This window comes from Eulemur rufifrons, chromosome 19 (assembly GCF_041146395.1).
Source record: "Eulemur rufifrons isolate Redbay chromosome 19, OSU_ERuf_1, whole genome shotgun sequence".
In the NCBI taxonomy this organism is placed as follows: Eukaryota; Metazoa; Chordata; class Mammalia; order Primates; family Lemuridae; genus Eulemur; species Eulemur rufifrons.
In genome coordinates, this window is record NC_091001.1 from 14,371,958 (window position 1) to 14,444,046 (window position 72,089).

Sequence of the window (72,089 nt, forward strand, 5' to 3'; positions counted from 1 at the left end):
CAATATACTAAAATTGGAAATGCTAGAGTTGTATTCTCAAATCAAAATACCAATTTTATAGTTTAAATACATCCAGAGCTCTTCTATTATAACATTTTAAAGGATTATAACTGTTGGGCAATAAGTTCAAAGTTTTACTATTACATTAATAATAGTCCTACAGACATATAAAGGTAATTTCTTACAACATTGGAAAAAAACATGATGTATTGTAGCCTCTTAAATTGTTGTGTGGATTATCATTCCTAGCTTATTACTATTTAGTCTTTGTGACATTTAAAATTTTCAATCTGACTCTTCTAAAGGATTTTCTGAATATATATGTAAGAGTTTCATAAAACATACCATTATGCTTTTTCTTTCCTAACACATGAGATGGATATGCAGTTATGGTATCTCCTGATCTCGTAGTTACTTAATATCAAAGTTGTCAGAGTAAATAAATCTCCATGTCTGCAAGATATGGCAAGAGATTTGAGTTCTCTGTGGTGCTCTTATAAAAATCAAAAGCAAATTATTGGTTTTGCGATGGTGCTTCCTATCCCTTTGGCCTTAGAAATGGTAGGAGAAGTTGATGAAATAAAATAATTTTGTTAAAAACATCAGAAACAGAAAAGCGTTTCTCCCTCTGTGTCAAATGTTGAAGAAGCAATTCAAATACATTCAGTACATTCAAGACCCTCCACTTAAAATATTTCTACATGAAAGAAATGTTAACTGACATTGACAACAAGTAAGCAGATTATTGGGGAAACAAAGGGCAACAGCAACGTATGACTAGAGAAGATATGATTTGTTGATGATTAACTCTTATTAGAAACTATGTGAAGTATTTTGAAAGCATGTATTCATTAATCCTCCCAACTTAATAAAGAAGTCTCCATGATTTTTTCCTATGTTACAGATGAGACAATCAAAGTTTCAAAAAGATCAAATAGTTTTGTACACCTAAGTGGGACATCTACACCTAATTCTTAAACCTGTCTGTTAAAAATTGAATACAATTTTTAACTTTTCCCAGGTTATGGAGCTTCTGGTTTAGATTTCCAACTACGTCTCTGTAGATTCCCCAGTCATTGAACTGGGTATTCTACTTTAGCAGAACCATTCCTCTCAACTCAATCTATTGCTTCTTTAGGTTTTGCAGATCCTGGCTCTATTTACCATTGGTATCAATTCTATCAAGCCTCAGAGTTGGCCCCTCACCAGGGCACTAACTCTGAATCTCTGCATCCAGAAATTTACTTTTTATTTTACTTTCATTTACTGGATCAGCCCTTTATTAGAGCTATTTGACTTCTCACATGAGGTGGTTCCTGCTTTGATTATAAATCCTTTCATATAATTTGCTTCTTTCTATTAATGTGTCTATTCTACATCATGTTCTTTGTTAAGTATAAACACACAGTAAGACAAGCTCCCATTCCCGAACTTCCTTTTTATGTGCAAAATATTTGAAAATGTTTATTTTTTATTCCATTACCAACCTTATGTGGTCAGTAAAAATGCCCATTTAAATTGTAACTTTTTCCCCGAATTTCTATAGATACGAAGAATGTTATCTTTCTTTGTATCTTGTCTAGTACAAAACCTCATACCCCTTTTTGTTCAGTATCCCGGGGAAACCTCACTTTGAATAATATAATATTCATTCAATTAATTTATTCAATTTATTTATTTGGTACATCTTTGAGACATATTCTATAAATTTGGGTTGTTGAGAGAGTTTAAATGGTAAGGTAGACACATTACATAAATGCAGTGTAGAGAGCTTACTAGAGACATATACTAACCACTGTGGGAAAAATGTAGGTAAATGAGCTTAAAGCTTAGAATGTCATAGAAGTGAGACTGAAGCAATATCTTAATAAGACAGAGTGATTTAGAGCATAGATTCTATTATGTAGTAACTCTTTTACTTTGGAAACTTATTTAACCTTTCTGTGCTGAAATTTCCTCAGCTACAAAGCAATGCTAGCAATTGCTCTTACCTTATGGTGTTGTTTTTAGAACAAATGAATTAGCCATTGTAAAGAGCTTAGGACAGTGTTGCTCATTACAAGACCGTGATAAATGTTGGCTGTAATGGTGGGGACTATCATTCAAGAAAGAAAAAGACCTCCTTTACAGAAGGAACCTTACAAGAAAAACACAGACATAAAGTTTACAATGCGCTCAGGGAAAGAGGAATTACCTTGGTTGGCAAAAGTCTGAGGATTAAAGAATGGAAGGAGATGAAACTAAAAAGTTAAGCAAGGATCAAAGATGAAGGATTTTATTTACTGGACATAATAATTTTATGATGCAAATTATGGGATGAAGTTATTGAAGGATTTCGTGTAGTGGAATTATATGAACGAATGTACATTTAGGCATACCACTCTAGTAAAGCATATGTAAAATGTATTTAAGAGAGAGATTCAAAGGAGAAGTTGATGGTAGAAACTAACAGTGACAGAGGTTATTGGTAAGTAACCTAGAAGCTAGGTATTTTTAGGATTAAAAAACCTCAAAAACAAAAATCTTGGTATGTATAATGTGTAATTCCTATGACCATTGTGAGTATTTAGCCTAGGGATGAATGCTAACAATGCTCATAACACTCAAAAGATGTTAGCTATAATTATCATTGTTCATGGGATGTGTTCTAACAAGAATGACTGAATGTTATGACTTAAATGACCACAACATTAACTGATAAACTGATAAAGGAGTGAGTTTGAATCAAGAGATGATGACTTAATTTTAGACACATTGTGTGTGAAATTTCCATGAAATATACAGGCACATGTGTGCAGGAATCAGATGGAAATTGGAGAATAGGAGTTCAATGAGAGGCTTGGCCATGTACAATGGGAAGTGAGGGAGGTGTATCCATTGTGAACAATAGTATCTGGAGATCAGAAGCATTGGAAATAAACAAATTCACACAGAGAGACAGATATGAGTGAAAAAGGAAACAGTAAGAACATAACCTCAGTGTTCACTACCTTTTCCTTCTAATGTGGGTAAAGATCAGCCAGAAGGTGCACAGTCAAGGAGCTATGGGGAGAACTAACAATTAGTGGTTTCTTAGAAAATCAGTAATCAATAACACTTATTGAGTGATGCTGATATACTCAGGTGGTGTGTTAAGTATTTTATAAACATTAACACATTTAATAATTAAAAACACTTTCATGGAGGTCCTATTATTTAATCTTTTTTACAGAGAAAAAAATGTTATACACAGAGAAAATAGGTAAAGTGCTTGAGATGGGAGAGTCTAAAACAGAAGGGCAATCATCCCTGCAGTGCAAATTCTATAGAGATAGTTAGGTCGGTATTGAAAATAGCCCAGTGGCTTTGGCAGTTAGAAGGTGAAGCCATCCTGCTGTAGAGTAGTTGCAACAGGGGTAGAGATGGAAATTAAATTGCAATATAGTAGAAAATAAATGGTAATACAAGAAAGTGGACCCCCAAACTGGTGTCTCTCCTGAAGGCCAAGTGGGTTCTTGTCTTCACAAAGGTAAGAATTCAGGAGCAAGCTGACAGAGTAAGGCAAAAACAAGTTCATTGAGGGAGGAAAATAAACAGAAGGAAGTCTCGCTCTATAGGCAGAGCAGTGGCTGTCTCTCAGAGCAACAGAGAGGAGCATTTTGTGAGTTTCCAGGGTCTTATTTTATACCTTCTATTTAATTTTGCATTAAGAAGAGGGAGGATTATTCATAAGATTTTTTGGGAAAGCGGGTTCCTAGAACTGAGGGTCCTTACTCTTTTAAACCATATAGGGTAAATTCTGGGAGTTGCCATGGCATTTGTAAACTATCATTGCACTAGTGGGAGTTTCCTTTAGCATGCTAATGCATTATAATTAGCGTATAATAAGCAATGAGAATAAATTGAGGTTGTTTTTTATGGCCATCTCAGTTCCAGGTGGTTTTGGCAGGCTTCTCTACCACCTCCTGTTTCACCAGAGACCTTGGTTTAGGTCTCATGATTCCTTGCGAAGCAGGGCCTGCGAGTTCCCTATCTCAGTAGGTCAAAATAAACAGAGAGAGTATAAACACTTTGTATAAAATGCAAAGGTTCTCTTTATTCACGTTAAGATGAACACAATTAGCCATTATCAGAACAAAGTACATTTGCTTCTCTGATCATTTGAGGATGTGCATTTTACATATGCAGAATATTTTTCACAAAGTCACTTTTACTCTTTGGTCTCCTCTTTCTTTTTTTTTTTTCCCAAACCAACTGACTGTGTAACGTTTAGAACTTAACCTTCAACATACTTTACCTTTCCTAAAGTGTTTCAATATTTGAGCTTGATTAAGCCCCATATAATTGTCATGTATTGAATTTCTATAGGCCAAGCACTGTGCCAAAATCTTCATAGAGAATAGCTGATTAATCCTTAAGATAACAAGAATTTATTATTATCCATATTTCACAAGTGAAAACCTGAGGCCTAAAGTTAACCAAGGTGGCAAGACGAAAAAATGACCAAGCTACTAGTTAACCTAAGAACAAACACTTTGCAGAGCCTACCTGCCACTTCCCCCTAACCAAAACCTCAGAAGAAACAAAGGTTATTTTCCCTTATTAATGATTCCAACTATAACAGAATCTTCACAAGCAATGCATTTTAATATTTCTATATTTATGAACTAATTGTAATGAGTCCATGTAATTTTGCATTTCTTTTAAAGTTTATTATATATGAAGTTCTTTTCTAATATTTAAAAAGTTTTAGAAGGATGATTAAATTGCAGATACTTTTAGGTCCCTTTAAATTTCAATTGCTTAATGAAATAAATATATTTTCAAATAAAACCATAACACCTAGACTTGAAAAGAATAAAATATTTCCAAGAAATTCAAATAGATTATTTTATGTTATAATATATTTCTAAATAAACTTTTAAACTGCATTTGACAACTTATAAAGATTATTAAACTTTTAAAAATATTTTCTGTATGATTTGACTAGATTAACTGATTAAATGTATTAATAACACACTGAACTTTAACCAACTTTTTTTTTTTTTTTTGAGACAGAGTCTCACTCTGTTGCCTGGGCTAGAGTGAGTGCCGTGGTGTCAGCCTAGCTCACAGCAACCTCAAACTCCTGGGCTTAAGCGATCCTACTGCCTCAGCCTCCTGAATAGCTGGGACTACAGGCATGCACCACCGTGCCTGGCTAATTTTTTCTATATATATTTTAGTTGGCCAGATAATTTTTTTCTATTTTTAGTAGAGAGGGGACCTGCTCTTGCTCAGGCTGGTCTCGAACTCCTGACCTCAAGCGATCCACCCGCCTCGGCATCCCAGAGTGCTAGGATTACAGGCGTGAGCCACTGCGCCCGGCCTAACCAACTTTTTTAAGGAAAAAAACCCAGTGTGACTCAACCTGTATCCTTTACTAAATTATTAAACTTTTTCTTAAAAGTATTTTCTATTTTAAAAAGACAAAAATAATCAACAATTGAAAACTACTACTTAGGTAGAAAATGATTAGGCTTTTAATTTTATTAAATCTATTTTCAATAATGGTAAAAAATAAGTTTCCACCACAATGTCTCCCTTTTAAGCTAATCAGTAGAGGTATATTTGGAAAAGGGAATGTTTCTTTCTTGTGGTGGTCAATTACTTACTGAAGATTGCAATAGGCTGGTATTTGGAAAATATTCTTTTGAGGGCCTATCATATGACTAATCAATTACCTAAGTACCTTGAACAAGTCATGTAACTTCCATCTGCTGGCGTTTTATCATCCATACAGTAGGGTAAGTTTGGTTCAAGGTCTAATCCAATTTAATATTCTAAGGTTCCATGACATTAGTATTCTAAGGTTCCACATACTCACCTGATAAAACTGCCGTGTACATTTTTATCAGTTGGTTTTGAACGTGGAGAAAGTAGTTGAAAGCACCTATGATTGATTTCCCTACTCTGCTAGAGAACTCACTTAGACTGATTAACTGGCATAAAAATAAATCATAGTGACTTGATATTGGAGATGATGTATCCATTGAAACCAATGATCACTGTTCAGTTGCTACATAAAATGACTCTCATTGTCATTAATTTATTTGAATATTTTATCAAAGTAATCTTTATCAAAGTGTGTCTTATTTTAAAAATAACATACATTTTTTTTTTTTGAAATGGAGGAGGAATTCTCCTTCTTGCTTAACCATTTGCAAAACATTTCTTTAATTGTTCCTCAAACTTTAGTGAAAGACAAGGATCACTTCCTCCACAAAGATTTTGACCTATCAACTTAAAATTATCTGCTTCAAATTATGTTAAAAAGTTTCTTGAGGGAGTTTCTGACATTGGACCTTGAATAATAGTTATGCTGGTATGGGGTGAGAAGGGTGAAAGGAAGAGCTCGGGAGAGATGGAGAAAGAGAATGTAAATTTCCTATTGAGCTATGGACACAAAATGAAAAGATTAATTTTACTCATGTAATACAACACATAATTAATACATTTTAGTGAGTTAAAATACATTTGCTAAATATCATTATCTACCCACAGATAATAGTGGGGATTTCTAATGAAATTCCATGTTAAACTTAAAGGTTCAGATAGTTGTTTGAATTGTTTTATAAAACTGCTGCTGCAAATTTATTTATTTCTATTACTACATTATAAAATTTTGACACATAGCCCACTGCAAAGACACAAACTAGATCTTAACTAGCAGAACGCAAAGAACCACATACAAGTGATGCCAAAATTGTGAAGGAAGTGCATATTTTCTACATGGCATATTACCATTAAGAGTTGAATATTGGCTTAAACTTAAATTGAAGCTTTCAGAACATTTCCCATTAGTCTTCAGTAAGGTGTGGTATAATGTATCACAAGAAACCAGGGATCATAAGTTGATTTTCACCACCTGTATTCTTTTTCCCTTTGTCCTTCACTGAATCTTAGGCTTCTTTTTTCTACCTCTGAAACACTCCTGAGGGACTAGTTAAACCAAGATAGAACATTCACCTACCACTGCTTCAGTCCTTGAGAGGAATGTAATAGAGTTAAGGAGAAACAAAAAAAAAAAAAAAGAAAGAAAGAAAGAAAGTAAAAGAAAAGCCAGAGAGGAAAAGGAGAGGGATAGGAAAATCCACGTTTAAAAAATAAAATCATAGGCAATTAGGAATAAGTCAAAGTTGCCAATAAACTTTGGTATACATGATTTCAAACTCACATGTGTAAATTTGACAGCCATTAGAAAAGCATGTTAGATTTATTATGTAAATTTTTAGTGAGTTATCATTAATATATTAATATAAAATATTTCACAGTATATGTTATCAATTTTCTTTTCCTCTCTGTAAAATCTCTGAGTTGATATCATCAAAATTCCATTTTAGAGATGCATATTCTGCAGCACAGAGAGATTAAGAAAGTTATGGGTGGTCATCTATAAAAGTAAACCATGTACTCTCCACCAATTGATAATCAAAAGGGTCCTAGTTACATTTAGAATTTGTCCTATGTCAATGTAATTTTTACACAAAGAGAAACATAAGACAAAATTGCTTAAGGGAATTTTCCAAGATTATTCCACTATGCCCCTGCTTTTGCCACTCCAGGCAGAATCTCAACTTTAGTGTCATACAGGGTCCAACCTATTCAGGTTTAAAGAAATAAATAACTAAGCAGATACAGTCTTAAATTAAAAGGCTTTTTTCTTTCTTTCCCTATTTAGAGCTTTTCAAAGACTACCAAAGGAATGACTGGACTGATATTTGTAAGAGGAACTATGTCAACTGTAGTTCGCATAATTTTTGTACAGACAAAATATCAAAGATGTATTCAAGGTGCTGAGTTCAGACACTAGTTCTCCTCTAAATATCTAGTGATAATTGGCAAAGCTAAGGAAGTTAGTCAGATCTAATTAATATTATTTTTCTTATTTCCAAAATCCTGTGGCCTGAATTTTTCTGTGAGCTTATTGCTTCAGCATTTCAATTACTTTATGTTAATTTTGTTTATACTCTTGCTCAAATAATAGCTTTTAATAACAGAGCATTTATTGATTCCTAAGAAGTGCCTAATTCTCACCAATATGCTATAGTCATGCCTGAGTCACTGGAACTTTCTTTCTCATTGGAGAACACAGTATCTGAATTTGTGTTTCCTTTGGTGGTTCTATTCTTCAAGCATCAGTAATTCTCTGTGTAATAGACAATTTCAAAACCCCTCTGGTCTTGAGATAAATCTCTAAGCATCTCAGTGTTAGTGTTTAAGTTATGATGTATCTATTATAGAGAAACATGATAACATGTCACTGTTGTTTCTTCTGAAAAGGAAAAACAAGTTCTTTGGAAAAAAATAAAATGAGAAAATGTGAAAGTGTGGGCTTAGTTGCATATGAGTGGTAATTCTATATCCCTCGGGTTTTTGATCTCTAGATCCCTGACTTTCTACAGCACTAGATGCCATAAGATGATAGGGAATATATTCCAAAACTTTTTATGCTAAGGTATGAGCTTCTGGGTTCTAAATTCCAGCCCTGTCATTTTTCACCACGTGTAAGTTAGAAATAATTTTCTAATACCTCTAAGTCTGATAGAAATCTACTAGAATAGAAGGAAGAGAAAATATGATAAGAAATATGAAAGAAAAGTTAAATAATTGAGAATATGTAGAGAATGACCAAACTAAGAAATCAAAAGTGCTGGAATAATATTTCTCTGCTCTGATAGGAAAATTGAGGTTTCAAATACAAAGAATTCACTGTGTTTGAACATAAATTATAAATGATATATCATTTTATGAGTTATGAAATGATAAAACAATTAAAAAGCTTCTAAAGAAATGATAAAGCCTATATGTAGAGATTAAATATTTTGACAGAATTTTCAACTGTACCAGTTGCTCAAAAATAGCAGAGCAAATGCCTTTAAATCTAGGGGAAAAAATAAAATTTTAAGAGTTTTAAATTTATACCCATCCCTGTATTTTAAGTATAAGTTATTAATTGATTAATTTTAAAGTTAAAAGTATAGCACTAGTACAACTATAAACTTATCACATTAGAAAATTTATTTATTTCACAGAACTACCGTGCATTCTGGCAATCCCACTTCTGGGTATATATATAAAGAAAACAAAATCAGTATTTCACAGAGATATCTGCACCCCCATGTTCAATAGTATCTTTATTCACAAAGCCAACACATGGAAACAACCCAAGCATCTGTGGGCAGATCAATGGGTAAAGAAAATGTGAGATACACACACACACACACACACACACACACATATGCACATACATACACACATACACATACAGAGAAAAACAGGGAGAGAGAGGGAGAGACAGGGACAGGTACACAATGAAATATTACTAAGCCATGAAAAGAACTAAATCTTGCCATATGTGGCAATATGGATGAAACTGGAGGTCACTGTGCTAAGTGAAAAAAGCCAGACACAGAAAGACAGATACTGTAAGATCTCACATATATATGGAATATAAAAATTAAACTCATAGAATCAGAGAGTAGAATAGGGATTGCTAGGGGATTAGGGTTGGGGGAAATGGAGAGATGTTGGTCAAAGGGTACGAATTTTCAGTTATAAAGATGAACAGCTCTGGGGATCTAATATACAGCATGGTAACCATAATTAAAAACACTGTATTGTTTACTTGAAATTTGCTAAAAGATTAGATCATAAATCTCTCAGGGCACATGTACACACACAGATATACACACACACACAATGATAACTCTATATGGTGATGGAGGTATTAATTAATTTGATTGTGGTAATCATTTCACAGTGCACATGTATATCAAATCATGTTGCACATTTTGAATATATACAATTTGTATTTGTCAATTATTCCTCAGTAAAGCTGGAAAAAGATTTTTCTAACTCATTAATTAATCAAAAAGCAGTAAAATATAAAAACTGGTTCAAGAAAAATACAAAAGCAGACACATGTTTAGGAAATTAGGAAACTGAAATAAATTTCCTTCAAAAATGCAAAATTGGATTTTTTTGAAAGGGAGATTATCAATTCCACCTCCAACAGACAAATTTATTTGTATTTCTATGGAAGAGAATAAATTACATTACTATCCATTTTCTACCTTTTTGAGAGTATTCAAATAACTCAAAGACAATGAAAGCCACAGACTCCATATCATAATGTAACACAGAATGGCTTATAGTTTTTCAATGAAAAGATCCTAGTTGGTCTATTTCAAAGTTTTTTACAGAGTTTACCTTAAATGACATTTTTGTACATGAAAAATGCTATGAATATTTGTTATCCAGCACATTTTTCTGAAATACAACCAGCATGAAGGAGAAATATGTAGAATCAAAGTGGAATTTTGTAGACAGATGTGATCTATGGCTAATTTAAGAGATTGTTTTGATGAGACAGAAAGAAACATCACATACATTGTTTTCTCTTGCCCAACTTTCTCCCACTTCATTTTTAGTAATGGCATCTCTATTTGCATTTAGAGAAAATATATTTCTCCATTTTAGGCAATGCTGTGATCATGGAATTAACAAATTTAGGCTTTGCCTTAGTGTATTAATTAGATAAATTAAGTGAATGCAGCAAATACATTAAATAAAATTAGAGTATAGTGCCCAGCTATCATAGGATAAAAAGAAGAAATCATAATTGATTAAATCTGTCATGAAAGAAGAAAAAAACAAACAAAAATAGTATCCAAAACAGAAATATGCCAAAATATGATGGAATCTAAAATATATGTACAAGCATACCTTGGAGATATGGTGGGTTTGGTTCCAGACCACTGCAATAAAGCAAATATTGCAATAAAGTAAGTGAAATGAATTTTGGGTGCTCCAAGTGCATATAAAAATTATGTTTACACCATACTGTACTCTATTAAATATGCAATAGCATTATGTCAAAAAGCAATGTATTAATATATACCTTAATTTAAAAACACTTTATAGCTAAAAAATGCTGGCAATCATCTGAGATTTCAGAGTCACAATTTTTTTGCTGGTGGAGGGTTTTGCCTTGATGTTGGAGGCTGATAACTGATCAGGGTTGCTGAAGGTCAAGGTAGCTTTGGCAATTTCTTAAAGGAAGACAAAAATGAAATTTGCCACATCTAGTGACTCTTCCTTTCATGAAAGATTTCTCTGTAACTTAATGTGATGGCATTTGATAGCATTGAACCTACAGTAAAATGTCAAAATTGGAATAAATCCTCTCAAACCCCGCCACTGCTTCCCCAAGATTTTATGTAATATTTGAAAGCCTTTGTTGTCATTTCTACAGTGTTCACAGCATCTTCACCAAGAGTTGATTCCATCTCAAAAAATTACTTTCTCATTTCATCCATAAGAAACAGCTCCCCATTCATTCAAGCTTTATCATGATATTACAGCAATTCAGTCACATCTTGAGACTCCACTTCTAATTCTGGTTTTCTTGCTATTTCCACCACATCTGCAGTTACTTCCTTCAAGTCTTGGTCTCCTCAGAGTCATCCCTGAGGGTTAGAATCAAATTATTTCAAACTCCTGGTAATGTTGATAATTTGACCTCCTCCAATGAATCACGAATGCTATTAATTGCATCTAAAAAGGTGAATTATTTCCAAAATATTTTCAATTTATTTTGCCATCAGAGGAATCACTGTCTATGGCAGCTATACCCTTATTAAATGTATTTCTTAAATAATAAGACTTCAAAGATGAAATGATTCCTTGATCCATAGGCTGCAGAATGGATATTCTGTTAGAAGAAATGAAGCAATATTAACCTCGTTGTTCATCTCCGTCAGAGGTCTTGGGTGACCAGGGGCATTGTCAATGAGAAGTAATATTTTGACAGGAATCTTTTTTTTTTTTTTTCCCTGAGCAGTAGGTATCAATAGTGGGCTTAACGTATCCAGGAAACCATGATATATGCAGATGTGCTCTCATCTAGGCTTTGTTTTCCCATTTATAGAGCACATGCAAAATAGATTTAGTTTTATTCTTAAGGGCCCTAGGATTTTCAGAATGGGAGATGAGCATTGGCTTCAACTTAAAGTCACCAGCTACATTAGCCTGTACAGAGAGAGTCAGCCTATCTTTTGAAACTTTGAAGCCTGGCATTGACTTCTCCTCTCTAGCTACGTAAGTCCTAGACAACATCTTTTTCCAGTGTAAGGTTGTGTCATCTACATTTCAAATCTCTTATTTGATGTAGCTCCTTTCATCGACTATCTTAGCTATATCTTCTGGGTAATTTTCTGCAGCTTCTATATCAGCACACTTTTTCACCCTGCACTTTTATGTTACAGGGATATCTCCTTTCCTTAAACCTCATGAACCAGCCTCTGCTAGCTTCAAACTTTTCTTCTGTACCTTCTCTCAGTCTTAAAATAATTGAAGAGTTAGGGCCTTGCTCTGGATTATGCTTCAGCTTAAGGGAATGTTGTGGCTGGTTCCGTCTTCTCTCCAGACCACTAAAACTTCTCCATATCAGCAGTAAGTTTTGCTTTCTTACCATTTGTGTATTTGTTGGAATAACCCTTTTAATTTCCTTCAAGAAAGAACTTTTCCCTTGAATTCACAACTTGGCTAACTCTTCGGCATAAGAGGCCTGGCTTTTGGCCTATCTCAGTGTTCTACATGACTTCCTCACTAGGCATAATCATTTCTGGCTTTTGTTTTAATGTGAGAGACATGCACTCTTCGTTGCACTCAAATCCTTAGAGACCATTGTAAGATTACTAATTGGCCTAATTTCAGTATTGTCGTATCTTAGGAAATAAGGACCCAAGGAGAGGTTGAGAGATGGTGACCGCTCATCTGTGGAGCAGTCAGAACACACACATTTATCATGAATTTTGCCATCTTACATGGGCATGGTTTGTGGTGCTCCAAAACAATTATAATAGCAATATCAAAGATGAGTAATCACAGAACACCATGACAGATTTAATCATAATGAAAAAGTTTGAAATATTGTGAGCATCACCAAAATGTGAAACAGAGACGCAAAGTTGGCACGTGCTGTTGGGAAAATGGCACCAATAGACTTGCTTGATGCAGGGTTGTCACCAACCTTCAATTCGTGAAAAACACAGTATCTGTGAAATGCGGTAAAGTGCAATAAAATGAGATGTGCTGTAATGCCATTACACTATTTCTTTTTAAAGAAGTAGTTATAAATTAGACTAAAGTAAAAAGCAAAATAATTACATGCTTTTACAAAAAATACTAAAATATAATGGCACAGAAAGTTTGGAAATAAAAAGAATAGGTTACATAAACTGTGATTCAATGATGTAATAGATTATATTTTACAATCTGCAAAAACGAATGAGGTAACTATATAATGTTTAAATACAAAAGGTTTTGCAACTTTTAGTTTTTATATCACATGCATGCAATCAATAAATTTTAAAATTATTTTGTGAATCCATAGAAATGTGCAGGAAGGATAAAAGGTATGTTAGGCTAGTAGATGAAGCGATAATAACATAAGAACAAACAAATCAGTAGGGTCCTTTTAGAGCAAAGGAGAGAATTCATGGGAAAACAATTTTAATCTTGAACCTATATAAATGTAACAAAATAGTCTCAAAATGTAAAGGATTTAAAAATATTAGAACAAAAGCTTTTAAACTAAACAATTATAGAATATAATTTGTGACAAATCCACCCTTTCAGTTCTGTAGGCACAAAAATATGGAGACACAATCAACAGAACAGAAAACACTATTAGCACTATGTACAGAATATGATCACTTCTCAGCACTCCACTGCTACTTAGAACCAAGCCATCATCTCTCATCTGATTTGCTACAACAGCCTCCTAAATAGTTTCCATGAAGCTGATAGTGATCTGTTAAAAATAAAATTAGTTTGTTGTCCTTCTCTATTCCAAACTCTGCAATATTTCTCATTTCAAACAAGTATAGCATTATAGGTCATTATAAAAATGTTGACATTTTCTGAGATTTGTATATATGTGTTATTGAAGATTTAAAGCTTTTGAACATGAGCAATTAAAATGATGGATTTTCCACTGATTTCCTCCCTATCCCACATTGAAGTTGCTCTGTAAATAGTAACTGAATGAATAAAAGAACGGCATGCTTTTCTCAAAAATAAGACTAGGCAACTATACAAGATATAGTAAATGTAAAAATGCTAGCATTTAGATTAATGTAATAGACATATAGAATAACATTATTCCCCCAATTAGAAAGTGCATATTCTTTTCAAGCACACATGGAAACTTTGCAGAAAAATAATAGTATAATAATCCTTGATGAACATAGCAAAAATATTCCAAATGATCAGTATCAGATAAGCCACATTCTGTGACAATAGTGCAGTAATTTTATTTAAAAATGTCTCACTCCTCCAATACTTGTAAGTGAAGGATCTAATATCTATCTATTTCATAGATGAAAAAGAAAGAATATTATTATACAATCTTAAAAGAAATTGCCAAATATTCTGAGGTGGATAAAAATATTAGATATTAAAGATTATAAGATGTACTCAAAAGACTTTTTAACAATAATTATATGCAAACCTATTATTTGTGTTATTTATAAACAAGCTACCAAAAATATAAAATTAGAAGTACAAAATAGAAGCTAAATAAAGTAATATACATATATGAATAGAGATTAAGAATGTATTAAATGGAGATCTCATTCTTATGAAAGAATAATGAAATGGACAAATATCTGACAAAACTTACCACAAACAAAATTGAGAGAGCACACACACACACCCCCCCCACACACACAGAAAGGGTTAAATATACATCATTCAAGATAAAATAGAAATTGCAATATCATAAAAGAACATTGTGAAGAAATTCATAGCAAAAAAAGCTTAAGTGAAACATATTTTTTAAAGCAAAAATAAACTACTAAAATTGGTCCATGAAGAAATATTAAATTTGAATAATTATACTCATTTGAATAACTGAAATAATAGTTAAATAGCTACCCATACCAATATATCCTTCACATATTATGTTAGCAACTTTTATCAAACCTTCAAGAAAAAGATTAGTCTTGTTCTACGAAGAGACAAAAATATTTCATCAGATTACTATAACTTTTATACCAACATGGGACAAGAACTGTTTAAGAAAACAAAATTATAAGCCAATTTCACTTATGAACATTGATGTAAAATTATTAAACAAATTATTAGCAAACTTTACCTAGCAGTGTCTGTGAACAATAAGAATAATATATCAAAACTAACAAAAAAGAAGTAAAAATATATTTTTATTTGAGATTATACAAAAATACCAAAATTAATGTTGATAATTTAATTTACTATGTTTAGTGATAAGAATTTCTCTCTAATTAAGTAATGCATGTGTAAATTCAAAACAATTTTAATCAACATCTAGTCAGGGAGGTGTTCTAAATATTGAAACAAAAATATTACATAGAATTGTAAAAATGGCCCAAAATAGTGAAGAAAATGCTTAAAAAGAAGCAGCAAAGAGGAAGAACTTAATCTACTTAGCAACAAGATATCTCTCAAAATTTACATAATATGATTCATTAATGTATTACTTATCAAACAATAAAAAAGGAAATGTCCATAAACAAATAAGGAATGGAAAAATAAATTGTGATGTTTGTACTAGTAAGGCCAAGGCAGCCAACATGGCTGAATGGAATCTACATTAGAAACTTGGATGACTCTGGTAAACATAATATTATATTAGGTTAAAAATGTAAATTGAAAGAGACAATTATATTGCAATTTAGGTAAATTTTTAAAACACAGAGCAGTTCTAGTATTTGTGGATGCACACATTCACCTTTTAAAATATACATGAGAAAGACAGTAGTTACCAGAACTATAGTGACATTTGCAAAAGAAGAGAAAAGAATGAGACCACGGAAGTGGGATGGGTGTGAGAACTGCATAATTAAAATGTTATTCTTAAAATTGAAACGAATAGATCCACATGCCATTTTTTTAATATAGATGTTGAGTATCTGGGTGTATATTTATCGTTTTACTCTTCAGTTTTCTATGGGATTGGACTATTTCATAATTATTGGAATATTTCATAATTAAAAATAAAATATTGAAATTGAATTAAAATTTTGACAACTAATATGTACCAAGAAATGAGTTTTGATTCTTGTCGCCACATTTCCTTTCTAAGAACATATAGAAAGCCTCTTAACTTCTATTCTATTTCTTCATCTGGGGATGGGATCATACTGCCCAAAACCGCAAAGAGTTACAGGAATCAAAGAATCATCACATTAAGGTAATGTAGGTAGAAGTTTCTGTAACCTATACATTACAGCCTGGGTGTTAATTGCTATTATTATTTTTTTGTTATAAATAAAGTGATTGCAAGCGGTATTGCATTATACTCCTTTTAATCATTGTCTGGTTCTTCAGATTTTAGAGTCCAGAATAGGCGGAATCTGAAAAATTTGGCATCCTGTGTAATATACCTCTGTGATCATAGCTCACATGTGTACGTATTTTAGGAATGGGAATGGAGCTGGAGTTTTAAAATTAATCTTTTAATGTCACTCTCAATTTTTGAATGCACACAATATTTCAAAGATGTATAGAACATGTCGATGCAAAGTTTTTAAGCAACATTATACAGGCTAGCACATTGCACAGGTCAAAATTTTGCAAGGAGAGGACTAAAGTTCTGAAAAACTGAGGAAATCTATGCAACGGGAATGGAACAGATCATCAGTGTTTTCTGAGTACCAAGAGCAGGTCTCATGAAGAAATTAATTCTGGTGGTAAATGTTTAAGGGCAGAGTAAACAGGCAATGCAATTACAGAGTGCATTGTCTGCCTTGCACACCAGAAGCAAGAGACCCCTGAGCTGGGTTGCACTGAATAGAAGAAGGACACTGGTTAAATAGCATCTCTACTTGGCTTTCTAAATACTTTATGACAATTGACTCTGTGTGCTTTGTAATTGGGCCTGATGGCTGTGTAATTACTTTGTCTCAACAAACACTGAAATTGTGAATAGGTTTTATTTTTTCATTTGTGTTTTTCTTGCCAGTTTCTCCTTTGGGACCCTGTGGCTGTAGCAACTTGATGAGAATGTGTTTGTGGGAGAAGAATGTGTCCAATGATTGTTTATCTTTCTTATTGCTGTTTTAGTCAGCTTTGCTGCGTAGGCATTGTAGCTCACCCTCCAATTCCCCAGAACGACAGTAATGCCTTTACTGAATTCACCTTTGTTCCCTAACTATTGAAGATTAATGTTAGAGAGGAGGCTGAGGTCAACTCTGCCTGGGAAGAGAGGGGTTCAACCAAAAGGCAAAGGAAGTCTTTAGAGATAAGACAAGGGCCTGGCTTCCACTTGTTTGAAGCTTGTTAGATAGCATGATTTATGTAACTGCTCAGGCTACGCTCTTTGTTCTGTGTGTATATATATATATATATTTTGCCTCTGTGCAAACTAACTTATAATGATACTGGATATTTCTAGCCTATCTTTCTGAATCCTTCAAGAAAATACTACCCTCACATCATAGTTCTGCATATAGCTGGAGAGACTTAATCCTCATAAACAGAGTCATCCCTACTCTAAGCATTGAGACATGCATTTATATATGATTTTAAAACTAAGGAAAAGAAATCAGAAGGTGAGACTGACTGCTGGTGACAGTCATTTTTCAGTGAATATGATTATTTGAACTTTGGTAATCCTGGAAAATTGTATGTCATGACCCAAGCCAGGTCTGAATGTTTTCATTTCCTTTTCACAGAATCTATATACTAACATCCTATTTTGTGTGATTGACGTAATGAAAAACCAGATATAACTATTCCAAATGAAGGACAATTTCTTGAAAATTCAGAATATCTTTAATTACTATAATTCACATTTTATTTTTTTGTAATATACAGTACCAAATTAATTGACTTGGAGTCAGACAGAAGTATTTGTTTGAATTTTTGTATTTTATTATGGGGCTGTTGAATTTTTGCCAACATTGTTCTAGGCGGTAGAATCACCTGGTGACCTAGCCAAACCCAAATAAGGATTCAGTGTGAAGGCAATGGGACCAGAGCATTTGCATTAAGCAAACAAACAAACAAACATATAAACTCAGTAAATATGAACACCCTAGGTATTTATTACTATAGGTGGTACATGAATAATATCTTGAGAAATAGTGTCAAGAATTCCTGTGCCTAACCAGAGATCCTCTTGATTTGAATACAAATCATCAACTAGATGGCTGATGCTTTCTTTAGTCATAACTGTAGGGAAAAACCAACAGCACTGAAAATACAATCTATGAAGTTGTCTACTCCATCTTAACAGCATTCAATGATAGATTTCCATTTATTATTTTGAACAATTTAACACCTCCTCAACAAATAAACAAAAATTTGTTCAGCGTTCACCGAACTAGAATAATGTATAGCATAGTTTTTATCTGCCCTTATGTTGGTATTATTTGTTCCCAATTTAATAACATGCAGTTAGGCCACACTTATTAACAGATTTCTAAAGATAGGTGTGACCTGTTTAAAACAATGGGACCACATAGTCTATCAATCTCAGAGAAGAAAGAGAATCATCCCCTGGGGTAGGGTGTATTTGGCTAAAATAGCTTGCATAAAATCTAATCTGCCATTGAGAAAACAGCACCCTGAAAAATATGAGCTGATCGTGAATAGAAAGGAGACATATTCTGACAGAGTTTAGCAGCAGGAAATCCAAAAGTAGTTCTTATTTATTGATTTATGTTTTCCTTATTAAACCCACAGACTCCAGGAATCAAAATTAAGGTTGATTCTCAAGAAGCAACAAATTCTCACCTCCTAGGGTGGTTGACCCACTAATCAAGTCAGGCTCCAAAAGGGAACAGAACGTACATACAACTGGAATGCAACAGATTTAAACCCATGGGGTTTCTGAATGCAAATCTCATGCTCTTTAAATATCCTCAAATTATAACCATGGTAGGGAACATGAATTATAAAAAATAAAGCAGAACTTTGGTACAGAATGGACATTGTTTTCCTTGAAGGTAGCTGATATTGAGATATCAAAAAGTGTACATGTTTCAGTCAAGCAGCCAGTTTTATAAAGTTGTTAATGAGTGATTCTGGAAGAAAGAAAGGAAAAATAGATAATAACTGCAGTAGTCAATTTTATGGAAATGCATTTTTATGTAGCCAAAATGAAATGACTGTGGAAATGTTTAATTTTGGCTTCTGTAGTTGGACCAATTCTAATTTACAAGTGAAGTTATATCTTATTCAGGGGTGATTATAATTTTTTTTTTTAATTTCAAAGTGTTACAGGTGTACAAATGTTTTAGGTTACATGGATCACTTTTATAATGCTTGAGTCAGGGTTAAAAGTGTGCCCATCACTCAGATAGTGTTCATTATACCAGTTATGTAGGTTTTCATCCATCCCCTCCTCTACCTTCCCCCAGATTGATTTCCATTGAGTTTTACTTCCCTCTATGCATAAATTTACAGTTCAGACAAATTTACAGTTAACCTTGAAAATTCCCTTTTTTATGACTTTTGGTGATGGATATACTCTTTCTCAATAAGTCAAATGACTGGTTTTCCCACCAGTACTATAAAAGATCACTGTTTCTCCAGGTATAGTGGATGAAGTAGTTGTCTTGGTAATGTTTAGGTGTTGAATTGAATCAAAAAATCATATCTTTAATTTTAGAACTTTAGGGCTGCAAGATACTGCCCTCGTGGGAGGGGCAGAGAAAGTTAAATTCATTAAGAGAAAAACAGACACATTTCCCTTATCTCATCTTTATTTTAAGGTACAGGCTCACTCAAATGTTTATTCACATCATTCCTTCCCCAAGGTGTCTAGATACCCTTGTAAATTAATGATAATAGCTAACATGTATTGAGGAATTAGTATAAATATAAACTCCTCACAATAGTATTACACCAATTTTATAGATAATGAGTGTGATGAAGGAATATACGAAGAGACTTCTCTAGATCACATAAATAGAAATCAGCAGAGCCAAGATATAAAGACCAATCCTTGGGTTCCAGTGTCCTGTGTAAGCAGAATTCTAAAATGGCACCCTGCATGATATCTGGGACTGCAAATTTGATTAATTTTACCCCTGTAATTAGGTTATGTTATAAAGCACAGTTGACCTCAAATAGGAAGAGGATCTGAGTGGGACTCTTCTACTTACACAAATCCTTAAGAAGCAGAGATTTTTCTCCAGCTGGTCACAGAAAGGAAGTAAGAAAAATGCACTCTGGCCAGTCTGGAAGAAAGCAGACATCCTTGTTCTGAGTTGCCAGTGGACACAGATAGGCTCTAGCAGCTAAGTGTAGTCCTCATCCAACAGCTGTGGGGGATATGGGGACCTCAGTTCTACAACTGAAAAAAAAACTGACTTCTGCTAACCACAAGAATGAACTTGGAAAGAGATTTTTCCTTAGAGCTTTCAGACAAGAACTCAGCCTGAACATCTTGATTTCAGGCTTGTGATAACGCTGAGCAAAGACCTAAGCCATGTTGTGCCAGAATTCTAACTTACAGAAGTGTGAGTTAATACATGGTTGTTGTTAAGTTTATGGTAATTTGTTATACAGCAATAGAAAACTAGTACACCCCCTATTTTCACTACCTTGATGTAAGGAAATTCTATCCACTTTGTGTTTTTACATGCGGGTTCTGATGATAGGCTCAAAAGATAGAGAAATCAGTTTGGGTTGTTTTATTGTCACTGTGAATCAATTCACAGTTGGTATCAAAGATAGTCAACAGTAGAATAGCAAGATTATTTTAGGAAATACATTCTTTAAAAAATTGTGTTTTTTGAAAGCCAAATATCAAATGCTTTCCAACATTTCCTGACTCTGCCTTTACCTACATCTGTTTAATCTGTTTAATCCTATGGTAAGAATTTAACTATCTTGTTGGCACCAACACTATAGAAGATCTCATTTTGTCTGCCAGTTATCCCAGAAAAATCTGTGCTACCCATAGGGAATGATCTAAATTTACCAAATCTTCTAATTTGGATTTTTCCAATCTTTTATTCAGATCATCTGTCTGTATTTGTTCTTTATTAAATTACAAGAATATTATGAAATATATACAATTCTTTATCATCAAAGAATGGGACATCTTTATTTTTACACAGTCTGGTTAAATTTTATTTTCAAGTAAATTAGTAAGAATGACTTGTTTAATAGTTTTATTATGGCATGTGTTCTTTACTATTTCCTTTTTATTTTTCTTTGGCATGCCGATTATAACTAAGCAGCTAATATCCACTGGAGTAGAAGAATTTAATCACTCTATAAGAACTAAAGAATTAAGTTCAAATGTCTTATATTTATGGATGGTAATTAGATTAAAATTATTGTTAATAATATACAAATATAGTTAGATTGGTATGAAAATAATATTATATTCCACTTTCTTATTATAAATTATAAAATTGATCTTGAGTTATTAGTAAATCTGCTTTCCAGGAGGAAAAACAGCAGTATCATATTTATTAGCAATATTCATATTGCAATTATTGCAGAAATTTGAAGCATCCCAATAAGGAGCATGCCTCAGAACAAGTTTACTTATAGGATACACAAATGAAGAAAACAGGATAAACGTAACTATTTGAATATCTTTGTTAAGGGACTTGAAACTTTTGTGAGGCCCACATGAATTCTAGAAAGTAAAATACAATAAGAAATAATTAAATATTCTGTTATGGTTTATTATTGTAGAAATATAAATATAAGCTCAATTATGATACTTAATGTAGCATATGTACTCATTTAAATTGAACCAAATGGCTAATTTAAAATGACTAATTTTTATAGCTGAAAAGAATCTGAAGAATGTATAAGCCATTCCTCTCAATTTCAAGACAGGTAAATGAATCCATAGACTTAAACAACTAATAAATATATGTTGGCCAAAATCAGGATGAAAACGTGGGCCTCATATTATTTGATGTCTGTTCATTGGATTTTCTACTTCATCATTCCTATTTCAGGGTAGTCAAACCTCCTCTCCATGCAATGATTTCAAAGGATATCTATTTGTCCATGACCTCCAAATCAACATTTTTTTCCTCCAACATCACATACAACTTCCTAGGCAATACTTTCTATTATACCTAGAATATCTTCATCTAATTGCTTTTCTGTTCTCTCAAGCTCATGATGAAGTTTTCAAAACTTTGCATTCACATTTTATGGAACTTGGTGTACCACTGTGAATAAATAAACATTTTTCAGTTCTATGTTTGCATTACACAAAGTTAGTCACAACTTTGATTTATTTAAAACAAAAAATCTTGATCAGAAGTTCAATTCTAGAATCGCTTTTTGAGGAAGTACAATCGTCTTTATGGCATACCTACTAGCAATATTTGGCGGAATTTTAAGGACTTCCTCCATATTTACAACTTTACTTATACTTCTTTTAAAAGTGAATTTATATCTGGGTTCTCTCTTCTGATCCATTGGTCTATGTCTCTGCTTTTGTGCCAGTACTCTGCTGTTTTGCTTACTATAGCCTTGTAGTATAGCTTGAAGTCTGGTAAAGTGATGCCTCCTGATTTGTTCTTTTGCATAAGGCTTATGCAAAGAATTTATGAATAAGACCCCAAAGGCAATCACAGCAACAACAAAAATAAATAAATGGGACCTTATCAAATTAAAAAGCTTCTGCAATGCCAAAGAAACTGTCACGAGAGCAAACAGACAACCTACAGAATAGAAAAAATTTTCGCATGCAACACATCAGATAAAAGCCTGGTAACTAGAATCTATTTAGAACTCAGGAAAATCAGCAATAAAAAAAATCAAACAACCCTATCAAAAGGTGGACAAAGGGCATGAACAGAAACTTTTCAAAAGAAGACAGAAGAATGGCCAACAAACATATGAAAAAATGCTCAACATCTCTAATCATCAGGGAAATGAAAATCAAAACCACAACGAAATATCACTTGCCTCCAGTGAGAATGCCCTTTATCAATAAGTCCCAAAACAATAAATGTTGGCGTGAATGCGGAGAGACAGGAAAACTCATGCACTGCTGGTGGGACTGCAAACTAGTGCAATCTCTGTAGAAAGCAATATGGAGATACCTTAAACAGATACAAGTAGACCTACCATTTGATCTAGCAATTGCACTATTGGGCATCTACCCAAAAGAACAAAAGAAATTGTATAAAAAAGACATCTGCACACAAATGTTTATGGTAGCACAATTCACAATTGCAAAGATGTGGAAACAACCCATCAATACAAGAGTGGATTAATAAAATGGCATATGTATATCATGGAGTATTACTCAGCTATAAGAAATAATGGTGATATAGCCCCTCTTGTATTTTCCTGGATAGAGTTGGAACCCATTCTACTAAGTGAAGTATCCCAAGAATGGAAAAATAAGCACATGTACTCACCATCAAATTGGTTTCACTGATCAACACCTAAAAGCACATATAGGAATAACATTAATCGGGTGTCGGGCAGATGGGGGGGAGGGGATGGATGTATACATACATAATGAGTGCGATGCGGGGGATGGACACGCTTGAAGCTCTGACTCTGGGGGGAAGGAGAGGAGGGCAAGAGCAATATACGTAACCTAAACTTTTGTACCCCCATAATATGCTGAAATGAAAAAAGGAATGAGCTGAAGATAATGCACTTGCTTCTGACAGTTCTGAAGTGCTATCAAAGGTAAAGGACGTATCTCTACTAGTGCATACCTAATTATGGCACAGTAGTGTCAGAAGACTTTTCCAAAGCAGTAATAGCAATTTCATAGCAAGTTTTAAAATGTTTTACGGCCCCCAGTTACTTGTAGATGTTGTTAGTGATTGTACAAATCTCTTATTAGAAGCCACATTCCCAAGATCACTAGATATGATTTATTACTAGAGATTACATCAATCATTAAAATACAAAAATCAGAGTTCATGTTAAGAAACAGAACAAAATATGAATTTAGTACATTTAAATAAATTATTTATTTAAATAAATTTGCCAAAATATCAAAGCACAAGTATTGCAGAGAAAAATAAAAGAAATATAAAATTAATGAGATGTTTTGGGTGAGTAGGCATTTTTACGGATGATGATGATAGGTATATATTGACAATCAGTCAAGGGTCCAAACTTAATTGCTGGAATAATATACTGAAATTAGTATTTTTTTACTTTTGCTTAATTACCTACGGTCATTATTGTTTTACTTAGCATATCTATTCCATTTTAATCTTACATGATGTCCTTCAGACTAAGATTAAAATTTTTAAATCTGATTGTCTTCTAATTTTTCTCCTGATTTTCATTTTATTTTTAATGTTATATTTATTTGCTTCTCAGTAACTAAGGAAAAAATTCCATACATTATGTTTTCTTTATAGTTTCCACACTAATTAATAACTTACATTGCATGTATTTTAATCAGTAGTTTGAGAACAAGAATAGCATATAATAATAGGCTGGTTGTAGTACTATGAACATATTGTCTAGATAATATAATTAAAAACTATAAGAGAGTGCATATTTTCAAAAAATACAATATATTTTTATAAATGAAAGATATAAAGTATTAGAGAAAGTATAATTTCCAAGTAAAAGTATCCTAAAATGTTAAAATAGTGATGTTATTATGAGAAAAGTTTAAATATGTAGATCTCATACATAAATCATAGTGCTCATGAATTTAGGATAATCTTGGAATATTTCATTTTTTTCCTCCAATCCAAGCGAATAATATGAAAACAAACCTTGATAAGAATGAAGCTATTATCCTGGCATTGAGCTCATTTAGGTTCATTGGGGACAACAAATAATGCTATCTAATTAATTAGAATGACAGGAAACTGCATGACACATTTCTTATGGCTGGCTGGTTTAACATTCTAAAACCCTCCTGTTGATTAGAACTTGCATGTTTTAAATAGAAAAGGATGTTAGACATCCCATCTGTTGTGTAGCAGAGCTTCAGGAGAAAAAAAAAAAAAGGTACATTCGAGTCTTGATAAGTTCAAGTCAGCAGAACAAGACAAATGTAACATGTTATCTGATACACAACATAACAGGCTGATTAATTGTTTCCAAAAGTCTTTTGTTTTCTATCAAGCTATAATTAAAGAATATGACTATTTGCAATTTTGGCAGTTTGATCCTATTTGTCATATTGCAGAACACCTAACTTAAGTTCAAATTTTTTCCTCCTTGTGTGTATACATTAAAATAGACACAATTGAAAAAGTACACTTGTTTATAGTGTTACACTCAGTATATTACTTCATCTCCAATTATGTGCATATTCTGAAAGAAATTTGTTAGAAAGCAATGCACTTAAAACTATTCAATTCTATTTCATGGTTGAAAATATTCATGGAAAAATCCTGTACTTTTTATATATTTCATGTGTATTTGACAAGTCAACTGATAGAAAATAGATTGACATATTTTAAGTCCATCTGAAAGAGGCTGAATCTAGATTTACTGTACATTTGAGTGATATTATGTTCAGTCTTCTACAAAATGTGAGTGTGTAGTTATGCTATTTGCTACATGGCTGGTCAAAAACAAAACTGAACAAAAATATGCAATTATTTACCGACAAGGTTAGCTGATCCTCAGGGAGGACCAACTGTAATGTCTATAAAACTCTCATACTCATAAAACTATTCATGAAAAATAACAGTAGGCAAATTCTAAAAGTGAGTGAAATAAAAGCAGCCTTTTTATGTTTTTCATTTTAATTTCATTAGAAATAGCATTCTTCAATTTGAAAATGGAAACCACCAGCCATTCAATAGCAGATTTGGGAAGCCATGGGCAATTTCCAACTCGTATGCAAAACAGAGAAGAGGACCAATAAATAGATAAAGGACAGAAGCTGGGAAGGGATTTATCCTGGTATACAATAAAAGAAGAAGAATGGCAAGGAAGTGCCACAATCAAAATTTCAGCTACTTAAGGAAAAATCTGTAAAATGCTATACCTATCTAGATATGGAATGAAAACAGCATATCATCAGTCAGAAAATGGAACTAGATTAGAAGGTCAAGATTTGAGTCATAAGTATTCCAAAAGGAGATTTTATTGAAAACATAAACTTAAGAGGCAGCCAAAAAAAAAAAAAAAAAAAAAAATCAACAAGGGTGGTCTAGAAAATAAATTAATGTGAAAGTGGTAGAAACAAGGGTTATAGTATATTCATAGTCACAAACATTAGGTAAGTTAATTCCTACACACTACATCAGCAATGGGTGGATTCTTTACAAAGAAATATTAAAAGGAAACTGTCACTTCTGTGAGGTTAATTGTCTCTGATTTGGATCTATATGTCCTAGCTCTGTTCTTCCTTTCCAGTATTTCTTCTACCTGGTGATTTTTTCCTGCTAAATATTTCTCAGATTTGTCTGTGTTTTCATTTGCAGTTCCACCAAGGAGACATTGCTTCCTCTCACCATATTGAATTCTTCAGATAAACAATCACACCCCACCCCCCATAATCTGTTCTTTTTTTTACACACAGAATGAAATTTTTAAAAAACAATGGGAATTAATCAGATCAGATCAATTAATCCTCTATTTCAAATCTTGTCAATATAGTCTTTGTTTTTTTAGAATAAAGACTAAAATTGTTAATATAATCTGCATGATCCTTCCTGTGCTTGCCCCTGTCCACTTCTCTGATATAAGCTGAATACAGTGGAGAATGAAACAGTAAGAAATGTGGTTCAAGTTCCAGCTCTGTCACTTTGCACCTACAGATTCCTGAGCAAGTTTATCAAGTCTTCGAGCCTCAGTTCAATTATCTCTAAAATGGGAAAAGATAATTGACTTAAAGGATAACTGTGATGATTAGAGATTACAAGTGTGAAACGCTTGGTTTATAATATAAATAGCCAATCTTTGATGCAACACTTTCTAAAAGAAGCTAAGTCTTGGAAGTTTTAGTAACTTGATCAAAGTCACATAGCTAATAGATGATAGAGAGAGGAGTATAACACACACAGACACACAACCAGAGACACACACACACACATTTTTTTTTTTCTTAGCAAGCATTGAGACCAACAGCAATACAGCCTTCTGGAGATGGGGAAGGCATGAGTATGTAGTAATTTAGTAAATGATAACTACCAGTATTAGATTCATCTTCCTATTTTTCCCTTCCTTGAATATCCTTCCTCTTTCTATATACACTTTCTAACTCTGCAGAACAAGTTTTAAAATGGGCCTTGTGAGGATTAAAGGTTCTTTTGCTGACCCTTAGAATGGAAAGTGAGATGGGTACTATACCCTTGTACTATAAAAGAACAAAAGAAAGATATATTTGTCTAGAAGTCAGTACCCTAGGTGACTTTTGATCACAAAGAGCTTAGTAGACAACATCTTGTTGCCTGTGTTAAAAATGGATTCAAGTTGAGGGACAATTTGCATTGGTAAGAATACAGGTTAACTAAATTATTACCGACTAACTGTTTACATAACCATTCTCTAACACACACACACACACACACACACACACAGAGCACACTTAATTCTTGGGGTGAAAACTAGAAATAAGTGGATCAAATAATAACTTCAACATATTTGGGATTACAGAAGGAGGTTTTTCTGGTGTGAGTTTGTTTGTTTATTTATTTTTAAGGAATCTATAAAAAAGACCTAAAAGGTGACCTTCAATCAAAAAGAGAGTGATGAATATGTCACACCCACCAGAGCTATTTCCAGGTGTTTTAAATTTGAGGAGTTGTAGGAATTCTATTTTAGTGTTTTGGGTTTCACATAGATTCTATTTTGGATCCAAGCATTTCACAAGATGCTATATTTGTTAAAAAAAAAAAGGGGGGGGGCTTTATTTAGCTATTTAAAAAGACACTAATTGAGCAAAGTAGGTGGATGTAAATTCAACCATGGTATTTGTGCATGGCATGGATCAAGACACTGTATATACAAAATACAATGTCTACACTTAGAATATGAACACAGATATATTTATAATATATCTCAGAGAAAAGGCTGCTGTAAAACACTTCCCCCAAAAAACTTGTCTTCTTTGTTCTGTCACTTAAATTATATTACACTCTTAAATGGTATTCTAATATAAAAAAAAAAAAACTTGTTTCATTAGTCAGCTCTAAACATATAATGTCCATTCAAGTCAACTCTCCTCTATTTTAAAGAGCTAAATCTTTAATTTTATAAAATCGTACAGGAAAAGCATTATTAGAATGTATCTAGCTTGGCTACATTAAAATTCTACCCTGGCTGCAACCTACACAAAAGGAGTAGTGTAGAAATTACCCACCAATTAAGAACAAAGGTTCTGAATCATCCTATTTAAACTACTACTAACTTTACCTCACTCCGTGGGTTATTCTGAGTCTTCATTCTGAGGATCTATTTTTGACCCTCTGCCCTCGTCTTTTCTATTCTATGCTTGCATTGGGATGAAGAGTGTCAGTTGGCTTTCAGAATTTACTTTGTATTTTTGCAATAGTCCCATTCCTTCACAGCACCACCAGGCGGCCTTTCCTTTGGCTCCAGGTATCGCTAATCTTTGGTAACAGAATTTTAATCTCAGTAGAAGCAGTGCCTTCCCAGTCTTGGTAGTCTCTGGGATCCTCAGCATCTCTTGCACATTCTCTTATCTTTGTCCATGGCCCTGTTTGACGTTCCTAACATTTCAACCATCGGGGTTGGGGGTGTTGTTTGCTTTGGTGATGCTGACTGATACGTTCAGTGTATCCCATTGATGAGATTCATTTCTGACCTGCTCTTTGCAATAATTATACAATACAAGAACAAACATTCCACACTAGATCCAATACCATTTTTCTAGATAATATATTGTCCAATGTAGGAGGACAGGCACTATCCTTGCAGACAACTACACTTCATGCATACATACTCAGGTTTTATGTACACAGATCGCCATTTTATTCTAAGGTGAGACTCTTGTCTTCAAAATACCATGTGTACCTCTTGTTTTCTCTAGTTACCTTCTCCACAGATGCTAATATGGGATTGTGACCACTCTGATATTTCTTACTCTACAATTTCTGGGAGTTCCCAGGTGATATCACATATATCCTCTCCCTGTCCAATGATATTCCTTCATCTACCCTAGCCCTGTTCGATGCTGAAACCTTGAAGACCTATTCAGCGTAATGTGCACGGGAAGTCTCTCCTGTCTGCTCCTGAGTGGCCTTCCGAGCACCACTGCCAATGTGCTCAACAGGTGGCACATGTGCACGGGAGTCTTTTGTCAACCAAAGCCACGCCTCGCTGATGAAGCTGACCCTCTCCCTCACTTTTCATCTACTTCTTTATCTGGCATAAAAGCAGTGTGTTCAGGTCCCCGATTTCTCACTAGAGTCCTAGTAAATATAGCTATTTCAAACTGCCCATCCCATATGCCTGAAGTTTCTTTAAAAAAAATCAAGAAATTTGGGGCAAGGGCCCAATATACCAGACATACACCACTGGTTGTTTTTACCTTTTTTTTTTTTTGTCTTAATTGTAAGCATTTTATTATACCCTTTCCAACAAACCCTTATGCAAATTTTGACTCTGCTAACCCAGTTGGCATGACATACTTAGGCCTATCTGAACCCAAGGGATCCAGCTAAGACCACTTGGCCTGTACAAATTTATATATAGGGGGTCGGAATTGTAGAACCATGTATTTAGGTGTTTTCTTCCTCCTGTTGGAAGCATAAAAATCATATTTTGGAGCACCCTTAGAATTCTGCATGTCTTAATTACATTAAAACTCGAGTGAACAATACTCAAATTTATAATGGCAGATAATTATTTCTTTTACCTACATCTCACATAGGAACAGAGTTTATTCAGCTGCTATTCATAATTTGTTCTGATATTGGGTTATTTTCATAGCCAAGAATTATTCTTTTACTCTTAACCCTAATCCTTCTTTCCATAAATTATGCTGTAATCTTATGTTATTTTAGTGTATATCTTTATAAAATAGTGCTCATATATATAATGAATGTAGTTATTCAACTTTATGTTCTATTTTTCAGGCTAAAAAAAGAATTATTTCCTTAAATATTTTCCAAACACCATGTAATAAGTTTGATATGCAGGAGCTTGGATAATGAAATGAAACAAAAATAATAAATGAAATAAATTAGAATCTAATCTAACTTTCTAATTCCAACATCAAAAAAAAATTTAAGATTAAGTAAGAAACAATTTCATATTTAAAGCTCCATTTATACCTATGGTTCTTTAAGTGAATTCTATGTATAATCACTAAAGCTGTCTTATTTCAGAGTGGTCCACCAATCTCCTATTCATAATCACACAGATTGCTTGTTCATAAAATTGTTTTCTTTCTGGGTAATAACTCACATTAAATCTAAGCTATGTGGGAGGGGAAGTGGACAATTTTAAGAAGTAGCATGGGCGACTCTAAAGCCTTCTAAAGTTAAAGTAGTTTCTTTAAGCTAGAGATTATTTGATATTATATTTTGTATTGTCAATACCTACTGCACTACCTAGAACAAAAAAGTAAATAAGTAAATATTTACTAATAAATAATGAGGTTGATTCGTTTATTTGGCTGCCATTTTCTCCTCAATGTGGCTTTTATGCTACTTGACATACTTGCTTTATTCACTAACATTTGAGAAGTACATCCTTTCTGTTCTCCCTTTGTTCCCATGACCCAAGACCCTTGATTTTCATCCTACAATTTAAGCCACTCTTTTCAGTTTTATTTACTGGCTTTTCTTCTTATAATACCATTATTATTATTTTACAGAGGAAATATATAAATCAAAAAGGTTAAGTAAATTGTTAAAATATTAAATCTCATGCTGCAAAATGAAGATGTAAACAAAGTAGTGACTTATTTTCCCACTTTTTTCATATTTGGACTTAGTCTTAATACTTACCTAATATCTCCTTTGTCACTTAGAAACACTTTATATTTACTGAATGAATGAATGTATAATAAAGTCTCTGACTTGAGAGAACATTAAAAGTTGTTTAATCTAACCTCTAAATAGTTAAAATCACAAGGTTGATGTTTATGTGTGTGTGTTTCTTCCATATTGAACATTAAATCTGTCTATCATTGTAATTTTCCAAGTCCAGAAAAGAAGCTTGTCCATTAGAAGTCTACCTATGTGGGGTTTAATGAGTTCCTATTCACTATTCTAAAAGAGGAGGTCAGTTCCTTTGGCTTGACCTAAGGAAATTCTCAGTCTATGAATGTGTTTTTCCCTAGGATTTTTCTCCTTGTCAAGCTTTGCATGGACTAAACTATGGGCAGAGAAATGGATAAGCCATCTTCAGCCAACTTTGCACACATCAGAGATGTCAGCAGCACACTTAATGAAACAGTGACGTGACTGTTGATGAGGAACAATAAAATAGTCATGTTAGCTAAAAGATTTGCTCATTTAAAAAGTTAATTCTTTGAGGCCTTCTGGAATAATTGGGAAAAAAGTAATTTATGGAACAAGAATTTGGAGGTCTCTTAATTTAAATAAAAAAAGACAATATTCAGGGAAATGTAGGTAATTATTCTGGTAGTTATTTCACTTTTTCAATATCAAAATAATAATGGGAACAAAACAATTACAAATTTTAAGCCACAAATTTAAACACAACATTCATAAGTTTCCTTTGAGAGATGCAAGCATTTCAAATTCCGAACTTGAGACTTTTGTTTGTACATTTCTTTATTCATTTAACAAACATTTTTAGTATAAGCAATAGGTCAAGAATTGTGCAAGGTTTTTAAATAAAACATTGAATTAAGCATAATATTTATTAATATGCAACTTGTATTCTAGTAATGATACAGATATATAAACACATAATTATATAGAGATAAGTTTTAAAATGGTATTATAAAAAATAATTGTGACAATAGAAGAGGAAGCAATAAATGTACTATTTCATGAGAAAATTACAATCACCTTCTCTACTATTTCTTATAGCTTACTTTTTTTCTCTTAATGTTCAGGTCACAAATCCTTTTTCAAGATGATGAGCCTTAATAAAAGAGCATTCATTTCAACATCTGTGACCGTATTAATTCAAATTCAATTTAACAACACAAATTGAATGCCTATTATGAGGATGGAAGAATGTTAGTTATTATTTATACAACAACTCACACAGACAGGTGATTAAGAGCTTGAACTATATCTGAAGAGAAAGATTCTTCTCAAGGATCTTAAATATGAGACTAATTTTTCTAAAAGCTTGCAAAAAGAAAACAGAGTTGACAAGTTTCACTCAAATGAGAAAACATGGGACAAAAAAGTCATGTAATTGTAGAAACTGAAAATGACCTGTAAGAATAGATTAAACTTTGACAAATACTTTAGGAGAATGCATTCTAGGGGAAATGATTTGTTCAAAAGCATAGCATATGCTTAATTGATTAGTTATGGAAAACTAAAGAAAAGCTTGTACAAGTGAGAGAAGGTTAACACAAGAAAAATTAGGAAAATCTGATTAATCTTGGATTGTTGAACATAGGAGGAATCTGCATTTTGTTCACTGTGTAAAGGTGAGTCATGAAATGGGAGTCATTAAAGTTTTAATAAATAAGTAGAATATTTTTTCTGCTTTAGAATACCTTGAGAAGCAATGTATAGAGTAGCTTAGAGAAGTAGGAAAAGCAGAGCATATGGTTTAAAAAGTGTAAAGGGTCAAAACCAAAATCTTGGGAAATACCTAACTGAAGGAATTAGAACAGGGAAATAATTCCCAAATGGAACAAAGCACCCATGGAGGTAGGAAATAGCAGACCAAAACATTTACGGCAATGTCTCCACATCCAAGATTATGCTTTGACTCACCTATTATACTTATCACTGGCAATGCTTACTAATAGCCAAAGCTATTAAATGTGATCTGCATTACTATTTAAATTATTGAACATAATTCATTTCATTCTATTGAGATCATACTTACAAACTGTCAGGCAACAAAATGTGTTGGCATGTGTCATTTCATGTGCACTATATTTTCTTTAATAGACAATATAACGAAAATTTGGTGGGTTCATATAAAAAGAAATGTACAGTTCGGTCTGTCTTCTTAAAAAGCATGAAAATATTATATGATGATCTGACAACACTTCGCTTATGTCTTTCTGCATATCAACAACTGGCTGTTGCCATTAGACAATAGAGTGGACTTTACCGCACTCTTTTAAATCCCAGAAAGCAGTACAGGATCAATGATCATTTATCATCAGTCTTGCTATTGTCATATTTATAGAAAGAAAATATTTCTCAGTAATTATGCCTCTGTCAAATATACAAACACTAAATGTAGACCAAGGGGAATATGGACCTCTCGAAAATTGGTACAAAATCTATTTAAGTACCTAGAGCTGTTCCTGGCATTAAATTACAATAAATATACATTCAAAGACTGAATATATTTATTTGAATAAATATGTATTGAATTAATGAATAAATTTCTACTGCCTATCTGCTTCTAATTAACTGCCTAGGCCACAGTAGGCATTTGAATATTTGGGTCTCTGTTGAGGATGTACTGTTTAGTTTCCCTGTAACTTGGTTTATTTATTACTAATGGGGGGAAAAAAACCTGATGACTTCATAGGGTCATTGCAAGAACAATAGAATTCAAGAACTGGTAAAATGTAAGGAGAACTGTTTTCTGCCTTTCACATTCAATAATGCTAATGGTTCTTTCTTTTTGCTGAGCCTAAACAATTTACACTAATCAAATGATTGTTTACTCAATGTTGCCAAACAATAGCAAACATTTACTTTAAAATAATGACAATGTGAAAAGTAAAAGGCTATATTGAAAATATATACTGTACAATTATTTACATACTTTTAAGAAATACACTGTCAGAAATAACATCAAAAACACATCTGAAACAATTCAGTAGAGGCGAGAAGAATGAAACTATGTTGACATCCATCAGTTTGAACAATTTATTTTCCACTCCCCCTGCCTGCTTTTACTGGAAATGTGTTGACTTTTAAACTGCTTTTGTTTATTGTTCTTTTTTTTTTCTTTTTCTCTGCTTGGGTTTATTGTTACAACAGGCAGAATCTTTCTGCCAAGATGTAATCCTCTTGATTATTTTATTATTCACATCCAGAAAACTTGATTTCAGTACTTCATGAAACCAGATGTTTATAGAAATGCTATCGACAGTTTGATACGGAAATGGAATAGACTAATGTTATAAACTGTGAACAAAGAAGAGGAAACTGTGATCAGTGCATCAGCGTAAAAATAGTGTATTGTTGATGAGAAACTGAATATACAAATGGACAATAGCCAGATAATATATAAAAATAGAGCTTTGGCCCACAACCTGCAGCAACCTGCCCAGGAAACCAGCTCCTCTTCTATGATAAATAACCCAGGAAGCCAGCTTGCTATAAGTCAGACTTGCAGGAAGACAGATTGCTATCTCTAGTGACAATACAGAAAGTTAGACAATAACTGCTGTAAGAATCAGCCCAAAATAGCCAGGACTTGATTAACAATTGACACTTTCCCTAATTTTTGTCCCCTCTTTTAACTTAAGAAAGCAAAATATACACCCCTAACCAATCACATAGGATGCCCTGCTTCTAGTTAGTCCACCTACAGATTTCACATGTCAACAACAACCAACCAGGGCCTAAGGCCTTCCCTTTTTCCACTAAATAGCTATCCCACTCCTCTGTCTGCTTTTGAGTTTTTGCCAAAATCTAAGTGAAGGCAACTGACTCCCTTGCTACAGCAAGCTCAGAATAAATAGTCTTTGCCTTTCTCATTTGGTTTGCCTTCATTTTTGTCCACATTGAAGATATTAAAGAAGGTGCCTAATTCAATGGAACTAGACACAGAAATGAAAGAAGTGCATTATATATGACATAATGTACAAGTGTAAACAAGCTTCCTTCCTGAGTGCTTAGTGTTTTAATTTGCATATGAAAAATGCAGGTGAACCACTCATCTCTCTTCCTCTTCCACTTACTCTCAAAATTCCTTTTCTTCAAGAGTTCTCACTTTGCCTGTCCTCCTCTCTTTTCACCTTGCATTTTCTTCTATCCATCAACATTTTGATTTTTTCTCCAAGAAAATACTATTCAAAAGTGCATACTAATACCAGCATTATCAGTGAAACTCCTACTATAGCAGGACTCAGTAACAACAACAATGCTACAAAATAGATCACAGGGGTCTCTTCTGTGCTAGAATAGTTTCAGGAAAAATAATGGGGCATTTCTGGTGGTTTCTTATCCTGTTCACAAAGTCAGCCAATGTCTCATAGTAATAAGGTGGTTAATAATTACATGGCACTTATAGTAAGCCAGGCATAGGCACACATTAGCTATCTATTGCTGAGTAACAAATTACCCTCAAACTTAGTGCCTTGAAACAAGCTACTTTATTCTCTCAAAATTACTGTGGGTCACTTAACTGTCGGGTTTTGACTTAGAGTGTCTCATGACGTGGAAGACAAAATATAGATCCGAGGTATAGTCACGTGAAGACTTAACTGGAGATGGAGGATCCTCTGCCCTGAAGGCTGCTCCCTCACACCGCTGTTCCTAGAAGGCCTGGGTTTCTTGCTGCTTGTTAGCAGGGCTCCTCATTTCCTCACCAAGCAGGCAGCTCGAGAAGGCTGCTTGAATCCTCAGCGCAAGACGGCTGCCTTCCCACAGTAAGTGTTTCCAGGGGGAGGGAAAAAAAAGGAAGCTACATGCCTTTGTTGATTTAATCTCCAAAATCACAAGTTACTTCTGCTTTTCTCTATTTGTTAGAAGTGAGTTAAAGTCTAGCCACACTCAAGTAAACTTACGGTCCACTTTTTCTAGGGCATCTCAAAGATTGTGTAGATACATTTTAAACCACAACAAAGTTTTTTATATAATTGTTAACTCATTTAATCTCTCCTAACGCTCCATGAATTCAGCCTTACTGTCCCATTTCACATATGAAGAAGGTGAGGCTTAAGGAGACTAACTTATTTTATTCTCCCTTCTAGTGCATTGCAGAGGGACAGTCTGGATTCAGGCAGTATGGTCTGTGAGTCTACTTTTAATTTTTAGGTGAAACTATCTTTCTGTCTACAATCTACACATCTCATTTGACCACAGGTTGTTTTTGAGTTCTGAAAATGTCTACTAGTTCGGTATCACCTGTGATTGCTGATTCCCATGCTTCTCTTCTAGTCCTTTCTCCTCTCTGCCCGAGCAGCATCCTGCCTTTGTAAGGTAACGAGGAGAATTCCCAGTTGACTTTCAGAGCTCTGATCTCATTGCTTGCTAGGGGAGCTAGCTGGCCCCGCCAGCATAAATCTTTCCCCTTCTCTTCTGTCCATGTTTCTGCCTCTTGCCTGCTTGGAGAAGAATTGAGCTCACTCCTCTGAGAGGCAGGGCTGGATTGTGATATTTAGAGGTCCAAGATAGAGCTGAGATTATTGGCTAAAGAACATGATGTGAAAATCAGGTATGCTGGTAATTCAAAATAAAAACAGTATTCCGTAGTTAGCAAGAAAATTGCCTAGTGTCTTTGTTTTTCCTCCTATTTTGACTCTGTCAATGCTTCTTTTCAAAATATTAAATAGCAAATACTTTCATTTTGTTTACATGACTCTGTTTTGTAAGTGCTCTAAGCACACATTTGTTCTGACTCTTAAATTATCTCAGCCCTGAAAAGAGATTTATGCCTCAAGGAGACACAAGCCCAGAACTCGGTCATCCTAATATCTTAGGACCCGCAGCAGCAGCATGTACTACATCAATGGTATTGAGGGTTAATTAGGCGATTACTGATACTAGCCCCTCATTGAGGGAAACATATTTTATAATATAAAGAGTTGACATAAAACAATTGAGAACAAAATGGATGTGACTAGTGTTCCAATGTAGAAATCCTCCTAGATTTAGAAAAACAGCATTTCAGTCTGTGCAGAGATTTAACATTTGAACCTTGTTGCATTCGGCAAAGATAATACTTTTCTTTCTAAAACATTTCTGATATTCTTTGTGTGATGTAAGTTGTTTAAGAATTTCAAGAAAACAATAAAAGAAGCTGCTCTAACTTACTGGGAAATCAGAGTTGGAAATCAACCCTACAGATTTCTTCAATCATAGAATTAAATAAAAATTAGTAGAGAAAAATTTTAAACAATATGGATTTTAACGTATTTTCTGTGCCTTTATATTAAAACATGCGCTTGTCTTTCAAAATTAACTGCACTAAGGCAAACACATAATGTATATGTGTTTCCCTTCTTAGTTGCTGGTTCTTTTTAACAGGTTCCTGATGTCTACTTGTCTGTTTGACAACAAGGTTCTCTTGCATTTAGTGATTTCAGTGAAATCTTCATGTTGGCTTAGTCATACTTAGTTTTTAAAATCTCAGACAAACTGATGGATCCATCACCATCACACTCATAATTTTGACCAGTTTGTCCTATTTTAATTGCTTTCATATCTCCTTTTGTAGTGCATGGAATAATTTGAACAGTGTGGGCAATCACTTAAGAAAGATTAGGCCAAGACCTCTGAGGTAGCTCATGTTAATGTTAATATCAATTTCACACATGGCCTGGCAATATCAGTCCATAGACAGTGGAGGGGAAGCTGGATGGGATTTTCCTTTTTCTTGAAATATACATTCATGTATAACATCAGATTAAGAAAACTTTTTTAACGTAATATCAAACCAGGTATGGAAAGTCCTTGTCTTCTAGAAACCCTTGGAATCACAAACCTCAGCTATTTAAATCCGTTCCTGCCATTCCAATGGAGATGATAGGCCTGGGGTTAAATGTGGTGGGATTGTTTATTTGAACACCTGAACTCTCTGACCTCCCACTGTCCTTGAGTTTATTAGTAAAGATGAGATGACTGTGATTTAATAAAAGAAAGAATGGAGGGAGATGGAATCAAGATCTCAGACCTGGTGTGTGTTATCATCTCCCTTCCTATCTTAATTTCTTAGAAATGTCAGAGAACATTTTTCTTTTAAGAAATATATCAAAATGGTTTCAGAAAATAAGAATTATTACCATGAGTGGGCCAATTTTTTTTTTTTTTTTTTTTTTTGAGAAATTCCTAAAGGATAGAAAGCAGATGGGATCAGATAAATGGAGTAGAAAATCCATGAAGTTTTTGCAGCAGACAAGCAGGGTAGGCCTGCTGGGAGGGAGGGAGTGGCCAGAGGGAGGCCCGGGGTAGTTGGCAGAGTGATGAATAGGTGAACTGCCCTGGGCTCTGCTGGGTTTCCAACCACAGCACTTTCCACCTTCCCCTGAATTCGCTGAAGAACTGACTGCAGCAACATCTGCCTCCCCAGCAATCAAGTAGTCAGTCCTGGGTGTTGGGGTCCAAGAGACACACACAGGTCACAGACAGCTGGCATTCCTGCGGAAGATAGAAACATCACAACAAAAAGTAAGCTGAGTATGGAACATTCCATTCTCATCCCATAACACTAGAGGTTAACCTTGTAATCAGGTGGTTTTCCTCTGTATACTTTGTCAGTGTTTAGATAGGTTATAATACGAACATAATCCTTTGTAACTTGTGTCATTAAAAATGCTCCAATTCCTGGAAACCTGTCTTCTATATTCTAATCCCAACTCCTTTTCTTCCCCTTCTCAATCCGAAAATCTCATTCACCTGAGTCCTGCTCCTTCCCATAAATTTAGGCCTTCACACACTGAGCCTTGCCAAGCCACCAATAGTTGAGCACACTGTGGGGTCCCAGTCTGTGGAAAGATGGGTCCCTACCTTTCCTAGTTATACACATTAAATTAATTCCTCCTGCAAGAAGGTGGACCTGTTAAGGGAGATTAAAAACATCAGCCCAGGAGGTTTTCTAAGTGCTAAAGAAAACAGAAGGCCAGAGGTGATTAGAGCTTCAGCTTGCAAACAGTTTGTTTCAGGCCCTCGGTCTTTAATTCCTGAACTTCCCATTTCTTCTCCACATTTTGCTGGCTGGATCTGGTACATGGTATGTTTATGTCTTGGATTACACAGTGTTCTCTTCAGACCCTTTACCTCCATGGCGGAGGCTCTGCTTAATCTTGCTAAGCGATCAATCAGCTTATGTGTCATGAGGGCCTGAATCGAAACACAGTGATGCCTGGAATAAATCCGGCCATCTCCAGGACTTGAAGTAATGGGGGGAGTGTCTGTCACTCTTTGGGACACCACCTCCTCCTGACAGTGCAGAGATGCTCCTCTGTAGTCGTATGATACCCACGATGCTATGTTATTTCTACATTCTGCATTCACAGCTTAATTTCCTTTCGAAACCACATTGTACCCTCCATTTTTTGTCCCATTTTGGCAAATTTCAGAATCAGTGCACTCAGCATACCAGTGACATCCAAAAACAATACTAGCAGCAGAAACATTTTTTTAAATGAAATTTTATGTGAAAGTCTGATATGAGAAATATTTAGCAGTAGTAGTTCCCCAGCTGGTAAAACCCATTGCCCACTGCACAATCTCTCCACTCCCCCCTGCCACCCAGCCACTCTGAGCACCTCCATGGAGCCTTCCCACCACCCAGCAGCACTGAGGGTGACATCCTCTGATCTCCATTGTCTCTGAGAAAGACTACTCCATGAAGTTCACTGAAGGAACACTAGCTCTTTTTTGAGGTGTCAAAATTAAAGCTTGACATTGTGAATGTCATTAATTTAAGTGAATATTTTACATTTAAAATATTTCAAGTATAGGCTACAACTTAAAAATAAATTAATCATAAAAGTAAAGTGATATCTGCATTTTTAAATTGCTTGGGTATTCCATTAATCCATTAAAGTAATATTTTCCAGTATCTACCTTTGCCAGGCACTGTGCTACACACTGCCCAGGGAAGTTTTCTGCCCATGAGGTGTTCACATCTGTTATATTGTGGCCCACAATGGACTGACATTGAGCAGAAAGTTTACATGTGAACCCTGCTTTGACCATGCCCTTTAAGAAATGAGTATAAATGGAACTTCTACCTCCACACATATACTCCCTTTACCAAAGTGTTAATATTTGTATCCTCAAAAGTAATGACAAGAAGTTATTTTCCATCCAAACTTACAAAGTGGAATGCTGTGAATTCTTGTGTCTGAGAGTGCCTCTGCCTAGCAGGAGAGAATAGAGGTCAGCAGCACTAAGGTAGTTTGCAAAGACAGTCTCAACTCAAGGAGGCTGAGAGCCAAGCGGCAAACTGTAATGCACTCCAACTCTAAAGCAATGAGCCATGCTCTTAATTATTTGTCCCAGCCTAATGAAAAAAAAAAAAGATGAGACATTAGCTAGCTCTATTTTTCTGTCAGGTGCAACCTGGATTTGTGGAGTTGGATTCCTGGTACACTTTAGTCAGCCTATGACACTTTTTTATGCATAAACTATTTTTTTGTTCGGTTTTAAGCTCAGAAATACCAATTCTCTTGAATTACAAGGGCATGTGGATGTATGATTTTCTTTCTTTCTTTACTTGAATGTTAACATTGAATTAAAACAATTCTTTAGATTATTTATTTTAAAGTCTTTAATATACATCGTCAGTATTTCTTTTATATATATATATATATATATAAAAATCATATTTTTTATTAAGTACTTGTTTCAAGCTGGTGGTCTCACACATGTAGAAATTTAGCCAAATCACATTTTATTTTTATTTTTTATTAATTTCAAAGTATTACAGGGTTAAAATAATTTTGGTTACATGGAACAGTTTTATAATGCTTGAGTAGTCACAGTTATAAGAGTGCCTGTTATCCAGATATTGTTCATTGTGCCCGTTAGATAGATTTTCACCTGTCCCCTCCTGCACCCTCCCCCGCTTGATGCCTATTGAGTTTTACTTCCCTCTATGACATGTGTGCTCAGTGGTTAGTTCCAATTAAATGTTAAAACAAACACATGTGGTGTCTGTTTTTCCATTCTTTAGGAACTTCACTTAGGATAATGATCTCCAATTCCATCCAAACTCTTGCAAAAGGCATTAAGTCATCCTTCTTTATGACTGAGTAGTATTACATGGTATATATATACCACATTTTGTTAACCCACTCATGAAGTTATAGGTATTTGGGTTGATTCCATATCTTTGCAATTGTGAACTGTACTGTGATAAACATTCAAGTGCAGCTGTATTTTTGATAAAATGACTTCTTTTCCTTTGGCTAAATATCCAGTAGGGGGATTGCTAGATGAAATGATACATCTACTTTTAGTTCTTTGAGGAATCTCCATGCTGCTCTCCATAGAAGTTGTACTAATTTGCAGTCCTACCAACAGTACATAGTATGTAAGTATACCTTTCTCTCTGCATCCATGCCAACATCTATTGTTTTGGTGTTTTTAATAAGGGCCATCTGACTGGAGTAATATTATATCTCATTGTGGTTTCAATCTGGATTTCCCTGGTGGTTAGGGACATAGAACATTTTTTCATGTGTTTGTTGGCCATTAGTCAATCTTCTTTGAAAATCTTCTGTTCATGTCTTTTGTCCACTTTTTAATGGGGTTGATTTTTTTTTTTCTTGCTTATTTGCTTGAGTTCTTTGTAGATTCTGGTTCCTAGTGCCTTATCAGATGTATAGCTTTACAAATATTTTCTCCCGTTCTGTAGGTTGTCTCTTTGCTCTTTTTATTTCCTTGGCTGTGCAGAAGCTTTTTAATTTAATCCAGTCCCATTTATTTATTTATTTATTTGTTGCTGTGATTGTCATTGTGTCTCCTTAGTAAATTCTTTGCTTAGGCCAATACTGAGAGAGTTTTTTCCAACATTTTCTTCTAAAATTCTTATGGTGTCATGCCTTACATTTAAATCCTTTATCCATCTTAAATTAATTTTAGTGAGTGTTGAGAGATGTGGATCCTGTTTCATTCTTCTGCATGTGACTATCCAATTTTCCCAGAACCAATTATTGAATAGGGATTCTTTTCCCCAGTGTATATTTTTGTCTGCTTTGTCAAAGATCAGTTGGCTGTATGTGTATGGTTTTATATCTGAATGTTCTGTTCCACTGGTCTATGTCTCTATTTTTGTGTCAATACCTTGCTGGTTTGATTACTATAGCCTTGAGGGGTATTTTGAAGTCTGGTAATGTGATGCCTCCAGATTTGTTCTTTTTGCTTAATATTTTTGTGGCCATCCTCCAACTTCAGTATTTCAATAGCATCTTTGAAACTTTTTGCAGACTATTAATAGTAAAACAAAGTAGAATTATTTCCTTCTTATTTTAGTTAGTTATTTTTTTCATCTTAAAGTAGAAATATATGAGATTAAAGAAACAAGAAAACATCATTAGAATCTTTATATTCCTAAATCTGTACATATATTTTTTACATCTGACTCTATCTTAAAATCAACAATGCAATTATGCAGTTACCACAGTGCTCCCTTGTTAAATTGTAAAATTCAGAGTCATGAATTTGTCTTTGGTTATATGCACAGCATCATGCTATTGTTGGATCAAAATTAACCTAATGCAAATAAAATCCCGAATATGTGAGGGTCCCCAGTGGTGTTCTTCAAGGTTTAATGTAGCACACATGGTAGAGGGAAATGGGAGCAGGGCTCTGGGAATTCAGACAGGAGGTACAAATTTGAAATTCTTGCTTCTAGCATACTAAGGAGTATTCTTCCAACTAATATTTTGTGTTATAGGCCTTAAGTTTACAAGAAAAGCAGGAGCAGTGATAAGGTAGACAATAACATAGCAATATCTACAGAATCTGATTAATAAGGAATGATCAGTTTAGAGTGTTTCATCTCCTTGGTGAGATTAAGGTGTATACTGTGAATTTATATTAAAAGCACCACTGGGAATATTTCAGTCAGAATGACTTAACATTGGGATCAGATTTGAAGGAGCATCAGATATAAGGTAACATAAGCTACAAAAACTAACTCCACATAGGCCCAGTTTGAAAGCTCAATAGAACCATAAAGAAAAAGCACAGCTGGCTTGGTATTATTATAAAATCACAAAGGAAAATATCCTTCCTCCTGACTCCTTGTCTCACTCACTCTCTAGCTTTTCTCATCTCCTGTTATAAAGATTAAGCACATCACTTTCATCTCCTCATTTCTCCCTTCTTGTTCTTTTCTGATGAAAGAATCTTCTCATCAGTCTGACTTATTTCAAAATACCTGGCTAGAAAATTAAATCCATTCCATTTCCATCCCTTCATTAATTCCTATTTCTTCAGTACAGTCAAATCTCATGAAATCCTCTCAGAAAAGAAATATTAACCAATGAACTGACTTTAAAGTTGTTACACAGAAAAAACAGCTTTAACAATTCTATTACTTACAAAAAATATTTGTTAGTTCTCTATGTCCCAAGCTGTGTAATAAGATAAGGTCCCTGCCTTTGAGGAATAAGTATCCTAATTTCACATATGATGTTTGTATTTCATAAAAGTAAAAAATGCATATAAGTGAAGGAATTCCATTGAACATATTAGCAGACTAGAAAAATTGATTGAGTTTTGGAGAAGGTCACCTTTTAAAGAATAGTAAAATCACACGTCAGAATAAGTGCTAGTGGTTCTGGGAAAGATTAGGTGGGAAAGCATAACTCATCTTCTGGGGCAGGGGAGAAAAAAAAATCACTTCTACTTATTTATCTATTCCTTAAAATATGGTTTCCTTGTAAGAATTTTTGAGCCTCATTGTATATTTTTATTTTTTATTCTTTTTTTATTTCAGGAAATTATGGGGGCACAAACATTTTGGTCAATGTTATGACTTTGCCACATCCCAACCATGATGTGAGATGCGCCCTTGCCCCCCACAAGGCTCACTGTATCCATTAGTTGCAAGTTTACCCACCCCCAACCCCCTTCCCCCAAAGAATATTACTACTGTGTGAGCACCTTGCTGTTGATCAGTCAGTACCAGTTTGATGGCGAGTACATGTGGTGCCTATTCTTCCGTTCTTGTGATACCTGACTTCAGAGTATGCGGCTCTATCCAGGAAAATATAAGAGGTGCTAGATCACCATCATGTTTTATAATTGAGTAGTATCCCATTGTATACATACACCAAATTTTATTAATCCACTCATGGATTGACGGGCACTTGGATTGTGTCCACATCCTTTCTATAGTGAATTGTGCTGCCATAAATATTCGAGTGCAGATGTCTTTTTTATAGAATGACTTTTGTTCCTTTGGGTAGATGCCTCATAGTGCTATTGCTGAATCAAATGGTAGTTTTACTTGTAGCTTTCTGAGGCATCTCCAAATTCTTTTCCACAGAGGTTCCAATAAATTGCAGTCCCACCAGCAGTGTGAGAGTGTTCCTATCTCTCCACATCCTCGCTAGCATTTGTTGTTTGGGAATTTTTTGATAAAGAACAATCTTACTGAAATTAGGTGATTATTTCATTATGGATTTGATTTGCATTTCCCTAATGATTAGAGATGTTGAGCATTTTTTTATATGTTTGCTGGCCACTATTCTGTCTTCTTTTGAAAAATTTCTGTTCATGTCCTTCGCCCTTTTCTTGATGGGGTTGTTTGATTTTTTCTTGTTGATTTTTTTGAGTTCTAGATAGATTCTTGTTATCAGCCCTTTATCAGATATGTAGAGAGCAAATATTTTCTCTCATTCTGTAGGCTATTTGCTCTAATGATAGTTTCCTTGGCTGTACAAAAGCTTTATAATTTGATCATGTCCAATTTATTTATTTTTGTAGCTGCTGTGATTGCTTTGGGGTTCTTCTTCATAAATTTTTTGCCTAGGCCAATATCTTAAAGAGTCTTCCCTACATTTTCTTCTAGGATTCTTAAGGTGTCATTTCCTAGGTTTAAGTCTGTTATCCATCTAGAATTGATTTTTGTAAGAGGTGAGATGTGGGGATCCAATTACAATCTTCTGCATGTAGCTATCCAGTTTTCCCAGCACCATTTATTGAAAAGGGATTCTTTTCCCCAGTGTATATTTTTGTCTGCTTTGTCAAATATTAGATAACAATATGCAGATGATTTCACCTCTGTATTCTCAGTCCTGTTCCAAAGGTCTATGTCTCTATTATTGTGCCAGCACCATGCTGTTTTAGTTACTATAGCCTTGTAATACAGCTTGAAATCTGGTAGACTGATACCTCCCAGTTTGTTCTTTTTGCTTGAGATTGCTTTGGCTGTACTAGGCTTCTCTGGTTCCATACAAAGCGGAGAATTATTTTTCCTAAATCTGTAAAGAATGATGATGGTACTTTGATAGGGATTGCATTAATTATGTAGATCAGGTAGTATGCACATTTTTATTTTGACGTATCTATTGAGCACTTGTGTTGAAAGTCTCAATGCCAGTCACAAAGAGGAAAGCACAGTTAGTTATGAGTTAAATACAAAGGAAAAAATTCAGAAGTTAAAAGAGTAGACAGTTTCAGAAACAACCTATTCTGGCTTCCCAACACTATCTGATGGGGGATCTGACAGCTAGAGACATTGGATTAAAAAGATCTCATCCCTGTGTCCTCCCAGCTAACAGAACTGATTGATGCAGACAGACCTGTCTCCTCCATGCAATTTTGTGTCTTGTGCCCTGAAGATTACTGGAGTTCTCTCAGATCCACAGCTGCAATTTTCACTCTAGTTTATATCCCGTCAGTGTTCTCTCTTTCCCAGGGGTTCTGATTCACTGCCACGTTATAGCTCTAAGTTGTTCTAGATTTTCTCTCATCAAACATTTTTTTAATATAAAACTAACAAGAATGGTTTGGAGAGGATGAGCTAGGACAAAAGTATTAATTATTGGCCACTGGGTCATAAAGTATGAACTAAATTGAATTCTGCTCTTTAACAAAATATGCACAGGCTCTCTAGTTTGTAGTGTAACATTTCACAGAACAATGCCAACTTCTCAAAATTTGACAGAAGATAGAGAAAGAGAGAGAGAATATTATGACAGTTATAAAAATATAATTTGGCTCACATGTTTAATAATACCCAAGAGTTTAGACTTTTCCCAAAGGCAATGCTAATTTTTTGATTAACAGAATGGTATATTTTATTAGACTTACCTGATACCCTCTTAGGTCTCCATGATTGTGTTTGCTTCTGGGGTACCTATAATACTTGAGGGAAGTTGTATGCATTCTCCCCGTCTAGTTATATGTGAAGGAACTGAGGAGATGGCAAATTAAGGGAGGCTACTGCATAGGAAATGTTGGTGCACGTTCATAAGACTGTTTTGGGAGATAATTTGCAATGCTCAAATTGCAAAGCCTTAAATATACATGGTCAGAATTATGTAAAAACCATCTGTGCTTTAGTTATAGTCTCTAATTATATTTTGTTAGACTTACTATTTTACTATTGACCTAAATAATGCTATACTGTCATGTGTAACTTGCTATTCTTCTAAATAGATTCCTGCATCCAAAGTAATTACTATCTTTACCAAAACTTATGAGGGAGATATAAGGACAAAGAGAAAAATGTCTTCCTTGACTTTAGTTTTATAGAGCCAGATAGTAGACATTGGCTATGTGAATCATCATGATTTCAAGAGATTGGCTGCAGTCTTCTGACATTTCTTCTGCCTAATTTTAATACATTGCTTATTTATTTCCAAAATTAAGCAAAGAATAGGAATGATAATCCTGAACTCTCTCTTTTCGTTAGTTATAGATTCAGCATTTTGAGAAAATAATCTTTATTTCAGTTAGTACTAATAGATAGGCTTTTACAGACATTTCATTAAATTGCACTTGTGACAAAAATATGAAAATGTCTTTAATTTTGAGACAGAAAAGTGAAAAATAGAGTTAGTTACTTTTGTAGGAGTACCTAGCACATGATTGTTGAGTTGCCCTTGTAGACTCCATTCTCCACCCTCTGTCCATACTCCTGGCCTGCTTGTGTGCCTTCCTACTCTACAACACCTTCATGTTGAAAGCATGCATACTGTTTATGAATTTATGGCCAAGTATTGACTTATCAAATGTTTTGTCCATAACAATTTGAGATGACTTTGGCTCACAATGTTGCCACCAATGACTATTTCCCCATCCCATCCCCAAGGATGGGCAACAATAAAACTCTTGGGGTACATTAAGCCAAACAAATTCTATATTCCCTGGGAATTTGAAACATGAACAAAAATACATATGCATTAAAATTATGTTGATAATGATGCACAATAACAGCACCCCAGACATAAAGAAGGTATACATACTTGTATAGTTCAGTACCCAGGGATTCCCTGGTTTATAGTCTTCCTGAAGACTTGTTGCTCAACTCTTCTTTGAACCTATGATATACCATGATGTCCACCCACCATTGTTCCTTAAGCGGTACATACTGAAAGAAAGCTATAATTCAGTATAGTTTGTGGCTCTCTTTTTATAAAAACTATTCTATTTATTCACATCTTAAGTAGATTTTAAAAATTCCTCTGATAGATTAATTAGGGATATTACCAAATGATGTCTCCTCTATCAGAAAACCTTATCAACTGCTTGCTTCTTAGTGTTCTTACATAGTTTAATCTTCTCCCTAAATCAAAAATATGCTGTCTTTAAACAACTCTTAACTCAAAAGCCCCTGTTTTAGCATGTCCATTTTGGTTTGAACCCTTTCATCTATGTCTTGATTTGTTGGGATCATTAAATAATAAATAACTAGATAAATCTAGAAAATTTAAGTATTCAATGATTTCAGTGAAACACTTCATTTTAAACACATACAAGTCTTCATAATTTACAAGCTCATTTTCTAAAAGGTAAGAAAAATTAGGGTAAACATAAATATATTTTTCTTAAAATGCTTAGAAACAGCATAGAGTAATACAAAAGGACAAGACCACGAGTAAAGTGGTCTTGATCCAAAATCTGAGTCTGTCACTAGGTCCCTTTTCTGCTGCTGCTCTAGAGCACACACAGGTTTCTGAAAAGCAATGAGGATGAAACAGAGGGACAAATATCACATGTTCTTACTTATACGTGGGAGCTAAATAATGTGTACACACGGACATAGAGTGTGGAAAGATAGACAATGCAAACTCAGGAGGTAGAAAGGTTGGTGGAAGGAGATTGAATGATGAAAAATTATTCAATGGGTACAATGTACATTATTTGACTGATGACTACACTAAAAAATCTGACTTCTCCACTATGCAATATATCCAGATATCAAAATTATACTCATATCCCTTAACTTTATACAAAAATAAAAATAAAACCAATGAGGATGAAAGATCAAAGAAGAGGTGATGGAAATAAAATTCTAGACTAAGTCCCTCTGGCTATAGCATCTTTATGAATGTTTTGAAAGACTATGAGGACATACATGACACTAACCTTTGTATTTAACACAGTGACAGAAAATAATATTGATACATATTTTTAACATGTAGATATAATCATTGTGCAATATTATTTTCAAAAGCAATTATTAAGAAATCTTGAAGAAAATCATAAAGCATATATAAAATTATAAGCCACTAAAATAATTAATAGGAATATATGCAATTGTTATTATATATGAAAAAAACTAAAGGCAAAGAAGTGTATTACATACACATACAAACATACATATACATTTAAATAACAGAGAGATGAATATATGTATGGGGCATTATGACCATTAATATTTTTATAATGTTTCCACAATGTCTTCATTTTTCTAATCTATTTGGATGGGAGTGGGTAAAATTAGTAGATATGTTAAAATTAATTTTGTTGCAATGCACAGATATAGACGGTTTTGACATAGGCTTTGAAATCAGTTAGAGTCAACTCAAATCCAGGCTCTGCTGCTTACTAGTGTCCTCAGACTCAGATTTCTTATTTTAAAAGGGAAGATAACAGTCATGTCACAAGGTTGTTGCAAGGATACAATAAAATAAGTACACGCTGGGCACAGCACAATTTACATCCTATTTGTTGCTATTACTGATAACATGAAAAACTCCCTCATAGCATCCAGTTTGTGGGGGAAGTGGGTAAGAGCTTCAGCATGCTAAAAGAAAGACGAGTATTCCATATTTGCTAACTACACATAATATCCAATATGCCCTTATGTTTAACACATCATTTTAAAGGGACCAACTCAAAATCATGCATAGTATATTGGTCTAAGAATTAGTAATTAGAATTTTCCTAGAAACTTTGACTGAAGTACATATAATGAAGTTGCATATATTTACAAAGTTATCACATTGAAATATAAACTGTCACAAATGATTTAAGTTGCCTAAGAATATCTGTGATTATCTCATTTATTAAGCAGTGAAATTATTACTTTTCAAAATAAAATATTTATATGGCAAAGAATTCATTGTAATAATTAGTAGAAAAAATATGAAATATTCATTTTATTTTCATTGTCTTTTTGAAATTAAAGAAGAAATATTGTAGGAGATATAATATGTGATTAATATTTAAATGATAAAATATACTTTTTATTGAAATATACTTTTTTATTGAAAATATACTTTTTTATTGGAATCAAATAAAAAAGCTATGCTAAATGTTGTGTTTTGGTTTTAATAATTTTTAAAATATTTTGATAAAATACACCTGCTTTTTGGTTCTTTTGTTTTTCTGTATCTCCTTCCTACTTCAGTCCACATCTTTGATGTAGAGTGTTACTGAATGCCGGTGCCAAAATAAGAGAAAGAGAAAATGACTACGTTTCAATGCATATGAATGTTTAGTGGCCATGATACAACTTCTAGTTTCCAATATACAGTTGCATGCGTCAGGCTATGTACCCACATGTGAACTAACCATTCCCATAGGATGCACAGAAAGAGAGGAAGCATCAGTTTATTCGGGCAGATATTGATCAATATTTCTCTTAAATATTGTTGCCATGATATATACAACATAAAATAAGCAAGTTTATAAAAATTTTTAAATAATAAACTATATCTTAAAACTCCCCTCCTAATACAAAAAAGGACAAAAGTATATAATAATACCATACTGGTTGTAATACATTCAAAATTTTCATGCAATTTTGAATATATAACAATTAACAGGCCATTGTTGAATGTATATTGTGTACAGGTGGTAAGATACCACGAATGATATAAAATATTATGAGGGAGATAAACAAAATAGAAAATTATTCCACAGATTCAAGAGTTTGCACTTTAGAGTTCCAATTTTAAAGTGTTAATAATGATAAAGGCATTAAACTTTAAGTTATGTACCTATATGCTCACTTCTCAATAATATGTTCCATATATTCATTGTGTGACATTAGCTACGTGGTTAAATTTTCTAATATCCGGTTCTTCACCTGTAAAATGGTGATGATGTTGACAGGAATGCTGGTGATAGAGATACATATCTCATGCTTTTATCCTGGATGTTAGTAAAATCATGTATAAGGTTTAGCATACAGACTATTGCATACTAAGTATTCAATAAAAGATGAGGTAGTTTTTATTATAAAAACTTACCATTTGTTTTGTGGTATATATTTTAATAAATAGACTTTATATTGATTGCTGTCTTAATAATATGCTGAACTTGAAATACCCACAATGAAATATGCAGAAAATGGAAGGGTTTCACCACATATTTAATCACATAATATTCTTTAGTTGGAAAGAAACTTTTTGTTTTAATTTTATAAAAGCTTTCATAAATGTTCTATAACGACATATATCCTTAAAATCACCCTTACTTTCTATTGCTTTGCTACCAATTAAATTCCTTACACAGATTTATCTTATGGAGTTATAAATATTATGCTTCTAGGAATATGTGTGTGAACAAAAACCCTCAGGATTCAAATGAATAACAGGCACTTTTGTTCCATCGACATTGCTCTATAGCAGTCCAAGTACAGAGCGTAGGACACTGTTCACTCTGGTTATCTTTAAAACATGCTTGGATTAGTACAGAAACTTATGGTTTATATTCAATTGTCCTTCCACAAGCCTAACAGAAATGAGGCCATGATATCCAATTGTAACAGTGGCCACAGAAGTGACCATAATATGATGCTATCTTCTTCATTAGTGAGGTCTACAACTCTTATTTCTTCTTGGCTTCAAGTTCTTGAAATGAAAGTTTCCAAAATTCTGAAGGGAAATTAATAAAACAAAAAGTTGGTTCTTTGAAAAGATAAACAAAATAGACACACCCCCGGCTAGACTAACCAAGAGCACAAAACTAAAATCTCTAATAACCTCCATTAGGAACATGAAAAGAGAAATCATAACCGATGCTACAGAGATACAAGATATCATCTATGAATTCTACAAAAATCTTTATGCACACAAACTGGAGAATGTGGAGGAAATGGACAAATTTTTAGAAACACATAGTCTTCCCAGGCTCAGCCAGGAAGAAATAGACTACCTGAACAGACCAATATCAAGAACTGAAATCAAAACAGCAATAAAAAACCTTCCCAAAAAGAAAAGCCCTGGTCCAGATGGGTTCACACCTGAATTTTACCATACATACAAAGAAGAACTGGTGCCCATCCTACATAAACTATTCTCCAATATTGAGAAGGATAGAATTCTCCCCAACACGTTCTACCAAGCCAATATAACATTGATACCAAAACCTGGAAAGGACGCAACAAAAATAGAGAACTACAGACCAATTTCCCTCATGAATATAGATGCAAAAATTTTCAATAAAATACTAGCAAATCGAACCTAAGTACTTATCAAAAAAGTAATCCACCACGACCAAGTGGGCTTCATCCCCGAGATGCAGGGGTGGTTCAACATACGTAAATCTATAAATGTAATTCACCACATAAATAGAAGCAAAACAAAGCAAACAAAGCAAAACAAAAACCATATGATACTCTCATTAGATGCAGAAAAAGCATTTGACAAAATTCAAATCACCCTTTTATGATAAAAACGCTTAACAAAATAGGCATTGATGGAACCTACCTAAAAATGATACGAACCATATATGACAAACCCACAGCCAACATCATTCTGAATGGGGAAAAATTGAAAGCACTCCCACTTAGAACTGGAACCAGACAGGGCTGCCCACTGTCTCCATTACTTTTCAACATAGTATTGGAAGTCCTTGCGAGAGCTATCACGCAAGAGAGCAGAATCAAGGGAGTCCAAATAGGGAAGGAAGAGATCAAACTCTCACTTTTTGCTGATGATATAATGTTATATCTGGAAAATCCCCAGGATTCAACCATGAGACTCCTAGAATTGATTAACGAATATGGCAAAGTCTCAGGCTACAAAATTAATATACACAAATCAGAGGCATTTATATATGCCAACAACAGTCAATCGGAAAACCAAATTAAAGACTCAATACCCTTCAAAATAGCAACAAAGAAAATAAAATATCTAGGTATATACCTAACTAAAGAGGTAAAGGACCTCTATAAGGAAAACTATGAAACATTGAGAAAAGAAATAGCAGAACTTGCAAATAGATGGAAAAATATACCATGCTCATGGATCGGAAGAATCAACATTGTTAAAATGTCTATACTACCCAAAGTGATCTACAGATTCAATGCAATCCCTATTAAATTACCAACATCATTCTTTACAGACGTAGAGAAAATAATTATACACTTTGTATGGAATCAGAGAAGACCCCGTATAGCAAAAGCAATTTTAAGCAACAAAAACAAAATTGGAGGTATTAATTTGCCAGACCTCAAACTATACTACAAGGCCGTGGCTCTTAAAACAGCCTGGTATTGGCACAAGTTCAGGGACACAGACCAGTGGAACACAACAGAAAATCCAAATATAGAACCATCCTCATATAGTCACCTAATTTTTGACAAAGCAGGAAAGAATATACTCTGGAGACAAGAATCCCTATTCAATAAATGGTGCTGGGAGAATTGGTTAGCCACTTGTAGAAGACTGAAACAGGACCCACAGCTTTCATCCCTCGCAAAAATCAAATCACGATGGATAACAGACTTAAACCTTAGGCGTGATACAATCAGAATTCTAGAAGAAAATGTAGGAAAGACTCTTACAGACATTGGCCTAGGCAAAGAATTTATGAAGAAGACCCCTAAGGCCATCACAGAAGCAACAAAAATAAATGAATGGGACATGATTAAATTAAAAAGCTTCTGCACAGCCAAAGAAACAGTCCAGAGAATAAACAGACCACCTACAGAATGGAAAAAAATTTTTGCATACTACACATCAGATAAAGGACTGATAACAAGAATCTATTTAGAACTCAGGAAAATCAGCAAGAAAAAATCAAGCAACCCTATCAAAAAGTGGGCAAATGACATGAATAGAAACTTCTCAAAAGAAGATATAAGAATGGCTAACAAACATATGAAAAAATGCTCAACATCCCTAATCATCAGAGAAATGCAAACCAAAACCACAATGAGATATCACTTAACCCCAATGAGAATGGCCTTTATCAAAAAAACCCAAAACAACACATGTTGGCGTGGGTGTGCAGAGACAGGAACACTAATACACTGCTGGTGGGACTGGTAACTAGTGCAACCCCTGTGGAAAGCACTATGGAGGTATCTTAAACAGATTCAAGTAGACCTGCCATTTGACCCAGCAATCCCATTACTGAGCATATACCCAAAGGAAAAAAGGTCATTCTGTAACAAAGACACATGTACCCGAATGTTTATAGCAGCACAATTCACAATAGCAAAGATGTGGAAACAACCCAAATGCCCATCAATACATGATTGGATTAGTAAGCTGTGGTATATGTATATCATGGAATATTACTCAGCTATAAGAAATAATGAAGACACGACATCTCTATGGTTCTCCTGGAGAGAGTTGGAACCCATTATATTAAGTGAAGTATCCCAAGAATGGAAAAACAAGCATCACATGTACTCACCAGAAAATTGGTTTCCCTGAACATCACCTAAATACACACCTGGGAACGACACCAATCGGATATCAGACTGAGGTGGTGGGTGGGGGAGGGGATGGGGGTATGCCTACACAATGAGTGCATTGCGCACTGTTTGGGGAATGGTAACACTTGAAGGTGCTGACTCAGGAAGGGGGGGTGGGGAAGGAAGGGATATATACCTACATGATGGGTGCAACGCGCACGACCTGGGGAATAGACACGCCTGGAGCTCTGACTTGGGGGGAAAGGCGGTACAGGAGCAACGTATGTAACCTGCAATTCTGTATCCCCCATAACAATAAGATGAAATAAAAAAAAAAAATTCTGGTCCAAGGAGAATGTACTTACAGCTTTCAGAAAAAAAAAAATAACGTTTTTTTTTTTTCCCTGTCTTTCTGGAAGATCTCTGCTATGATTTGAATGTGCCCTATCCAAAATTCATGTTAAAACTTAATCTGTATTGTGGTTAGCGTTAAGAAGTAAAGCCTTTGGGAAAGCGGAATCCCACATCATAATGGATTTGTGCCTTATGAAAGGGTTGAGGGAAACTAGTATAAGACTTTTATTCCTTTCTGCCTTCTGTCATATGAGAGTCCAGCAAGAGAGCCCTTACCAGACACCGAACCTGCTGGCACCTTGGTTTTGGGTGTCCCAGCTACCAGAACTGTGAGGTTCTATTTCTATTTATAAATTTATAAATTTCTATTATTTATAAATTACCCAGTCTTAGGCATTTTGTTATAACAGCACACATGGACTAAGACAAACTCTAAGGCTAAAGAGAAAATAAAATGGACTTTAATTTACTTCATAATGTAAAGACTGTAAATTTAAATCATGTATATAGGCACTTTCTCTCTCTTTCTCTATCTCTCTCTCTCTCTCACACACACACACACACACACACACGCACACTTTGTTATAGTAGTTAGAACTTAGGTGTCCTTGCTCCTGTGTAATGCGAAGAGATTTTCTTTGTTTCCTAACTTGCTGACTTTGTTAACTTGTGATTAATGTTTTCCAAAGCATGCCAACTAAAAAACGTTAGTCTGGCATTGGAGATTCTTTTAGTGTAATTCCTCATTTAGTGATTCCTATTAAAAAGTTGAATTGACACCCAGTTCAAAAGTATAATAATCACCATAGTTAAATGTATTTTGAGGAACTATGACCATTCCCTGATTAATCTCCTAAGTGTTTCCAGTCAATTCTCCAACACTTAAAAAGAAGGCAACTGCATAGACAGGACATTTCTCACCTGATAAGCATGTGTTTTATCTATCTACAATGCTATGAGAATAAATTATTTTGTATTAAAATATTATCCCTATTGTTCATAAGGTTTTTGTTGTAATCCAATACTTTGATTAGAGGTTGGAAGGTTAAAACTTGGTATATTGGCTCATCCCTGTAATCCTAGCACTCTGGGAGGCCGAGGTGGGAGGATCGCTCAAGGTCAGGAGTTTGAGACCAACCTGAGCAAGAGCAAGACCCCCGTCTCTACTAAAAAATAGAAAGAAATTAACCAGACAACTAAAAATATATAGAAAAAAGTTAACTGGGCATGGTGGTGCATGCCTGTAGTCCCAGCTACTTGGGAGGCTGAGGCAGGAGGATTGCTTGAGCCCAGGAGTTTGAGGTTACTGTGAGCTAGGCTGACGCCACGCCACTCTAGCCTGGGCAACAGAGCAAGACTCTGTCTCAAAAAAAAAAAAAATAAAAAATAATAATAATTAAAAAAAAAAGAACTTGGTATACTGAAATGTGAGAAAGTCTTCATGATTCATGTTTGTCAATCTCAAGTAATACAAAAATATGACTCTTGTTTGAAATTTTCACACGGCACAATGTGAAAAAAAAACCTGTAATCAGTCAACTTCAGTACATATCCTTTTTTTACTTAGCATTTTGGTTGTTTTGAAAGCTAAATCAGAACATTCACTTTTTGGCGAAAAGAGTAGATATGCTATTCCTATTACAGGTAATCATTAAAAATAACACGTATCATATTTCTTTGTGGAAAAATTAATTTTGTTTTAATTAAAAATAATAGATTTTGCCTTGTTGTGTCTTTTGTCTGTAGCACATCTCAAAGTCTTCATTCATCACAATTGGATGTTTATTTTCAGTATTTTTTAGAAGTTTAATTTAGGTTTAAAAATAATAGTAGAACTAGTAACAAAAACTAAAAGCATGCAGTAGTAAAATATAATGGTGGGTAAGCATAAAAAGAAACATGAACTCAAAGTAAAATTACTTATTTACAAGGATTTTTCCTCACTAATTAGATGCATGATTATGATGTGACTTGCCATTTTATTGTTTTATTTTGTTTTGTTTTTAACCAACCATTTTATTTCTTTTCAGGAATAATGCTTTCAATTATGATAATCTCACACTAGATACCATTACAATATAATGGCACTAGACCATTACAATATAAATAATAACAACAACAATGATACAGAATTTATTTAGTGCTTACTCTTTTTCAAGTTTTCATTCTCTTATTTAGATCTAATTATAAGCTAGGTCTTATTACTAAGTTCATTTTATAGAAGAAGAAACTGAGGATTAAAAATGCCTAAATTAATCAAGGCCGATAAACTAAAAGCACAAGAGACCAAGATTTTAGACTACGGTACTGATTCTACACCCCATGTTCTTTGGTACTTTTCTTACTGTCAAAAAATTCAATTGTTCTGAGTTATCAATTAACTGTGAATAGAAATCAGCATATTATTCCCTTGATTATTGTTTTTGATATCAACATTCAATTTCTTTATATAACATATATTTAAAGAAAATTACTATAACACTTTATAATATACATTTACATTTGGAGCAAAATATAGAGAAATACAAATATTCAGTTGCAGCCTGTCCAAACAGTCCCTTATTAGTAATTATTTTAATGTTTCTTTGACTGTCCTACGTGTTGATTAGCTCTAACTTCACCCAAACATTATAGTTTTAAGAGCTTATTGGGAATCTGGTAATTTCTTAAATTACTTTTTTTACTAGAAATTTAAATGCTAGCAGTTTATATTATATTTGCTATTTGCAATGTTTAACTCAGTAACAACTGTATGTTAAAAAAGAGAAAATATTTGATATCTTTTCTTCCAGTTCAAAAACTCTGTAAGTTTATTTTCTTTCTTTAGAGAAAAATCAAATAGATATATGGAATTTGACTGGATAGAATCTTATTTTTCAAGTCAGAGAAGTTGTAAAAATTTCCAATAGTGTTTTTTAGCAAATAACAGTTGCTGTAGCAGTTAACAATTTGGTCTCCTAATCTTTTCCAATTAGATAACTGAGCATTAAGTACATGCTATTTTCATTGGATAATTGATGGGTCCAGAGTTTCTTAGCTGTCCTTTTAACACTAATGATGTAAACAAGCTATGTAAGAAAAAGATTTATTCAAGGTAATTCGTAACAAATCATATACTCATTCTCTGTTTCAGAAGTCACAAAATGGAAACATCTTCCACGTAGGACTTTTGGTTGTAAGGACAGAAATGTATGTGGAAATAATTATTATTAAAGTATTGATCACATTTATAAATGTATTATATTAGAGATTGATGAACTTTATCTGTAATGTCTGTAATGGGCCAGATAGTAAATATTTTAGGATTTGTGGGCCAGACGGTCTCTGTCACTATTCAAGTGTGCCATTGTATTATGAAAGCAGTCATAGACAATACCTGAATAAACGAGCATGGCAATACTTTTTTTTTTTTTAGAAAAAAAGACAGTGAGCCCTGAATTATCATTTTACACAGTAATTTAAAATTATTTTTCTATTAGTCAATAATTAATAGTGTGATATGGAACCTGAACCTATAAAAACATCCACAGAGAGTGCCAGCCATCAGAAGGGCAAAAATTAAGTATTCATATCACCAGGTACAGCACTGTTCATAACTGTAGTGTAAATTATGTGAGGTACATACTTCAGTAGTCAAGAGACAAGAGTGATCAATGAGGATTTGAGTAGTGGTAATTAGCCAGGATAGAAAATTGTTCTGATGTTGAGCAAGGAGAAAGACTGGCCTCTACACATTTTTATGCTGCTTCTTAGATCTCAATGCTTCCTTCTATTTGCTTCTCTCCACTGCCCAGCCCATCTATGTACTATTCTTCGCACCTCTGCAATGCTTCTTCACCTCCTTGCCTTTGATTCCCTTCCCCATACTTAGGCTCATCTCTATGTATTGACATCATTTCTATTCTCAATTCCAGTGTCGAAATGTACATTCTGTAAAAAGTATTTTTCTTATTTCTTCAATGTATTCCTACCTGCTGAATACCCAGGCCGTTTTGCACCACTCACATTTTATATATTAAAATCCCTTTGTCCATGTTTATCTCCACTCCCACAGTAGTCTTTGAACTACTTGGGGATCTTATTTATTTGAATAGTTTAACGTTGGCTAGCCACCAGACCAAAAATATAGAGACATGGGGTAGTACATTTATTGAATTGAATTAGATGACTTCAGTATAAATTGAAACAAAATGGATAAGTTCCTATGCCAAGGAAACTAACAAATGTTTGGAACATACTGCTACCGAGTGGATAACCTATGGCTTGTAGCTGTATTCAATCTTCTAAATCAGCCCAGGCCAACATCATGCTGATAGTATCTGTCTTGAGCAACACCTTTATACATTTTTGCCTACAGTCTACAGTAGTGATGGCACAGTATTAAATTTGTGGAAAATACTGCTCTTTGGTTACTAGTACGGTTTTCTAAGCTACCTAATGTGTAAGTACCTCATAATTTATTGGAGCACTGAATTCTATCTCCAGTCATCTAACTGGTAATATTTTACAAATTTGGAAGCTATGTTATTCTCAACTTTCCCAGCTTATGCTTCCTGGATTGGAGAACTTTCAGCTTCAAACAAATGTATTGCATGTGGTCTCTATGTTGCCCATATTGTATTGATATTTTTAAAATCCTATGTGTGATATTTGATCCATGACCATCACAGAAACATATACAGTAGATATTGGTGCTGCCCATGAAATGTTTTTCATTTCTCTTGCTTTCTTGGCTCAAAATAAGAATTCATGGTCTGCCTCATTTGAAGGTAGAAAGGTCATGTGACTAGATCTAGCTAAAGACTTATGAGCATGAATGAAGCATGTCACTTCTCAAAAAAGACTTAATTGCCAGTGAGATCTTCCAGACCTCTATTTTCACTGTGGCATGATGACTAGTAACATTCAAAATGTTTTCCCTGTGTTAGGCTTGGTTTCTAAGTGACCAGAGTTGTTGACCTATAATGGACATGGAGAATGAGCAAAATATAAATTTTATTGTTTGAATTACTAAGATACATAAGTGGTTGTTACCACAGCATCATCTAGTCTATCTTTAATAATTCAGAAATCAGAACTAGAAGAGGTATATTGCTGTAACAAAACAAACAAATCTATCTAAACATGTGATACTATCTTAAGGATAGGGTGAAGAACTGAAGAATGGAGAGCTATGCTATATAATGGCAAAACATTTGATTAAATAATCATCTGAAATAATGTGGAACTCAGAATATATAGTTAAGGATGTCATAGTGTTATGAAAAGAGGTTGGACATCAGAATGATAGTAGCTAATGTTGGATTCTATTAGCTGCATTTGACAAGCTAGCCTAATTAAGAGAAGCCTTCAGTAAATAATTAGGCCATTTAAAAGCAGGGATAAAAGGGTATACAAAGAGAATTCAGAAATAGGGAAGTTTTTAAGTTGGAAAAATCTACTCCTTCTCAACCCTAGGGAAATGAAGATCAAAATGAGAATGTTATAAGCAAAAATATCAGTTGAAGTTTATCTTGAAGGAGGTTTAAATCAAATGGATGACCATAATGCTGATTGTTAAAATCTCTGAATAATTAATGTGGTTACCAGAAAATCTCCCTTGTTGACAAAACTTTTCAGAAAAAGGCCTTACAGTGCAATACACCCACTGAAAACTTATAAGCTCAAGTTATCTGTGATTAAGAAAAAGAGGTGCCTCAAACAAGACTGTGGTTATAGTTATTGTCACATAGAACTGCCTGATCTCAAATTGTTATGAAGCTGAGTAAGTTACTCAGAGAGAGACAGGGAATGTCCAAGGCTTCAAATTACTTTCTCTCACAATCACAAAGATGTGGAAACAACCCAAATGCCCATCAATACATGAGTGGATTAGTAAAATGTGGTATATGTATACCATGGAGTATTACTCAGCTATAAGAAATAATGGTGATATAGAATCTCTTATGTTCTCCTGGAGAGAGGTGGAACTCATTCTACTAAGTATTCCAAGAATGGAAAAATAAGCACCACATGTACTCACCAGAAAATTGGTTTCCCTGATCATCACCTAAGTGCACATTTGGGAATAACACCAACTGGGTGTTGGGCAGATGTGGGGGGGAGGGGATGGGTGTATACCTACATAATGAGTGCGATGCACACTGTCTGGGGAATGGACATGCTTGAAGCTCTGACTCAGGGGCATGGGGAGGCATGGGCAATATACATAACCTGAACTTTTGTACCCCCATAATATGCTGAAATAAAAAAAATTGCTTTCCTTGGAAAGAAATCAGGCTGAAAATATCACTCAATGCTCAAGAAGGATATATTCTTTCAATTTGAACTTCAGATATGGAAACAGATGATAATAATGATGTTAAGTTCTCTGAGAGAGGTGCAACAAATCACAAAGAATGCTAGACTAAGGGACTAATCTCACAGAACAGAATCAGGGAATATTCAAAGAATATTTCTCACCACCAGGATAGGAGTACATCAAAAAGTTTGCCCAGCAGTGATTACAGAATTGATATAGATTGCTATATATATGTCTTACATTTCCCCCTTTCTAAATCTGAGCATTGATTACAATTTTACAGTATCTGTCACACCATTATATATTGGGCTGTGAGTAAAGATAACATCTACATCAGAAAGAACCATTCCTGGTCCGGATATAGAGAATTTCACAAATCACCTTTTTATGCAAAGACTACCATGCATCCTTTTAGGATCTGGGCTGCACAGCAGGAGGAGCAGGAGGTGAGTAAGCAAAGTTTCATCTGTATTTACAGCCACTCCCCATCACTCATATCACTGCCTGAGTTCTGTCTCCTGTCAGATCAGCAGCAGCATTTGATTCTGCATTATGGGGAGTTGTATAATTATTTCATTATATATTACAATATGATAATAACAGAAATAAAGTGCACAACAAATGTAATGAGCTTGAATCATCCCAAAATCATTCCCCCTCCTGAACCCAGGTCCATGGAAACATTTTCTTCCATCAGATTGATCCGTGGTGCCAAAAAGATTGGGGACGGCTGTATTATATGAAGAAAGGAGAGTGAATCCAGTAGTCTTAGTCTCTTTGGGATGCTATAACAAAATAGTATAAAATAGGTAACTTATAAACAACATAATTTTATTTCTCACACTTCTGGAGGCTGGGAAATCCAAGATCAAGGCACTGGAAGATTTAATGTCTGCTGAAGGCCTACTTTCTCATCAGTAGGACCTTCTACTATGTCCTCACGTGATTAAAGAGGCAAATAAGCTCTCTGAGGCTTCTTTCATAAGGGCACGAATCCCATTCAGAAGGACTGTGCCTCCCAAAAAGACTTTCAAAAGGTTCCACCTTCTAATATCATCACCTTGGAGTTAGGATTTCAACACATGGATTTGGGGGAAACATACACATTTAGACCATAACATTGATACTGGGTGATCAGAAGAGTGAGTTATAGTCATCATAAGTGCTGTTCCACAAATGTTTCTGGTTCTTCCCTTTCTAGGTACTTGGTAAAACGCATTTCTTGGCCCCCTCTAAGTGGATGTAGCAAAGTGACTGGATATGACTTCCAAGCTGTGAGTGCAAGTGCTGATGCACAACTAGCTCTGCCTCTGGAGTAGTGACCAGCAAAATCTGAGCTGATGGCTCTAAGTCACAGATGACCAGCAGGAGCAAAGTGACTTACCAAATATCCATGGACAGGAATGACAGCAAGAAATGAAACTTGTGGTTTTTAAGATCTGAGATTTTTTTTCTCTCATAAGTAAATATATTTTGTTAGAAAGATCTAAAAATGGATTCTGTGCATAACAACAAAATATTTAAAGACCTAACATTTGGAAAAGGAAAATATTTTTATGAAGCCAATATAAAGCTCTCTGTAATGTAAAATGCCAATACTATGTATAAATCGAATTTAAATGAGCATATCTATTTTAATATTACATATTCCAGTATTACTTCAGTATAGACTGTAAATAATGGTATTCAGAGAACACAGTTGTCATATTTAACTTAGAAAGGAAGTCAGTGTACTGTAAGAATGAGACTTATGATTATTTCCACTCTGCTTGAAGTTTCAGAGCTAACCTTAGTCTGAACATTGAAACAGTGCATTTTTAAAAATACGTATCTGAAGCATCATTGTTGTTTTCTCCAGTGCTAGGCTGACAAAGCATGTTATCTCTGAAAGACTGTTATTTAACTGATTTATCTTTGAAAGTGAGGAATGTATAAACTGCCCCAAATTTCTCTACTGTTTCAATAAAGCTAAAAGCTATACTGTTAATAGTGCTGATTCTCAAAAGAAAATCTTCATGTCAAGATAAATCCCTGAACATTGAAACTTTCCCAGAGATAATTGAACTCAAGGCCTTCAAACTCATAGGTATTTCACAATTGCAATTTTTGTGTCCAGTTTTTGCTGTTGTTTTCTCCACTGTTTTCCTATGGCCAACAGAAAATGATGAAGGCAGGATTTTGAAAACATTTTACACCTATTCAAATAGACGTGTGGCTCCAAAATCATTATATCAAGTATGTTAAAGAAAATTGGTGGAAAAGACATATAGAGACGTTCTGTAAACAAACAAACAAACAAAAGCAAATGGGTTATGCATATAAATGTAGTTGTGAGAAGTGAGAACAATAGAGCATTGACTAAACACATTTTTGTGTGTATACCTGTGCTACTGTAAAACCATCAATAAATTATCCTAAATATTTTTTTTTCTCTTTACTCTTTATTCCTCTCCTTCCCCTTCACCAAGTATACAAAAATGAGATTTCAGTCACTTGATATTAAAACAAAATAACTCAGCTGTTTCAGAAATGACCTTTCCTATCTGGGGTTGGCCACTGTACCACTAGAATTTAGGTAAAGTTTAAGAATGCTAATAATTTGTTCAACCTAAAATGTAAGTCCTATTTATGGTGGAAAAACAGGAACATACTAATGAGATCAGTTCATTAGTAGCCTGAAATGCCTTCATTAGTTGCCTGAAATGCCTTCATAACTACTGTCAGTAACACAGTAATAAAGAAAAATATAAAGAAAAAGAAACTTGAGAGCTTTCTGGCCATGGCCTACATCCACAGTGCTGCTCCACCCCATGTGCTACACTATGCTTCGGTTGACTCAGCTTTTTCCCCAGGTAAATCCTATTTTTCTCAGTACTTCCACTTATTATTTCAAATTCAAATCTATATTCCTCTCTACTTTCAATAGCTGACCTATTGGTATGACATTATACAAAGTCTGAGTTGGTCAACTTTTTGGTCATGTTACTCTGCATTCTTTCTTGTTTTCCCATTTCCATACTGGAAAAAAAAAACGTGTATATATTAAAAATCACATGTATCAGGTTCTTAAATAATCTCCTCAGTCTTTCCTTGCATGTACCTGAGAAATGCACAGATGTTCTTTCCAGATAAAGTAATGCAGAAACATGATTTCTGTTTTGACATCCCTCTAATCCAAGTCTTTATTCCCTAAAAATACAGTCTTATTTAATTCTAAATAAGAATTCTAAACAATAAATTCTAAATAATTCAGTCTTTAGTTAGTCTTTAATGGAATAATAAAATCATAGTTTATCTTTTGCATAAATTATTATTATACAAGACTACACTGGAATAACATCCCCAAATTAGACCTCTGCTATTTATCGCCTGCTATTTCTGGAACTCCTCAAAGAGTACTTTAGATGTTCATTAAATGAGTCCATCAGTTCCAGTCACCTTGATATAATTTGCACTGTTTTCTTCCTGGTCCAGACCCCATGAGTCTATTTGTACCACTCACAAAACCATGTGGGTGATACCCCCTGGGACCGCTTTTCCTCAGAAGTTCCATATTGTAGCAAGAGACATGCCTTAACATGACTGTCAAATTGTTGAAGAGTTTTGACAAAGGTAAAGAAAATTCTTCCTCACCTCTCTGTATCCCAGCTTACAACATGGGTTGAAAAGTAACTCTACTTTTGCCCCGGATCTAAATTGAGCAGTTCCATAATTTGTGGTGCAAACGTCTTTTGAAGATTTATTTTAAAAAATCCACTGATTCTTGACACTCATTCTTCTTAACACAAAAAATAAACATGAGTCCCAAGATTTTCACGTTTTTATAATGATTTCCTTATAATCCTCCCTATTTCCTTACCACTGAGGTTTAGAACATAAAAATTCCTGTTGAAGGATTACTTACTATAAATATATTGAAATATGTACCTTTCTAGAATTACAGCTGACTTAATAAATAATTGGTTAACTCTTCTGGGGAAACACCAAAAAATGATGGATTATCATGTATTTTAAAAATACTAACTTTAGTGATGATCAGGAAAATGAAATCTTAAGGCCAAAATCTAAATGGACCCACAGAAATAAGTAAACCATAAAGCCAGTGTCAACACAAAGCTATTTTCCCAACTGTGATCTTCAGCGTCACTTTCTGCATCCTTTTGGGAGAAAAGACACAGGTAATAAAACCTAGTTTTCTGGTAAGCTAGAATACCAAAGGTGTTATATTACTGGCCCTAGAGTAAGATACTACTGCCAATAAAAAAGGCCTTATTATTTGCCAACTCCCTCATCCCTACCCAGGTAGGTCAGAAGAGAAAAATTTGTCTGTCTCAAGACATTTGTGCCAATGGTAGAGGGGAAAAAAAAATCTTCTTATGAGATGTCATAACCATAGGCCAAGTTTGCAATCAAATTCACACTAGGGGAATGATGAGGAAGGAAAAGAAAATCAAGGCAAAATTCTGTTTAAAAGTTTATTAGGTAGTCAGTGTCCCAAATTTTGGCAGTTGAAAAAACACATCATTTTGAGAAGTTCAAGAACCTACTTCATAATCAAGTCTGAAATAATTCTCACTGGTAAAATTCCAGTGAATATCAGCTCACAACAAATGCAAAGACTGCCAACCCAAATTTTCTAAACTAGTAGAAAAACAAAAAGAAAAAAAACCTTTCAATATGAGAAAGACATGAGGGTTAAACTAAGGATGTTTTCAGAAGGCAAAACCCAATAGTCACCTCAAATAGAGTTTGTCAATAGGAAATTCTATGGTATGTAATTCAGGCATAATGGTAATTTTAATGAAAGGTCTACAAATGTAAGATGATGAATAAAGAAAATGGTAAGTATATGGGTATTCTAATTAACTGCATCAAATGATGATGATAATGTTTGAGTTTATAAAACATAACAGAACTAATTAATAATAGTACAATTTTATAAATTAGAAGGAGGGTAATTCAATTGTTCTAATATTTCTGCAATGCCTGGAAGGAGGATAGAGTTTTTGATAAACATTAATGTTTGATATTTTAAATTGGCAGATTAAGATTTCTAGAGTAACCATGAAAAGAAGAGAAGTAAAGTGTATAACTTCCAAATGAGTAGAGGGAAATAAAATGGAATGAGAATAAAAACCAAAAATGTCTCATGAAATAAAACTAAAAGAGAAAAGGCAAGGAAAAGAAGGGAAAAAGACAAAGATGAGTCACCTGGTCAATGAAGTTAAACAATGCTACAGAATGAACACCATTTCACAAACAGTAGACTGATAAATACTAAAAACTACAATGCTACAATAATAATGTATTATAGTGGATATGGAGCAGGGACATCACCTACTAGTCACATACAAATTTGAGTATTAATTTGTACAACTACTTTAGGAAACAATTTGGCATTAACTGATACAATTAAATATGCAAATATCCTGTAAATAAGCAAATCAGACCTAGGTTTACACCAAGAGTAACTCCTCCGTATATACATCCAAAGATGTATATAAAGACATCCAAACCCACAATTTGGATGGAAATAACCTAGAAATAGCCATCAAGAGTGTAATGGATAAAGAGTAATATAGTCATTCAAAAGAACTCTGTACATCTGAGAGGTGACTAATTAATGCTGCCTTCAACTACATGGATGAACATTAGAAACAAAAGTAAGAAATGAGACCAATTACAGAATAAATTTTATCTTATTCTATTTCTGTGAAGTCTCAAAGACTTTCAAAATTAGTTTAAACGTTTTAAATGTTATACTTTTTAATGATAAAAACCTAGGTAGTAAAGCTTTCAAAATAGTAAGTAAAAATGATAACCCTAAAATTCCATTAATGGTTAATTTTGAAATGGAAAGAGAATAGAATATGTGTGCAAAGTGATTTTAAGACAATATTTGTTCTTTTCAACTGGATAGTGGTACATGGATGTCCAATTTATTTTTTAGCTCTAAGACTTACTCCTATTTTATTAATATGGTTTATATCTCTCTAATATTGAAGAATGATTAAAGGTAAAAGTTCATGCATGAAGTAGAGGTTAGAGGTGTGGCTGCTGATGTCATTTGCCAGGGAAAAGTTGCCCATACCAGTAGCATTGAGGCCCCTGTTTATCCAGCCTCCCTCAAAAGTGCTGTAAATATTTTTATATTAATCCAATCCTCCATTCTGACGGTCTTGCTAAACTTCCTTCCCTTTGTCATTATGTCATTTACCCATTGAACTATATGCATTTATTGATAGTAATAGGTCATCTAAGAACTTTAAGGCATATGCTGGAATGCATTTTGATGTTTCAGAACATTTTAATAAGAGATTGATGATTTTTTTCCCATGTCATGTCAAAAGTGTAATCACATCATAATTTTTGTGTAGTTTCCTTTTGGAATTGATTGTTGACATTAGGTAGATTATTTTCCTCCATAAAGTTTGAATTTGGTGCTAGTTATAGAATCAAAACCCAAGCATGGTCTATTGGCTTTCAGTTTCTTTATGCAAACATTTTTCTTCCTACCCTATAAATTGTGAGAGAAGATCAGAATTCCACATGTTCTAAAATATGCTGCAAACTTTAAAGCGTTGTCTGTTGAGAGATTTTTTCCTAAATGTATTCTGTGGCTGTCCAATACATCCGATGTCTTTCAATTTTTATCTTGAAAAATAAAAGATTAGCATTTTATACTGCACCATCCAACATTTAGCTGTTTACATTTTTCTTTATTCTCTTCTGACAGGCAAAAAACTGTGTAAACATTTCACAAGAGACCTTTAGGTTTTATATTATCTTTTTTGGCATTTAAAATAGTTGAAAGAAACGTACATTAAATCCAAAACTGCACCCTTAGGTCAGTGTAGAGCAAGTATAAAATGATTAATATCTGAATGTAGATGTTTTTAAAGCCAGATACTTTTGTTTTGTTTTGTTTTGTTGGCCTTTATACTAAGCAAAATAAAGCATTCAAACAGAATATAATCTGTAAGCTCTGGATGTCAACGCTTTGTTGGCAGAGTTGTTCTTCATGTCCTGGCTATTTTTTGAAGCCTACAAGTTAGTGATACATCTTGTCTTTCTGTCTTACAAAGAACCTCTACACCTCATCACTACAGATGTGTAAGCAGCTTTAAAATCCATTTGGTGGATACTCTGGAAGGCATTAAGTTGCCATCGTCAATTAGTCTCCACCAAAAAATTAAACAAGGCACTTCTGTTTACAATAAAACAAGAGTGATTGAGAAGGCAATATTAAGCTGAATTTATCCCAATTCTGGAGAACTGAGGCTGTCCATGTGACAGGAAACCACTGAAGTCTCAAATTCGTATGTAAAAATTACTTTGCAAAAGAGAACAGTCTAACATGACAAAAACTTCAGGAAGATAAATGATCGAAGAGGGCAAAAAATGCATTCAACAAATAGAATTTAAACTGAAAGAAATATTTAATATAACAATCTGAACAAGATTTTCAAACAAAGCCTCAGAAAGACAAAGAAATGTATTACCTCTCCAAAATAACAAATTTACATTTGACACAAGAAAACTATGACAAAAAAAGATGAATAATAAACTATAATTAGTTCTCAAAAATTAAGTAAAGCCTTATGAAATAATTTAAAAATCTGAGACAAATAAGCTAAATGGTTATTACATATGAGAGAATTTGTCCCTAAATGATCAAGGTGAGGAATTCTCCCTGGATGTAGCACAAATATACATACAGATAAAATCAGGAGATTCCTGATGAGCTTATGTTGCAATATGCATTTAAGAATTACAGAATGAAACATTAAAAATTTATGTGAGTAAAGAGTTTTCGATAGTTGAAAAAACTGAAGATTTCTCATAAGAGAACACTCAGCAAGTGCTGAGCATAAAATTGAGGAGAGGAAAAAAGACTAAAAAAAGCACATACATTGACACACCATAGTAAATCTGCAAAATATTGAAACTAACAAAATTTTGAAAGCTACAGGAAGTTAAAGACAAATTACCAGCAATTGAATGAAAATGGGACTATTTGTATCATGTTTGTATTGGTAATATTTGACAGAACATAATAAGAAAATATCCTCAAAGTGCTACATATAACAAGTCTATTTTATAAAATTGATATCTAGATAAATTATCACTCATGAACAAAAGTGAAATATAGAAATTTTTAGATTAAGAAAATCTAGAATATGTATTCTTAGTCCTCTTGTAAAAAACCTGTTTAAGAAGAATTATTATGGCTAAAAAAGTAAAATAAAATACAGTAAAGGTGAAAATAAATAAAATACATTTTAAGTCTAAATGTTAATAATAAATTATATCTAGAATTATATATGTATGCATTTACAAGTGATATCAATAGATATTTATAGATGACCGTGATGTATAAAATTACTCAAAATCTCTTGATTCTCTAAAAGACTCTAAATCTGATTAATTCTAAAATATTTTAAGAAATAAAAGTTTAAGTGTATATATTAAAAATAAGGTCAAACTTCTAGAAGAATAGGTGTGGAATCTAGAACTTTCAAATCAACCAAAAAAATGGTAAAATAAAAAACAGGGTAAGTACTTTTTTCATGGAAATCTGTGATTAACAGAATTATCCAACCATAAAATGATGAGAGTTGGAGTCCTCTGCTACTTAAAACAGTAAAAATAACAGGCAGAGAATAATTTTTTTTTTTTTAAAAAAAAAAGAATGTTAGTGACTTAAGGTTATGAAGAATATGCTTCGCCATATTATTTTACTGATTCACAATTGAAGGAAAATTCTACACTCTATTAAACATGTAACAAAGTCTTGATGTGTTCACTTGACACATCAAAAACAGCTAAAACCATTGAATATGGTCATGATTCTCCACATCAGAAACACTGTATATTTTTATAATAAAATATTTAGAACTAATAGTTGAAAACTAGAAACTTTAAAAGTGTTTTTTATTTGTTAATTAGAATTAAAGTTGTTTAAAAATTGCATGCAAACCATCAGTGTGCTTTATTACAAGAATACTGCCCATGGTTTGTGATAACTAAAATCTTATGATATGGATTTTCAGTGTGGAATCTCAGTATTATCTCAATCTGGGCAAACACACCAAATGGACTTACAATTTCTCAGTTCACAGAGAATTTCACAAGAATAAGATGATCCATTCCTGAACCTGCAATACTTCATTCAGTCTGAAATACTGCTTTGAACTTGACATTTTTCATTCTGCTTGTGATTAAGCTAACTGGCCTACTGCAGAGTCGTTTTAACCTTACTGTTCCTGCTTAGGGTGACATGATCATTGGTTATTTAGTCGTTACCATTTTCTGCCATGTTATATGAAAAGTGTATTTTAAATTGCAAAGCTGAGGGGATATAATTTGGTGATAGTCACAGGGAAAAGTTAATGTTTCATTCATGAAAACACAATTTTTAACTTTATTGAGATATAATTCACATACCATATAGTTCACCTATTTAAAATGTACAATTTGATGGTTTCAGTACATCCACAGAGTTGTGCATTCATTACCAAAACCAATTTAGAACATTTTCATTACCTCCAAAGGAAACTCCACTCCACTTAGCCATCATTCCCAAACCTTAGGCAACAGCTAACCTACTGTGCATATTTATAGATTTTCCTTTATGGCCATCTCACATAAATGGAATAATGCAATATGTGGTCCTCTGTAACTAGCTTTTTTCACTAAGTATAATGTTTTCAGTTTTATCTGCATTGTACCATGTATTAGTAATTCATCTCTTTTTATTGTCAAATAATATTCCATTGTGTGGATACCATTTTTATTTATCCTTTCACTGGCTGATGGACACTTGGTTTGTTTCCACTTTTCGATATTATAAATAATGGTGCTATGATATCCATGTTCAATCTTTTGCTTGAATATATTTTCATTTCTCTTGAGTACAGGCCCAGGAGTGAAATCCTGGGTCATATAGTTTTTGAGGACTGCCAGAATGCCTTCCAATGTGGATATCCCATTTTACATCCCAACTAATACTGTCTCAGGGTTCCCATTTCTCCATATTATTACCAAAAATATAATTATTAAACTTTTTTATTATAGCCATCATGGTGGATGTGAAGTCGAAACTCACTGTGGTTTTGATTTGCATTTCTTTGACAGCTAATGAATGATACTGAGCATCTTTTCATGTGCTTTTGAAACATTTGTGTCTCTTCTTTGGAAAAACATCTATTTAAATTTTTTGACCATTTTTGGTAATGTTATTTATCTTTTAATTATTGAGTTTTAATATGTCTTTATATATTCTAGATATAAGTACACACTTTAATGCTATCCCAAAATACTCAAATCTTAAGAATTCATTTAAAATTGAACCTTGCATAGATAAGATCTTTACTTTCTTGAAAACATGGCACAAACTTGTCATATAATCCACATTCTGACACATGCATGTGGACTGATTAATCTTCCCAAGAATATTTCATAAAATTGTTTCAGTTTCTTTTATAAGTTTTTTTCATTATTAACAACAGCTTCTTTTTTCCATTTTCCATATTTGGCTGTCTTGGTGTTAATCATGAATGCTTTTCAACCAGAGTTTGCAATAGTGTCAATATTTCATACTGGGAGATTCTGGCAAGATTGCTGACTAGAGACTTTGCTTGTTGGGCCATCCCTACAGGAAGGCAGGATATTGGATAGAGGAGAAGGAGGAAGACTTGTAGCTCAGGTGTGGATCACAGACAGAGATGTCAGGGATTGCTGGTGACCCCACAGAGAAAATTTCAAAGCCGAGAAGGAGAAAGTTAAAGAAGAGAAGATATCAGCGAAGATCAAACCCAGAGACTCAGAGAGGCTCAGAGCCCAGTGAAAGGGTAAGGGGGGATTCCCCTCCCCTTTGCTGGTTTCTCCCATCCAGATACTTCCTCCCCTGCACCTCCCCTATCCACTGCAACAGAGAAAGCAGATTGAACTCAGGACGACCAATGACTGGGAGCAGTGCCCTCCACTCCCCATTACTACTGTGCATATAGTTTGAGCCAAGAAATTCTTGAATGGCCACTTCTCTCTGGCAGGCAAGCATCCCAGGCTGAGGTCTTCACAGAGAATAAGATCCATACCCCTTCACTTGAGGAATTACTGTGAACAGGGGTGTACAATTTGGGAACTTCCTGTCCACTGGCATTTCACAGGGTCACATGCCCGTGGCTCAGATAAGCAAGCTGACCCTGGTGAACACTGAACTTGAAAGGGGTAAAGGGGAGAAGTCTGGGAGCTGGACTTAGGTGGTAAGAAACTCTATGCAGACATATCCAACAGGAGAGTGTAGTAGGATATTGAGGAATGGTGAACTGGGAGTGTGAAATCCTCTGTATTGAAGAACCACCATATTGGACAAAGGTGTAGCATTTGGGGAGGAATAGCCTAGTGCCTGGTTCCATAGCAACCAAACTATTTGTACTCAGGTGCGCCAGCTAACTGCGTACTGTGGCCCCTCCCCGAAACTCATTACAATAGGAAGAGCAGCTTGAGTGGAAAGGTTCCCCAGCAGCTGATTCTTTCCAGTGGATGTGTGCTACAGGCCAAGGTCCCCACTGATAGTGGGTCCCACTCCTGTCCCTCTGAGGATTTG